Raw genomic sequence first — 72,089 nt, 5'->3', positions numbered from 1 at the left:
ATTGAATCCCGCAGAACCGGTTTTTGTCAAACAACATTTCGCCCCCCTTCCGTGCTCCACTTTTTCCTCCACCTCCCTCCCCTCCCGCTCCCCCCCCCCCTCCCTCCCTTGCGTCACCTCAACTTCTCTCATCCAAAGAAGTATCACCTCCCAACATCACAGTCCCTCCTTCTCCACCTTCTCCCCATCATCCTCCTCCCACTTCTTTTCGACAAACTTCCCCACGACAAAGCTTTTCCGAATCAACTCACCTCCCAACCCAACCGACTCTTCCAACCTCCCCTCCCAAAACGATCACCCTTCCGCCAAAAATGGACCCACCACCCCACCTTACAGCTGCGAAGCAAGCCGCCGATCTAGCTGAAGCCAAAGCACAGCTAGAAGAGTCCAAAATTGTTGGACAAGCCATTCTTTTGGCTACCTTGAAGATTCCGGATGATATCATCCTTGCACCGGATGGATCCAACTTCAAAGTCTGGCACCGTGAACTAGGTGAAAAAGGAGGAATCCACCTCAACAACAAGGAATCCTTCATTCAACGGAACTCGAACTTGGTCCTCAAAAAAATTGGCAGGGCTATCTTCTTGGCGATGATACACAATAGTCTCAAATCCGATGTACACAATGCTGCAAGCAGTTTCAACATGTATGAGCTGATGTTCAAGAAGTTCAAGACCATCAGCAGAGCAGCACAATTAGACGTCTTCTACCAATTTATAGAATTCAAAAACACTGAGAATCCGACATCTGTTGGGGTGGCATCCAAGTTAAACGATCTGGCAACCAAGTGGCGCAACCTCAAAGTCAACCTTACCGCCTATATTTTTATGGGATTTGTACTCCAGACAAGCATCAGCAGGGACACTCCACTCGGACTTGATTTTGATTGCCGTATAGAGCTCAAACTCCAGAAGACGCCGGAAAACACCATTCCTACGTTTGACAAAATGGTTCAGATTTTGTTGGCCTGCAAGCTCCAGGACAATCATACTTGGACACCTGGACGCCAGACCGCCACGGTCTCTCATTCACCCGCCCTTCTTCAGTTGAGCGCTGATCTTCCGCCGTTCGATCAAGAGGCTTTCCTGGCCGACATCCTGTAAATTTGGGACAATGCAAAGCGCAATAACACCTGAAGCAATGACGTTTGAATCTGAGCAAACGGCGACCTGACAAGACTTATGAGAACCCGGCAACACACCTGCGATGACGCAGGGTTTATTTTTGTAATTGATTTTAATGATTTGATTGTAATGATGAGGGACTGGGAGGTGGGTGTTTGCAAAAACGTCAGGAGACAATGGGACGACGAAGCGGTACAAAGCGTGCTATGTTGCTAAGGGATTTAAACAGATAGCCAGAAAAGACTTCAATGAGACTTTTGCTCCCACAGCTACTTTTGTCTCCATGCAACTGCTGCTGAAAATTGCTGCAAGTCTCAACTGGCCGGTGCACAGTTTTGATTTCGTAGCAGCTTATCTCAATTCTCCCATAGATGAGGAGGTGTGGGTGAAGCCACCAGAAGGAGTCAATCTGCCCGCAGGACACGCTTTCTTACTAAAGAAGGCGCTCTATGGGACAAGGCAGGCGGCCAGATGTTGGTGGTTGCATCTGCGCGGAATTCTTGACAAATTGGGATACTCACCGTTGCAGTATGGCAACAGTCTGTATGTCTTGCGCCATGCGACTGAAAAAGGTGTGATATGGCTTCACGTTGATGATGGTATTGTTACGGCTTCCAGTGTTCATCTTCTCAAAAAGTTGGAACTGGATCTTAAAGATGTACTGAAAATTAAGTGGTCGGCTCAATTAGATTCAATCGTAGGTCTCAGCATACAAAGGAAGCCGGAGGGTTTCATTCTCTCCCAACCTAAACTCATCAAAGCGCTGCTCAACGAAGAATGGGATGGAATCCAAGTGGCGAAAACACCATTGCCGCCCAATTTCAATGCTGCGACTGAGGATGGTGATCCCTTGACTTCAACAAAATACCTGCACTTATTGGGGATTATGAGTTATCTGGCAGTAGGTACCAGACTAGACATTGCCTTTTCCGTCAATTATTTAGAACATTTCTCTGCTAAACCAAGCGTACTGCACTGGAAGGGTGTACATCATCTGATCAATTACATTGCAGGTAGCACTGATCAGCGACTCTGTTTATTTCCTAACAAGGAACCAAAGGCTCTTAGGACTTTCTGCGACGCCTCATGGGGCGGTGAATTTGCAAGGTCCTCTTATGGTGTTCTGATTCTATTTTTAGGTTATCCAATCCTGTGGGTTGCTCGGCGACAGACAACGGTCGCTGCGTCAACCTGTCATGCGAAATACATGGCGCTGGGTGCGGCGACGAGGCACACACTGTGGATTCAACAATTACTGAAGGATGTGCTCAGAGAGGATTTCGTAGGTCATTTGCACTGCGACAACCAGTTGGCAGTGCGAGTGGGAACAGACAATGCTTCAAATAAGAGGACTAGGCATACAGGCCGTGATTTTTACATTACTAATGAATCTCTTTATAGGAATCTGACAACACTCTCGTGGGTGCCAATGGCTGAACAGAAAGCTGATGTATTTACGAAGAGTTTGGGGCCTGGTTTGTTCCGACGCATGAGAAGTTACCTTCTCAAAGCTGCCTGATTGATTAGTGGTTCACAGTTTCTTCTTCTTCTCTCTCTCTCAATTATCTTCTTTTCCCTCCTATTTTTTTCTTTTGTTCTTGTTGCTTTCATTTTTTTTTCTCTCTCTCAGATACGTTGTTACTTCTATTTTCTCATTCCAGTTTTAGTTGTAGTTAGGGTCTTGAGTCTAGGCAAGGGGGTGGCTGTTGTGACCTAACCAGTTAGGTTACATGTAGTGACACTTGCCCGCCCTCGAGACCATGTTTGGACTTGGGGAACAAGCTGGAGAGCCTGTTCCTCCTCTCAGAAACTATATTCATTGTTTCAGTCACTTCAGATCCAACGGGTGAAACCAATGTGGAATTCACCGTGCCCCCGGCAATTGTGGGCTCCCCATTGGAAATGGACAGGGGTATTGGATCCTCGTTGCTCCAACAAGAAAACTTCAGTGGACTCCACGCAAGTCAATTTATTTGCGGTGGAGTCCACCAGCTTTTGTGTGCCGTGGAAGCCACACTTCTCAATTTCTGTGATGCTGATTCCACAGTTGTTCTGCTTATGCTTATACACATGCTTGTAGCGCGGTCATGGTGCATTGTGGGTCTCATCACTGTCAAACTGCTCCACCCAGTTAGGTTTACTTTGCTTTACCCCCAAAAAAAAACACAGAAGTCCCCTTGTGGCAAGGTAAGCCCTGATTACCCCCAACTCAACCAGCAGCACCATTGCCTCCAGCACGCCCGGATCACACACCCAGCCAGCAGCAGCAACAGCCCCCAGCAAACCACTGCCCAACGTTACGCACTCCCACAGCCCTTGTCTGGCTTGCCCGGGGAGTCCTGCCAATGACAACCACCCCCAGCCAGCCAATCAACTTCTCCTGGACGTGGGTAAACATTTTATCCATCCCCACCCGCTTCCCGGCCGTACACCTCTTCCGCCAGCGCGAAGAGCTTTGCTTGGCTGACAAAGAATTTTTGTGGGCGTCCAGAGGTTCGAGCTCGGGTCGGGAAGCGAGGAAGGCTTGACCAACTGGGCCATTTCGCGCAACTGAGTTCTGCGGGCCTTATTGGAGCTCAGATGGAGATGGTCAGCAAATTTCTTAGCCTTCCCCTGAGAGAGAGTGCCCGTGATAGACATAATAGGTTTCTGGCCGGCGGGACCGGGACCAAATGCGGGCGCCGAGGCGGTAAAGTTAGCTGTTCCAGTTCCAGCGGGAGGGGGAAGGGCAAAGCTGGAGGCGGAGACGGGCAGGTTGGAAATGCATCAATATTCACCGATGTGGTAGACGGAAAAGTGGAAAAATAAAAAGTTTTTTCTATGCCACATAATTACTCATACTAGGCCTCAAGATACCATCAAATGGACCCCAGAAATGGATTCTACGGCCAATTTCACCCCTAGTCACCACTGGAAGCACCCCTGGACCCCCTCTAGCGTGGAAGTTACATCTCATGGACACCTATCACACGGCCAGCCCCAGTAACCCAGCTGTCACCTGCCTCAACCCAAGTTTCACAGTAGTACACTTATACATATCACAGGATACAAACATACATCTCCCTGTCAGGCTACACTCATTACATATTAACTACATACACTCCTTTATATACATAGTATGACATCATTTACACTGTTTCTGCAGCCTCAGACTTTGTGTATACACTAATTCCCCCTGTATGACAGCTCATGCAGTCTACTGTCACCTCATGCATGCGTTAGAATGTTCTGTTGTATATTCTGACACCATTCATGCGCCCCTGAGGGGCTATGACATCATTTGTATCTACTCCCACCAGCTAAAATCCCTCACCCTGTTGTCTAGATTAGCTGAAACCCTAACCCACAAGCCCCTTTGGGGCTCCCCTTTTGTCTATAAAAGGAGCTCTCTCCACCCCCAGTGGCCTGCTCCCCAGTTCCTCACCCAGAACTCACAACTCACCCAACACTCATCCACACTCAAATCCTAAAACCCTTATAACAATAAATCAACCCTTATAACAACAATTCAACCCTTATAACAAAGTAATTAAAACACTTACACGTTGCCAGTCAAACAGATTTCATCTGGAACAGACCAGACCTATCACTTAATAAAACTTGCCAAGCTGAGCTTGGTAGGTCTTGTTGACTGATAACAGAAGGGCAGAGCTTGCAACTCCATCATACCCTTCACCATTCAGCAAAAGGGTTTCATTACCACTTTTGAGTCTTACAAGGGAGTCCCCAACGTGATCGGATAACCCTGTTTGATCAACCACGTGTAACGAACTTCAATTCAACCCAAAGTAATTGCCAAGGGATCACAATTGTGCTAGTGAAAAAGGATCAAGTCATCAACAACTCTAGTACGGACAGTGGCATATTCATTTATTCCGTTGAACAACTAGTCAACTTTTGAACCATCCCAGGAACCAATTTCAACTCAAACCAGAAGGACTTGTCAAAGGATCTGAACTTCTAGCGGCGAAAAGAATCAAATTTATCAACAAATCTAGAACAATCAACGGCATATTCAGTTATTCTGTTGGACGACTAGTCGACTATTAGGAACCATCTAAGGAACCAACTACGAACCTCTGAAAGGAACACATAACTACCAAACCTGAAAGGAGTGTTTCGAAGGAAGCAGCTAATTATATACTGGAAGACGGTGTGTAGTACCTAAGGATCTGGATAATTAGATACTGTTAGAAGAAAACTCTGGAGCCAACTCGAAGGAAACAGCCAATTATATACTGAAAGACGGTGTGTAGTACCTAAGGATTCAGATAATTAGGATACTGTTTGAAGAACCCTCCCAGCACGGTAAAGTTATTTATATCAATATTAAACCCCCCCCAATTTGCCCTGGTAAAGAGACCAGAGACCAGATATTATTGTTTCTTTTTCAGAGCACAGTAACAGTTACCAAGGATTGAATGTATAATGAAACTACGGAATCAACAAGAATCAACATGAATTTATTGTTTGGCGTACCAGATTTTGAAGATACAATTCTTCCAGAAACCACTTCAAGGAAAAGGCCTTTTACAGGAACTCCAGCTATGATTAGGAATATGGAAAATACAATGTCAACTTGGCCAAGGAAAGACAAAGGGAAAGGACGAGAGAATAAATTCAGAGATCCTGCTGAAGAACACTTACGTGACTCAGATGAAACTCAACAAAACCAGAATATTCCACTCAGAGGCACTGTGTCACATCAACAACCATCTGCTTATGGAATCAACAAGAATGAATCCATTCAAGAACCTACATATCAACACAAATTTCAACAAAGACAACATTCAGAACATCATCAATATCAACAAACAACATATTATCAACATCAACCAATACCTTATCAACAACCAAGTCTATCATACCAAGAATCCGATTATCCACCGGGAATCATTGATGACAATGAATTATTCTACAATGGAAATCGATTCTTTGAATTCCTACGGAGATACGAAAGGGCAGCAGATTGGTTTGGTTCAACAAAATTTCAAAGAGCTCTTCAGATTGGACGATTTATACGAACAGAGGAACTGAAGTGCCAAATTGAGGATATGGACGGTTACAAAGAATGCAACTGGGATACCCTGCGTAAGGAAATGATTGACACCTGGGGAGAATTTGATTCTTCAGTTTTGTACACCAAGAAGGATCTATTCAAGGTAGCAGAACAACAGGCCCAACAAGGAATCTTAAACTACCAGGCTTACAGAAGATATCTTGGAAAATTCAACACAATACTTGATTACATGATGGAATCCTACCAGGTTTGGAAGAAAGAAGAAGCCAGTGTTTTATTCTTAAGTGCCTTTTCAAGAGAAAGTCAGGAAAACATCAATCAAACCTTATTCAACAACGGCCAGCTTCAGAGAAGCAGGAAATATGAAGTTACCGAATGGAATCACCTGGTTGCCGCTGCAGAAATGGAAGTTATACAGATAGAGGAATACTTCTGGAGAAAAATCGAAACTCTGCAGCAAGAACTTGTGGAACTCCAAAAACAAGCAAAGGCACTAGACTTACCTCCGGATTACAACCAGCAACTCAAATTCACAGAAGAACCAAGTGAACATGAACCGGCCATGGAAATCACACAACCTGTTATGGATGTTTTGGAACCAATAACAGATAATTCAGAACCTATTACGGAAACGGAAACTTACTCTCAGGAATTGGTTTTTGAGCAAGTGGCCTCAACAATTCACCTACAGGATATGGTGGTAAACCAGAAAACAGTGTCAAACTTAATGGATACACCAATGGAGCTTAAACACTTTGTTATTGACATACCAGAATTTGTCTCCAATGATGTGGATATGGCAATCAGCATGGATCAGGAAGGAATTTTGGATCAATCTATTCAACAAAACCAAACTTTGGATCATCAGACACCTCAAATCAACAATCATGACTCAAAAATTGAAGATTCTATCCTTACAGAAACAACAGTTCAGGAGTCTCAATTTTCTCACATCCCGGCTATAGTTTTGATTGAAGATATCAACAAACCGGGAAGCAAGATTTTCAACAAGCACCTCTTTAAACCTCACTTGGATCAACAAGAAGAAATTTTCAACAAACTGTCCCTTCAAGCCCCAGGACCCACAGATACAGACCCTGGAGAAAATGAAGGCAAGACTATCAGTATATGCAACCCAAGTATTAGTACTACTACAGATCTCAGCCCAACAGACTCACAAATTCCAATCGGTCCAAATCCAATCTGTACACCCTCTGAAGACATGTTTATCTTGCTGCCTGCACCGGTTCCACCAGATATTAACTCAACAACAACAAATTCAAGTGGCAAACTCAATGAAGGCCATGCAGAACCTAAACAAGAGCTGGAAAGATCATTCAACAATCTATATCAACTTGGACAACAAAAGAATCAAATTATTTACTTATTTTACTCAATTAGAAAGCTCCTTTTTCAAGCATCACTAAAGATTCCGCCCGACCGCTTTGGACAACTTCAGACACACTTCAAACTGCCAAGGCTCCTTGTTGGAATTGGTTAAACATTTACCATTTTTCTATTTTCTGAATCATCAAAACAGATATCAGCTCTAAATTCTGAAACTCTTGGGGCTTAAATCTTTCAAGTTGGGGGAGGAACTCACATTCTTTCAAAAAGTCACTCTTTTATCACCCTCCTCCCACCATCAATCTCACAGTACACAATTCAGAATATCTCAAAATTCTATGGAAACCTCCAACTAAATCTACCTCCTCAGCAAGAGTTTAAACTGCTTATCAACACTTGTTTTTAAAAAACCACACTCTTTTTACTTTTTTTCTTTCTTGCAAATAACTCACTTTCTTTGAGGTTGAGGACAACCTCTATAAGTTGAGGGAGGGGGTCTGGGGGGATTAATTTCACGAAGAAGAAAGAAAACATTTTTTTTTTTTTTTGGTTTTTCTACTATATGTATCAATTTTTTTTTTTTGATTTTATGCTAAGTTTACCCTGGTTCAAACTCGGACGGAGCCAGGGGAGCGTTCCCAGTATCCATTAGCTCTACTGGACCGGATATCCACACAGCCGGGGGCCCGACATAAACGGATAAGAAGAGCGAATGACTTACCGGAAGTCACTCGCTCGACGAGCGGATTGGATCATCCACGAAGGGACGGTCAGTATCCGGGCCCTGGCGTTGGACACAACAAGCAGGGACAGGGAATCCTCCCGGGGCAATAATCTACCGGCCAGAGTCTATTGTTAGTGCTGGATACACAATGTGATATCCGATACCGATAAGCAGTACCGGTACCGTTGAAACATCACGACTTACTGCTGCCACTTCAGCGACTGCGGCTCTGTCAACAGTGAATGGGCGCTCGGTTGGAGCAGCCCCATCTCCAGCAGCTCGATCCTCTCAAGTTTGTTTGGCACAGAACCGAGGGGCGATAGTCCCTCCTTGATATATTGATCCATCCATGATCAGGATGGGATTGTGGATGGAGAATCCTGGCTAGCAAACAGTAAGAACAAACAAACGGGTCAGCGACGCCGTGGCTAAGAAAGATACATGTAGCTACACAGACAACAAAGGCTCACACGAGCCAACGCTTTGGCGGAGGTCCTCGGTTCCTCAGAGGATAAGGTGTAGAAGTCTAAAGGAACTCAGGTATACTTGACAAGTGGATGAGAGTGAGATAGTGGTTGAGGGTAAGATTTCCAGGAGAGATGAGAGGTCTTTTTATACTCGGGCGGGTTCTGCGGGCACCTACCGGTCCATATGTAGGGCACTTGGACCCACTTCCAGACTCGCCAAAAAAAAAAAAAAAAAAGAAACAAACGGTCTGCTCATTTAGAAGGCGATCATGTCGTTCGACCCGGCCCGTAACAATCTGAGATGGAACCAAGCCAAAGGAAATAAAGACGAAGAGACGGTTGTCAGTCTCGCCGCCTCATCACCGGTCTATATGTACAGTCCTCTTAACCCACTCCCAGACTCGCCAAAAAAAAAAAAAAAAGTAAAATGGACGGCCTACCCAGTAGAAGGCAAGTGCGTTGTTCGACTCGGCCGAAACATTTCAGATCGAACCAAGCCAAATGTCGCCTGGGACCACCTTCTGGCTTGAGGAATACATATACATACATATCCAGTTATGGCTGGTCAGTACATAGTCAAAAAGAGAAAGAAAGACGGCCGTCAGTCTTCTCCGTCTTAGCACCGGTAAAAAGAAGGTAAATATGTACTCACTGTTGAGGGTATGGGCTATCGAGTCCGGCGAGCGAAGCTGTCCGCGGTGATGGTACGAGTCGGGCTGTTAAAAACAAGATCTGACTGTCAGCTGTCAGAATTTGGATACACAAATGAAGCTGTCGTTTTCTTTCCTTCTTCTTGACGGAAACCAAGAAGAACGGTCAGAATAAGGAAAGAGAAACCACCCACCCAAAAGGACAAAGACGGTCCGAGGCTCGAACGAGTCGACTTGAGAATCAAAGCCCTCATTGAGCACCGATGACGTAGTCGAAGAGGTCGGAAGATCGGCGAAGTCAAAGGGCTGGGTGCTGGCAGAGGACGAGATGTAAGGATATATCGATACCCCCTATGGGGTAAGGTCAATATACATACACATACCCCCCAGGCGGGGTAGGGAGTAAACACTCGAGACCGAACGGGAGCTTGGACAGGCGGACACAATGAGCACTGTGTACCCGGGCCCCAAGCCCGACCAACCAATCATCAGAGGCGGGGTCGAGTCCCCGATCACTACTCGTACACCGAGGCCCGCGGCTTCAACAGCGCGCACCCTAAGGCGCTAGAGCAACAGCTGCGGCCGCCACCACAGCACAAGCGCCACCACAGCACAAACTGCGCAACTGCGAACTGCGGACTGCGCGCAGCACTTTGACTCCCAGAACTGACAAAAAGTTATTGTCAAGAAAAAACCCCAAAAATGACATAAATCAATTTTTTGGCCAATTTTCACCCTGTGCAGCCTCTCAAGCCACATGGCCCAGAAGACGTCAAAATGGCCAATTCTCCAAGGATTCTGCAAATCACCACGTAAATTCACCATGTCACAGGTTCAAAAGTTGACAAATAGCACTTTTCGCGTCAAAATTGTCTGGGGACAGACAATAAGTTGGGGGAGGATGTGGTAGACGGAAAAGTGGAAAAATAAAAAGTTTTTTCTATGCCACATAATTACTCATACTAGGCCTCAAGATACCATCAAATGGACCCCAGAAATGGATTCTACGGCCAATTTCACCCCTAGTCACCACTGGAAGCACCCCTGGACCCCCTCTAGCGTGGAAGTTACATCTCATGGACACCTATCACACGGCCAGCCCCAGTAACCCAGCTGTCACCTGCCTCAACCCAAGTTTCACAGTAGTACACTTATACATATCACAGGATACAAACATACATCTCCCTGTCAGGCTACACTCATTACATATTAACTACATACACTCCTTTATATACATAGTATGACATCATTTACACTGTTTCTGCAGCCTCAGACTTTGTGTATACACTAATTCCCCCTGTATGACAGCTCATGCAGTCTACTGTCACCTCATGCATGCGTTAGAATGTTCTGTTGTATATTCTGACACCATTCATGCGCCCCTGAGGGGCTATGACATCATTTGTATCTACTCCCACCAGCTAAAATCCCTCACCCTGTTGTCTAGATTAGCTGAAACCCTAACCCACAAGCCCCTTTGGGGCTCCCCTTTTGTCTATAAAAGGAGCTCTCTCCACCCCCAGTGGCCTGCTCCCCAGTTCCTCACCCAGAACTCACAACTCACCCAACACTCATCCACACTCAAATCCTAAAACCCTTATAACAATAAATCAACCCTTATAACAACAATTCAACCCTTATAACAAAGTAATTAAAACACTTACACGTTGCCAGTCAAACAGATTTCATCTGGAACAGACCAGACCTATCACTTAATAAAACTTGCCAAGCTGAGCTTGGTAGGTCTTGTTGACTGATAACAGAAGGGCAGAGCTTGCAACTCCATCATACCCTTCACCATTCAGCAAAAGGGTTTCATTACCACTTTTGAGTCTTACACCGACCGCTTGGCTTCTCTGATCTCCTTTGTTGCCTCAATCCCATCCTTCACTGGTAATTGCAAGTCCATCTACAATCGTCCAGAAAAAAAATCCTTCCGAGGTTAAAATCAAAGCATGTCCAGATTAGGATGGATGGATTACGGACCAGGACAAGATGGAAGCTCCCAGTCTTCCACTCATCCACTGCTTCTTGACTGCTCATAGCAATGTCAAATTTGACGGACTTTTTGCGCATAGAGGTGGTGAGGATAGTCTGACTGATCCTGTTATCTGTAGAAGATATTGACACAAGTCTTAAATATCTGCCCAGATTGTGTGTGCTGCTGTGATGGCGGTGTAAAGCTCAAAAGTGTTCCTGAGAACCTTTTGCTGAGTGCGGAAAGGGATGAATGAGGTTACCTCTGCCTTTCCTGGGTCACTAGACACTAAAACAAGCCCCCCAATCTACAATTGGAAGGTTTATGTAGTGATAGTGGAGGTGTATCAAAAGATAGCCTACGTCGAACAAGTGGCTTAGGGGATATGGGTGATGTAACCGGTGCTGAGCGAGTCGTGAGTTGATATGGTCCGTGTGTTGCCGCAAAGAGGTTGTGGAACACCCTGACAGAGGGGTTGATGATGATTGAGCAATGTAATAGTGATGTTGTATGTATGTAATTGTTATGTAATAAGGGTAAAACCACAATATAGTGGGGGCTAATACTGTAGAGTGAGCAAGTGTTGTACTGTTATGGGGTAAGCTGAGTGCAAGTAGTTTGCTGAGAGAAATTACAACTGGGGGGGAGGAGAGCCTCCTTAAATAGAAAAGAGTGAGGGATTTTAGCTCCAGGGGAGCCAGGGAATGAGGGATTTTAGCTGCCCTGAGCTGTCAAATGAGGGATTTTGGCTGGTGGTACAGCCTAGATGAGGGAATTTAGCCCAATTGACAGGTCACATGATGTAATGATGAGGGAATTTAGCTGGTGAGAAAGTGGAGGTGAGAGGTTTGAGTTTGGCCTATGATGTCATTGACGTATGATGTCATTGGGTCATCTGATCATCTGTACTGCCCCTGTCTGTCAAATTATGTCATACAAGGGAATTTAGCTAGCCTGAGCTGTCAACTGATGACGTGTGTAAGCTGCATGAGGGGTTTTTGCTAGCTTGACACCTGCATGAACTGCAGCCCCTATTACACTAGTCTGCATGCACCTGCATGAGCCTGCATAAGCCTGCATAAGCCTGCATGACACGTGCATAACACAATGTAATGAGTGCAGCTGATGAGGTAAAGCAAATGTAAAGGGTAGACAAGTGTCAGAGCGGACCATGTAACGGATTACATGGTCCTGGGTAAGGGTGGTTCATGTAACGGATTACATGACCTGAGTATGGTGTTTGTGTGCGTGAAACTGGCTGATGGTGTCTCGAAGGGGTTGTATCTTCTGATCCAGAGGGGTGTAAGGTGTGTTGTCCATGGTATCCTGTGTAGTTTTGGCCGTAGAATCCAATGGTTTTGCCGTATTGGTTGACTTGTGAGTGTACATATGAGAAAATGGAAAATTTTGAAATGGGCTAGCTGGGTAACCATAAAGCATACCACAGTGGTTGGGCAGAGCTTGCTGCTGGCTGTGCGTCTTGCTCTTTTCTTTCCTGGGGGGCTAACAGCCTTTTTCCTCTGTGATATCCTTCATTCTTGTTTTTTCACTCCGTTTCTCTCTCTCTCTCTCTCTGCATGCTTCCCTTTTTTGTGATTGTTATTTTTTCTCAAATTGCACGGCCAAGTGATTGCAATGCAGCAGCTTGGGACCCTGGCGGCACAACTTTATGACATGATATCCCACGGATTTAGTATGTATGGTGCCCCTTCCTCCGCAAGTGGATACCACAGTGAAGCTCAGGGTGTTGTTAAACCCACCAAGGATCCACTTGGAGCCGACCATTTGACTCATGGTGGGGCTGCCGTTGTGGGAATAGGAAATACTATTATCCAGAGTATGAACATTGAGTGGGGATGTTGAGGGCCTTGGGCTTTGCTGATAAGGGGGCCAGAGGTATGGGATTCAGTCTTGAGGTGTGACAGCCTTTTGATTGATGGTTGCTGGTTTTCTGGGTAGATCAGGATTGGCTTACCACATCCACCCCCAAATTAGATGATGTCCCCATCATCCAGAAAAAAAGAAAAAAGGACAATCCTGAGGAGAGAAGAAAAGCTAGCATGTGACAGAGGACAAAGGAAGCGATGAACTGAATCAAAAAAGAAACTATGTTGTGTAGATTTTATGATGCCCAAAAAGTGAAATTGAGGATGAGAAAGATTTTATGTGGAGACTGAGGGGGAGATTTTTTATTTTATTTTTATATATCTAACCTTTTTCCTATATATGAACTTGAATCTGAGGGGAGAGGTCATGAGAGGAAAGGGAAGTATATTGGCTTGCCACCCCCAAATTGGGTGAACTTGAGCTGGGGTGTGAAGATCTAATCTAAAAAAACTGAGAGAAGGGACTGATCTCTTGGGGAAATTAGTAAACAACAACAGCCACCCCCAAATTGGGTGAGTGTGACTAGGTAACAAGGCTTATGAGATTCTGGCTAGTAGAGATAGTCCATGTCCCTTGTTTGTTTGTTCTTTTTGTCTAGATATGAAAGTTCCAAGATTTTTACCAAAACCAAGATAAGACATGCCCTTCAACCTATGGAACTTGAAGTTAGCAAGGATCCAAATATTCCATAGATTAATTTTTTTGGATTTTTGGAAGGGGAGTTGGGGAAAACCAAGGTACTGGGAGTTGTAGAGGTAGTATATGTTGGTACACCTCACACCTGTGGATATAGCTCAACGGCAGAGCAACCCAGCATGCATCGGGGAGATGCAGGTTTGATTCCCCCTGTCCGCACTATTCCTTTTACTCGCTCTACAGGTTATGAGCCCAGCGCTATGGGCAGCTGCGTACCTGGGATGAGCCTCTGGGAGGATTAGTGGGCTCTATCACCCGTGTAGGTGTACAGGGGGTGTGTAGAGGTAGTATATGTTGGTTGTAAGAGTCCAACTGGGACTCTTCACTGAAGGGCTTGAATGGGGCGCAGAGAGCTCGTCTTGTGAGGTTTAGGGCCCAAGTTGCATGTATTTCAGGTGGGGAAGAAGAATCTAGCGTGGAGAGAATGATCTCTGCTTAGTATCTACAACCTGTGGATGAAGAGAGAGAGAAGAGAGAGAAGGAGAAAAGGAAAGAGACTTACCTAGCGTGGAGAGAATGATCTCTGCCAGGCTGGGTAGGAGGTGGAGGAGCCAGGACTATATGGGTCCCGCTCTGTACCTTGTGACATTTGTGTGACACCCTAGGAGGGGGGCTCACAGTCTCCCCTCCCATAAAAGAGAGAAGAGAAAAAAAGGAGGAAGAATGCATGAGACACATGTTTTTGGGGTTTAATGTTAAGAAGCGGAATGTGAGAGGAGAAGGAAGTGAGAGATGGATAAGAGATATGTTTTTGAGATTTACTGTTACTATGTGGAATTTGAGAGGAGAAGGAAGCGCAAGATGGATAAGAGGAGAAGGTGGGAGATTGGAAAATAGCCAACAAGGAAGGATAGAAATGATGTTTGGCAGGGCGCTGTTGGTTTCGTCGCGCTGGGACAATGTACGGTGATGATTGAGGAGCCTGGATTGTTGAGGGAGGGGGGTCAGGGAAATAAAAAATGAGGTTGGTTGGTACTGAGGAGTGGAGCGGAGTGATAATTGGTCCGGTCAAGGAAGAGGAAGAACAGGAAGGAGGGGATGTCCGTGAAGGAAAGGGGGGGCTGCCGTTGCAGCTCGACACGCGCCTAGTCGGATTCTGTCTGAAGGCTGCGAGTTGGTTTCCGCGTAAGCGTCTGCCCCTGTGGAATTGGTGGAGTGGGCGGTTGTTGGGGGGAGCATAGGGGACATACCCCTCTCTGTCTTGGATCTCGCGAAGCAGTTGTTCCACTTCATCTTTGTCGTAGGTTGGTTCGGCGAAAGCACTTGAATCAGGGGAGCCTTGCTCGCTCCCTATGTTGCCTTCAATATGTTCCGCCTTGATTACCGCTGAAATGCTCACCGCCGCTGCGTGGGCGGCTTCGACAGAAGGAGGTTGGGATGCTAAGTGCTGGTTGATTTCGTTGTACATCTGAATCGAGGACACTTGTAAGTCGGGGAACTGATTGTCCGTATCCAACAAGGCGACTCCTGCTGGTCGGCCAGTAGGACGGCCTGGTTGAGGGGCTGTAGATTTGTTCAAAGGAGAAGCCCACGCTTTGGGTGGGGTGTAATTCGCAGGTTTAGAAGGGGGGGTAAAGGATGGAGGAATCTCGACGCGCGACTGATTTCGTTGGCCTCGGCAGGATCCGTTATTGCTGCCGCAGTGTTGGTTACAGAAGTGACAGAGACCAACCAAATCCAAGTATTCCTTGAGGCGCCAGAGGCGATCCCCTCTGTAATCAATGGCAGAAGATGCAGATGGTGTAGAGTGTTGTCGGAGCAAAGTGGCTCTGAAAGAATGTTGAGGCTCGGCTTTTGAACTCGGTGTACTTGAATTCTGGGCTTTCCATGAGCTGAAAATTGTTTACCATTCTGAGCAGCTCAGTTGGCATACCGTAAGTCAGGTACCTCGCTAGTTTGCGGTCGGATAGTAGTTCTGAGTTGAAGTTATAAAGTCGTTGAAGCGTTTGGCCTCGAGTGCTGAAAGCGATGAAGTTTTCTGAGGGTCTCATCTTTATGTGGTGGAGTGATTGCAGGAGAGATTCCTTCCACAATCAAGGCAACGCTACCTCAAAGAGCCGGTCTTGAAAGTCTTTCCACGGTTTTCCAATGAAAGAATCGGCTTCGTTTGCATATACCGATAAGAGGTTTGTGTCGTCAATGACACGGCCGATGAGACGAATCTTGTCATCCGCGTGGGTGACCGCCTTGGTGGAAAACCATACCCGCATGCCGTGTATCCACCTGACAAAAGGCTCGATCTCCTGCGGCGGTCCTTGGAACCGCGGAGCGTCTGAAGTGCTTGTCTTCTGTAGATTGATCCGACTGGGTTCTAGAGTTGTTGTTGGGGCCGGAGCTTGCGCCGCATCTTGCTCAGCTTTCACGAGGAACAAGTTTTCCATCCGATCTAACCGTACGGCTGCTGCTTGGTGCTGATCGTTGTACAGCTTTGCGCTGTCTAATTGAAATTGAATCATTCGCTTAAACAGGTCGTCCAATGACGAAGATCGTGACTTAGACGACTCTTCCTTCTTGGACGAACCGGTGCCGGAAGCTGAACCCGTCGGATCAGCCATTGAGTTGATGTTTAAGGGGGGGGAGAGCGTGTTGGAAAGGGTTTTGGTAGGTGTGATGTTTAAGGGGAGACGTAAGTCGGAATGGGTTTTGATTGGTGGGGATGTTTGTTCCTGCTGTGAGATCCTTGACTCGGTCTCAAGTTGTCTGAGCGCTGCGTTTGCGGCTCTGATAATCACCTCCGGATCCCCGAGCGGGATAAGATGATTAGGATCGGTTGTTCGTCTAGTGGACATGCAACCGGCAGCGTTCGATGACAGTCTGATCGCAGGGAGGTGTGATTCGAGTGGTTGGAAGTTGAACAGTAAGTCAAGGTGTTCGAGGTTGTTCGGAAGGTTAAGGGTAAGGATAAGGGTGTTCGAGGTTGTTCGTGGGCCAGAAAAAAAAATTGTAAGAGTCCAACTGGCATTCTTCACTGAAGGGCTTGAATGGGGCGCAGAGAGCTTGTCTCGTGAGGTTCAGGGCCCAAGTCGCATGTATTTCAGGTGGGGAAGAAGAATCTAGCGTGGAGAGAATGATCTCTGCTTAGTATCTAAAACCTGTGGATGAAGAGAGAGAGAAGAGAGAGAAGGAGAAAAGGAAAGAGACTTACCTAGCGTAGAGAGAATGATCTCTGCCAGGCTAGGTAGGAGGTGGAGGAGCCGGGACTATATGGGTCCCGCTCTGTACCTTGTGACATTTGTGTGACACCCTAGCAGGGGGGCTCACATTGGTACACCTCACACCTGTGGATATAGCTCAACGGTAGAGCAACCCAGCATGCATCGGGGAGATACAGGTTCAATTCCCCCTGTCCGCACTATTCCTTTTACTCGCTCTACAGGACTTTATGCTGAATACTGGTTGACTTGGTTATTTGTTTTAGGAATTTCAGAAAAAAATGAGCTCCAGGATCCTTTTGGCTTGTGTCAGGGGGTTCAAAGAGTGGATATTCAAGGTGATTAAGTATAAATTGGTGAGTTGGAAGAGAATGTGATTCCTGTCAAACTTAACGCAGTCCCTCCGAGGAGGTCGCGCGCAGCGCGACCTCCGCAGGAGGGACTTGCCCGCAAGCGGTGAATGTTGGCACAGGAGGAACTTGATTTTTTGCCAAATTCCCAAAATTTTCAGTAATCTGCCAGTCCCTCCCTCAACTTAGCAAATTCATTCCTTTTTTTTTGACCAAATGAAAGATCTCCATGTTGCGGAGAGGACCACATTTTGCAAAATCCAATTTCTTCAACCTGTAATCAGAGCAGTAAATCATCCAACTCCCTTCTTAGGTGGAGGGTTGAGTAAATCTATAAAGCGCCCTCAGATAGGCTTGAATCCTTTTTTTACCTTCAAGGTTAGACAGATTGGTGACACATCATGTTCAGTTTTCTTAGCTAATCTTGCTTTGTAGGTTGACCTCATTCAACTGTCAGTGAGCGTGTGAGTTTATGGTCTCTCAGGTTTCCAGTGCATTCCTCGATAATTTTTGCCTTTGAAGCCCCCGGACAAGTAAGAATGTAGGACTGAAGGAATGGGGAAAGGATAGGAATGAAGCCATGCTTCTTAGGTATCATTTGATCCAACACACCATGCAGGAAACCTTTGAGGTGGGGGTTTAAAACTGATTCAAAAATAAAGACCTAGCATCGAGGCAGATTTTCTGCTCCTGCCACCCCAGCTTTCACCGCTTAGGTGTAAGTCCCTCCTGCGGAGGGCCCTTCGGGCCCCCCTTGGAGGGACTTTGATAAGTTTGGATTCCTGTGGATTGTTTGTTAGAGAGGCTGATTCCAATTTTCTTTCTGTGGGTTTACCAGGGTCTTTGTGGAAAGCATGTCTTCACAAACTACAAATGGAGGCTGAGTGGGGAATGGAGGTTTCATCAACTAGGAATAAATTTAAACCATGATCATTTGAGGAAGGCAAGTTTGGCTGGGAATAATTTTCTTCAAAAAAAGGTGGACCAAATTCCAATATTGTGGGTTTTCCTGCTAAATCCAAGGTTGATCTCTTTGTGATGGAGGCTGATGAAGATATTTGGTCTATAAGTTTACCAGGATCCTTCTGAAAAATGCAGGTCTCCAATTTGGCTGAGGATTGGTTGGAAAGGGGAATGGGCTCAAAATTCTGAGTGGAAAGTAATTGGAATTTTTCCAAGGAAGAGTCTATTTTACTATCTATAAAAGTTGCCGGGGCTCTAAGAATCTCCAAGGGTAGTGGACTTGAATGGCAAGAATTTTCTAGAAATAAGGATTGGCAACTTCCAAGGGTGGGTTCTTTTGAGGTTTTATTTTCTTCAGGTGTAGCTTCAACGGTTGAGTCATGCTTGGGTGAGTGAGTTTCTTCTGGGGGAAAATTTTGGCCAATATTTTCTGTGGCCTCTTCTTCAGTTAATTAAAATTTAGTCTAAATGCCAATAGAGTATCTGGAGGTTCTTTAACTATTAAGTTTGGTGAGAGAATCTCAGGGATAGAATTTTCTTCATTGGTTCCACTGGCTGATCCTAATTTCTCTGCTCTTGTGCTGTCCAATTTTTCTGAGGTTCCAATATTTCCAAAGACCTGGGAAGTGATTTTTGACAAGAAAGTTGTCATAAGTCTAACTGGGGAGCTGGATTCCTGGATTCATCTTCCAGGTCTCCACTATTGGCTTTGATCTTCAGCATTGAGTCCAAGGGTAATCTTCTAGAACTGATCATCAAGGCTTCCACATCTTGGTCCATGTGCTCTATTATTCCAAAGGATACCTGAGGTTCCAGGTTACTTGCTTGTGCATTTGTGTTGGGAGTTCCAGAGAATATGGGTCCAGGGGGTAAGTTAAGTACTCCTGGCTGCTTTCTTTTTTGGTGGTACTGATACACTGCTACTTTGTAAGCCCTATTTCTGTCCCAAGGTACTGAGGATCCATCTGGTAACTTTACCCCATTTCCTTCCTTTTTTGAAAAGTCCATGAAGTTCATCCAAATTGGCCTGGTTACACCTGGAAAAGGAGTGACCCATCTGGTGAAAGTAATTGCATTTTACTGTTGTCCAATCCTTGTCTTGCTGGGCTGGTTTGTAGGGAACGTGACTTTTCATAAAGAAAGGGGAAGGTATTTGGGTATGCCAGGTGGAAAGGGTTTTAGTGAGATCTTCTACTTCTCTTTGCTGAACCTGATTTTTGGAAGAAGGTTTGGTCTTAGCTGGTTCAGCATATTCTAACCCTCTCCAGACTCTACTTCTGGCTATGACTGATCTTTGATGGACTTCCTTGTGGATATACTGTAGCAGGACTTCAGTTGCAGGTAGAACTTCCCCACCATCATTGGTGGCAAGCATCATGTTAGTCCTCCCAAGGTCCTTGGTAACTTCTCTGGCCACATCCTCAGGGAGAACTTCAAGAAGGTGGTCCCTGAATTCTTCTATACTGCCGCTGTATCCCATCCGTACCAGGTAATTAGTAATGGCTACAAACTTATTCCCAAAGATTTTGAGCTGTTCTTCTGTACTGATACCACCTCCTTTAATGACAGAGTATATCAAGTCCCTGAGGTCATGTCTGGTATATTTGACTAGTGGAACAGAGGAGCCAAATCTGCTGAGTAAATCTTTCTTCAGTTGTTCCCAGTCTTGTTCTTCATGGCCAACCATTTCTTCAACTTCATCCTTCAGGTCCATGCCTTTGATAAAAGGAGAAATTTGGGTGACCAGGTCCAAGGGGGTGGCTCCATCTGTCCTTCCAGCTGCTTCATATCTTCTGATGAACTTTTCTATAGGCATGTTGGATCCATCAAAGCATAGGTCCTTGTCCAGAGGTTTGATTTTAACAGCTTGGTGAGGCCCTACAGAGTAAGTTGGCATAACAGGCTCTCTGCAGAAAGTATACGGGAGTTAGTTTGGGAAGCTGATTTGCGGTAGGTTGGCGGTATAAGGGATGTTTCTGGGCCCTGGCTAGTGATTCAGGTTCTTCTTCAATGTGTTGCAGGCCTTCACTTTCAGAGGGAGCTACAACACTTCTAATGGGTCTGGGGCTGACAGGTAAGTTGTTTCTACTGACTGTTGGAGGGTTGGGTTGGTGGTTGGCTGCTCCAGAGTTGGCTTGCAGTGGGTGGGACTGAGTGGGAACTGATCCAGAGTTGACTTCTATAGCAGGTGCAGGGTTTTTCTTGAATGGTGGAATGACCATTTCTTCTAAAGCCTTGAAAAATAACCCAGTATGGGAATTGCTTTGTTTTGGTCTAGGAATATTAGGAGCTGGAGTGGTTTGTTCTGGTAGGGTAATAAGATGTGTAGAAACAGAGGATAAGAGTGATTATATGTCTAAGAGAGGATCTGTTGAAGTAATCTTGAAAGAGTTCTTATGGGGAGTGTTGTTAAGGTATGTAATCTTAATCTAAAGAAATTGGGTTCACTAGCTAATCTCTGTAAATTTATTAGACTAGGAAAATGGGTTTTGGACTGAATCTGGAGATCTTCGGGCCACTGTTGGGACACCACTTGTGGAACTACTCTTGGGATGAATAGAGCTGGAGAGGGAATGGTGCTTTAATGGGCTGCCTCTCTGGGAACAAGAAAAAGATATAAGAGTGTGGACTCTTATGGAAAGGGGTGGCAATGGAGATTTCTTGAGGTATGTCTGGGGGGGGGGGGTATTTTCTCTAATCTAATGACTTTAATTCACAGGTAACAAGTTTGTCCAATCTGATTTATTGGCATAAACTAGGCTAATGAAGGCTGACCAGTAATTTCTGTAATTTCTGATGGGGAACAAATGAAGAGGAAAACAACCCAGTTTATATACACAAGAAAGAGGAGCCATGAGGAAACAAGGATAACCTGGAGGGAATCATAGAACATTCTCCTTCTATAGGATGAAACAGCCATGTGGTCAGAGTAGTGGGCCAAGGAGTCACATGATGGTATAATAGTGTAAGGAGTTAGGGTCTCCTTCACTGTTTAGATGGCTCGAGGAGGGCACAGAGACTCGAGGTCTAGTTCACAGGTCTCTGAAATTGCAGATAGGCGAGGGGCTAGCTGGGAGAGATGGGAAAACATGGATCTCTCTGTGAGTACAACTTTAATGGACTAGGAAGGGGCATGGAGGAGAGAGAGAAGAAGAAGGGAAGAAGGGAAAAGAAAGAGAATGGGTTAACTTACCTAGCCGGGAGAGATGGGAAAACAAGGATCTCTACCGGCTAGGATGTGGAAGCAGGAGCTGAACTAAATAAACCGGGGCCTTTGGGCCTGTGATATATCTTGTGAAACCTTGCTGTGCGCGGGGTCTTCACAGTCTCCCCCCCTATAAAGAAATGAGGGGGAGGCTCGCGCCAGTCAAGTAACAAGGACCAGGGGGGGTGGTGGCCAGTGGATTTTTGTCTAGGGGATGATGATGCGAGGGAAGGTCTGGCAGGAGAGGACAGCTTAGCTGAGTTGGTTGAAGTTGGGTGCGCTGGTTGAGGGAGAAAGATAGAGAAGGAGGAATGTCCAATCAACTTGCGCGAGGGGGAAGAATTGGTTGCGGTTGATGGAGAGGGGGCAAGGAATAACGGGGAAGGAAGGGGAATGGTTGCTGGTACCGTTTGAGGCCTCAGCAGTGGAGTGAGTCGAGTCTGAGGGCTATTCTGCCAAGCTGAAATTGGTTGTCCACGTAAGCATCGGCCCTTGTGGAATCGGTGCACAACGCGTGAGGGGGGAGGTACATACTTGTTGCTCCCCGCATCAACTTTGTCGTCAGATTGGGACAGGATAAAATCCTTGGCGAATTGAGGGTCCTTGGGGATGAATTCATCATCCATAATCGCCGCCAAGCTCAATAGCAACAAGGAATCGCCTGAGCCGATGGCCGGGAACGGCAATCCACAACTTGGGGGTGTAGGAGATCCCAAAGTCTCAATGGCATCTGGATCGCCTGCTAGGGCTGCCGCCTGAAGATCTTCCATGACTTCTTGCGGGACGTCCAAGGAACCAATCCGCAGGGCCTGTACTTGGCCGTCTATATGCGCCACACAAGAGGCCAATAATTCATCCATATCCGGTGCTTCATTGGCTACACCAGCAACTCCAGCTGGACGGCCCACTGGTTGGCCAGCAGCTGGCGGTCCGTTACGTGGGGCAGGTTGCCCTTGAGATGTCCACGCAGTTGGCTCGATGTAAATCAAAGGCTTAGGAGGTGTCACAAACAAGGAGGGAATATTGCAATGAGTCCGTTCTCGTAGGTTTGGGCAATTCCCGGGGGCACTGCCACAGTGTTTCCTACAAAAGTGACAGCGCCCTACACTGTCGAGATAAGATTTTAGGCGCCATAGTCCGTCTCCCGTGAGTGAAGGGGTCGGAGCAGCGGTCCTCCGGAGTCGCAGGACAGACACTACAAACATGGATGAATTTGGGAAGGCATATATTGATCAAATTATATTGATCAATTTTTCCTTTTTTTTTTGAAATTTCTCTTTAATTTTTTTCCTTCCTGCAACATCATAACCCTTCTATCATCTCTCCTTCTCTTGATTTCCCCCTGTCTTAGTTTTTGACCATAGTAAAAGCTTCATTTTGTTGCCAGATCAAATAGGTCATTTTTACATACTCATATGAATTATTCCTGAGAAAAATAGTCTGTTAAGTCAGGCAGGGAGGGGGAGGGGGGAGGGGGAATGGAAAGGCATGAACTATTGTCACTTGAACCTTGCAGAAGTGTTGAAATCTACTTTCCAAAAAAAAGGGAAAAAAAAGAAAAACCAATCAGTCTCAATACATCATGCTACATCAATTTTGTTCAAATTTAATGGCTTGTATATATCACTCATCATATCCAATATCCTAAATTTCTACTAGGCCTGAGATTGATTTAACATTTGTACCAGATTTGAGTAAGGTGTCTTTTGCGTCTTTTGTTCAATCAAAGACAAATGGGAGGTGTTTCCCCAATATATTCAATGGGTCAACTGATGTTATCTCAGAATCTGAGGTTCAACATTTTTTGAATGTAAAGAGATTGATTGAGTCTGGTTGGTTTGAAACTATCCCCTAAAATTATCAGGCAGTGTTTTTTGTGCTTCTGCCACTGTGTCTCAACCAGGGCTATAATTTATTTCATGATATTGATACCATGAGGATCAGCAATATCTGAACAATAATGTGAGAAATTTTTGGTCTATGAAAGTCCCAAAATGTTGCAGTTACAGTCTGATCAGTGTGAAATATTGCCTAATTGGTTGGTTTTGTTGTGTTTCTACAACTATATCTCAACTAGCAATGGGGATGAATTCATGATATTGGTACCATAATGATGGGAAATTTTGAAATATTAATTTAGGAAGGCTTTTTTCCAATGAAAATCTCCCAATGTAGCAGCCCCATTTAATCAGTCAGGAACTATTGCCTCTTTTTTTGTGTTTCTGCCATTATATCTCAACTAGGAATGTTGATTATTCCATGATATTGGTACCAGAATTTTCATACATTTGCAAAGAGTATTTTGGTGTAGCTTTCATGGATTAAAATCCCAAAAACGAGCGGCTAAAGTCTGATTAGTTTTAAAGTATTGCCTAATTGGGTATTTTTTTGGTGTTTCTGCCACTGTATCTGAACCAGGGCTAACATTTATTTCATTATATTGATACTATTATAATAAGAGATGTTGAGAGATTAATTTGGGTCAGCTCTTGACCATGAAAATCCCAAAATGAGGCAGCTACAGTCTCATGAGTCTCAAATTATCACCAAATTGGGCTTTTCTTTCTGTTTCTGCCACTATATCTCAACTGCAAATGGTGATTATTTTATGATATTGGTACCAGAATATTCATCCATTTCCAAAAAATAAATAGGTATAGCTTTCATGTATGGAAATGCCCAAAAGGAGCTGCTATTGTCTGATTAGTCTCAAAATATTGCCCAATTGGGTATTTTTTGGTGTTTCTGCCACTGTATCTCAACCCGCAATGGGAATGATTTCATGATATTGATACCATTATGATAAGACATATTGAGATTTGGGTCAGCTTTTGACCATGAAAATCCCAAAATGAGGCAGCTACAGTCTCATGAGTCTCAAAATATCACCAAATTGGGCTTTGCTTTCTGTTTCCGCCACCATATCTTAACCGGGAATGGTGATTATTTCATGATGTTGATACCAGAATATTCATCCATTTCCAAAGATTATTTTGGGATAGCTTTCATGTATGGAAATGCCCAAAAGGAGCTGCTATAGTCTGATTAGTCTCAAAATATTGCCTAATTGGGTATTTTTGGTGTTTCTGCCACTGTATCTGAACTGGGGCTAACATTCATTTCATGATATTGATACCATTATAATAATAAATTTTGAGGAATTGATATGGGTCAGCTCTTGACCACGAAAAACCCAAAATGTGGCAGCTACAGTCTCATGGGTCTCAAACAATCACCAAATTGCAGGGCTTTTCTTTCTGTAAGTGCCACTATATCTCAACTGGGAATGGTGATCATTTCATGATATTGGAACAAGAATATTCATCTATTTCCAAAGATTATTTTGTTTTAGCTTACATGTATGAAAATGCCCAAAAGGAGCTGTTATAGTCTGATTAGTCTCAAGATATTGCCTAATTGGGTATTTTATGGTGTTTCTGCCACTGTATATCAACCTGCAATGCAAATGATTTCATGATATTGATACCATTATGATAAGGCATGTTGCGGGATTACTTTGGGTCAGCTCTTGACCTTGGAAATCCCAAAATGTGGCAGCTACATTCTCATGAGTCTCAAAATATCACCAAATTGGGGTTTTCTTTGTGTTTCTGCCACTATATCATAACTGGGAATGGTGATTATTTCATGATATTGGGACCACAATATCCATCCATTTCTAAAGATTATTTTGGTATAGCTTTCATGTATGGAAATGCCCAAAAGGAGCTGCTACAGTCCGATTAGTCTCAAAATATCAAATTTTATGGTGTTTCTGCCACTGTATCTCAACCCCGCAATGGGAATGATTTCATGATGTTTATACCTTTATGATAAGACATATTGAGAGATCAATTTGGTTCATATCTTGCCCATGAAAAACCCAAAATGTGGCAGCTACAGTCTCATGGGTCTCAAAATATCACCAAATTGGGGTTTTCTTTGTGTTTCTGCCATTATATCTCAACCTGGAATGGTGATTATTTCATGATATTGGGACCAGAATATTCATCCATTTGCAAAGATTATGTTGGTATAGCTTTCATGGATGGAAATCCCCAAAGCAACTGCTATAGTCTGATTAGTCTCAAAATATTGCTTAATTGGGTATTTTTTGGTGTTTCTGCCACTGTATCTCAACCCACAATGGGAATGATTTCATGATATTGATAACTTTATGATGGGAGCGCTTGAGAGATTAATTTGGGTCAGCTCTTGCCCATCAAAAACCCAAAATGTAGCAGTTACAGTCTCATGAGTCTCAAAATATTACCAAATTGGGCTTTTCTTTCTGTTTCTGCCACCATAACTCAACCGGGAATAGTCATCATTTCATGATATTGGTACCAGAATATTGATAAATTTCCAAAAATTATTTTGGTATAGCTCTCATGTATGGAAATGCCCAAAAGGAGCTGCTATAGTTTGATTAGTCTCAAAATATCACCTAATTGGGCCTTTTTTGGTGTTTCTGCCACTGTATCTCAACCCCGCAATGGGAATGATTTCATGATGTTGATACCAATATGATAAGATATGTTGAAGGATTTCTTTGGGTCAGCTCCTGACCGTGGAAATCCCAAAATGTGGCAGCTACATTCTCAAGAGTCTCAAAATATCACCAAATTGGGGTTTTCTTTGTGTTTCTGCCACTATATCTCAACCGGGAATGGTGATTATTTCATGATATTGGGACCAGATCAATATTCATCCATTTCCAAAGATTATTTTGGTTCTCAAAATATTGCCTAATTGGGCTTTTTGGGTGTTTCTGCCACTGTATCTCAACCCGCAATGGGAGTGATTTCATGATATTGATACCATTATAATAAGAAATGTGGAGAGATTAATTTGGGTCAGCTCTTGACAATGAAAATCCCAAAATGAGGCAGCTACAGTCTCATGAGTCTCAAAATATCCCCAAATTGGTCTTTTCTTTCTGTTTCTGCCACCATATCTCAACCTGGAATGGTGATTATTTCATGATATTGGTACCAGAATATTCATCCATTTATGAAGATTATTTTGGTATAGCTTTCATGTCTGGAAATGCCCAAAAGGAGCTGCTATAGTCTGATTAGTCTCAAGATATCACCTAATTGGGTATTTTTTGGTGTTTCTGACACTGTATCTCAACCCGCAATAGGAATGATTTCATGATATTGATACCATTATGATAAGAGCTTTTGAGAGATTAATTTGGGTCAGCTCTTTCCCATGAAAAACCCAAAATGTGGCAGCTACAGTCTCATGGGTCTCAAACAATCACCAAATTAGGTTTTTCTTTGTGTTTCTGCCACTATATCTCAACCAGGGATTGTGACCATTTAATTCTATTGGTACCAGAATATTGATAAATGTCCAAGGATTCTTTTGGTTTAGAGTTCATGGATTGAAATCCCAAAAAGGAGCTGCTATAGTCTAATTAGTCTCAAAATATTGCCTAATTGGGTATATTGTGGTGTTTCTGCCATGGTATCTGAACCGGGGCTGACATTTATTTCGTGATATTGATACCATTATGATAAGACATGTTGAGAGGTTAATTTGGGTCAGCTCTTGACCATGAAAATCCCAAAATGAGGCAGCTACAGTCTCATAAGTCTCAAAATATCACCAAATGAGACTGTAGCTGCCACATTTTGGGATTTTCATGGTCAAGAACTGACCCAAATTACTCTCTCAACATCCCTCATTATATGTGTATCAATAGCATGAAATCATTCTCATTGCGGGTTGAGATAAAGTGGCAGAAACACCAAAAGATACCCAATTAGGCAATATCTTGAGACTAATCAGACTATAGCAGCTCCTTTGGGGCATTTCCATACATGAAAGCTAGACCAAAATAATCTTTCGAAATGAATGAAAATTCTGGTACCAATATCATGAAATAGTCACCATTCCGGGTTGAGATATAGTGGCAGAAACACAAAGAAAAACCTAATGTGGTGATATTTTGAGACTCATGAGACTGTAGCTGCCTCATTTTGGGATTTTCATGGTCAAAAGCTGACCCAAATCTCAATATGTCTTATCATAATGGTATCAATATCATGAAATCATTCTCATTGCAGGTTGAGATACAGTGGCAGAAACACCAAAAAATACCCAATTAGGCAATATTTTGAGACTAATCAGACTATAGCAGCTCCTTTTGGGCATTTCCCTACATGAAAGCTATACCAAAATAATCTTTGGAAATGAATGAGTATTCTGGTCCCAATATCATGAAATAATCACCATTCCTGGTTGAGATATGGTGGCAGAAACAGAAAGAAAAGCCCAATTTGGTGATATTTTGAGACTCATGAGACTGTAGCTGCCTCATCTTGGGATTTTCATGGTCAAGAGCTGAGCCAAATTAATCTCTCAACATGTCTTATCATCCAAGTTTACTAAAGACAGAGAAACACAGAAACAAAGATCAAGGGTTCCCCCTACAAATTAACTAAATTACAAAAAAAAAAAAAAATGCAAGGGTTCCCCCTTTCCAAAAGACAGATCACAAAAACAAGGATTCTCAACACAAAATCCAAAACACACAAGCTGTACCCACTATCCATCCCTTTCTAGCAGGGTTTAAAATAGTGGGTGGATGGCCCCCAGCCCGCTGCATTGAAGGCATTATGCAAAGGGGGGCCACCAAGTAGAGCCCCTCAAACTGTGCAAGTGCAACAGCGGAGGGGGTTGAGGACGAACCGCATGCTGGAAGTACAGCGGCAGAGGACGCCCTGGGGTTTCATTAAACCTAAAACAGCCGTCTTTTATAGATATGCGGTCTTGGTAAAACACACCTACATTCCACAATAAATTGGGTATGATTCCAGGTAAGATCAGGTTTGAGTGTGACTGGAATAGCAGTTGTATCCTATCCAACATCAACCCAATTTCAACCCAATATCTCACAAGGATCAAACCAAACCTCTGCAGGAGTTTATAACAGATGGCTCTTGTAAACTGGTGCAGAGAAAACTTATGGTGGTGTTACTTCTTTTGTTTTTGTGTACTAGTAAAACAGTATCATGTAAAGCAATGCCTTCTTTTTCATTGTTGGGTAGAGCTTGTCAAAGGCTAATCACAACCACAAAGAGGGTCTTGTGTCTAGTTTTACCCCTCAAATTTGTATTTTGACAAGCAGGGGTACTAAAATTTCATTTCCAGCCAGGCTGACCCTCAAATAGCTAGGGTTAAAACCATGCTAAATGGGGCTCTCTGCTATACCAGCCCATTGGGAAAAGTCCTTTTACTGTAACTGGGAAAGTACCAGATGGCTTTTGAGCTAGGTCAAAGCTAGGTGACAGCTCTGTTTATGAAGCTTAGGGCTGAAAACCCATCAAAATAAGGGTTTTGGGCCCTAGCACTATAACTGTGCTGATGTAAACACTGGTAATGTAAATTACCAAACTTTGTTAGATTACCCGTATGTTGGGTATCATATGCTTATATGTAGTTATGCTTATACTAAGCCTATCATATCCACAACTCTACCGGTTCTCTTCCTTTTCCTTTCCTCACTGAAATACTACCATATTTACTCATCAAGTCAAACCTGTGAGTCTTGACAGCTCAGGTTAGTTCAGCCCCTGATGTCCCTCAACAAACTTATTACATGGCAAAAATGGCCACTACCAGGGTTTAAACACTCTTTAAAAGAGGAAGGATCAATTATGTAATTAATAATATATAATGATTAATTACAGGGAATTAATTTGGCACAAAAAGTAGGTGGTAAGCGCTTAAACTGATTGGCTGCTTGACAGAGGCAGAGGTCTTACAGGGACTACTTATAAGGACAAAGCTTTAAACATGCTAATAAGGGATTTTTGGTGATTTAAAGGGTTTAATCCAGTGGATTTTGCATGCTGAGGGTGGTTTAAAAACGTAAAGGGGCTACAATGGTAGCAGGGAGAATTTTCACAACAAACTTACAGTTTATTGGGCGGTGAAATGTCTGGGGGATCTTTTCCTGAGGGCCAAATAAGTCCATTTGTCCCTATGGGAGTATCCTGAGGTGTAGGCATGAACAAAGCTTGGCTGTGGGCAATTTATTTGTATTACTATAGTCTAATTTCCCTGACTCTGTCACATGACATGTTTATAACCAATTGTCATGTGAAAGAGCTTCAGTAGAAGACTACATAATGTTTTCACAGGGTATTTTTACATGAGTAATATAACTCCTTTATATACTGTAGTTTATCTTTATGTACTTTATACATTTTACTAAATTTTTGTATGTACTCCTTTTTTGGGTGCATTGAGTGGCCAATTCTTAACTATACAATATGTACATGAAGGAATAGGAATAGGGGGTTACTTTGAGTGGGTGACCCCCCTTAAGTTGTGATGAGGAATCTGATTCTGCAATAACAATTCACTAAGTTATTGCAGTCTTTTGGATACTTGATGTACCTCCAAGGCTGACACTAGCTTTGTATTCAATGCAACCAGCAAGCAAGGTGGGGAGGCAAGTGATTACATGAAGAGTGTGAGGGGATGAACCACTGGAGCTATGTATGGCTGGGAACAGATAACATGTGGCTCATGCCCATCATCCAAGCATCCCCTCCACAAAAGGCACATGTGGCCACACATCTTGACAACCAACAGTGCATGAGCTATGCAACTGGAGAGAACCCAAGCAGCAGGGATCAGGCTCAAGAGACGCACACGCTCAACCTAGCCAACAAAGCCAACATAGCTTTGAGTAGGCAACCTAAGTAAATAGTTTGGTTATTGATTTAGATATAAGGCACCAGCATCAAAAAGGAAACAAGCAGCTTGGAGGTCTCTGGTGGCGCAAGATGTGTATGTGAGGTGTAATATAAGTGTCCGAAAAAAAAATCGTGAGAGACCATCAAAGAGAAGAGGAGAGTAGAAAATAAATGGGGTCGAGGACTGTGTGGAATGAGTTATGTAGCTTTTTTTGTGTGGTTGTCAGGAGTACTAGGAGGGCTGGGATGTGAGCAGAAGCGGGCCGGTTTTCGGGATCTTGGAAGGATTGTAACTAGTTAAAAATACCAGAAAAAGGAAGCAATAACAAAACAAAGAAAGATGAGATACCTATTTATAAACAACTGTGGAGCTATTGAGAAGCACGCAGTGGATAGAGAGAGAGAGGAATAGAGGCCGAAGAGGAAGGGAAAGCAAATCAAGATCGGCGGCTGGAGAGCGACCAGTCCTAGTGGATATAGGAGGCAACACGAGGAGGCAGGTAGACAAGAAAGAAAGGTCCAGAAAGAATGGGCAAGTTCTAGCCTGAGAGAATTGGCACCGGCCCGAGTGATAGATGGAGCAAGAGAGGGCGACAGCAGTGAAGGAGGAGAGGATAGGCAAGAGCGGCTGCAAATTATTTCCTATCAATCAGAGAGAAAGAGAGAGGGTCAGCAACGGAAGCGAAGGTGGATAGAGGGCAAGGGAGACGGACTTTACGATGACCTCGAACTTGCCGAAGTCGACGGAGCTCATGGCCCAGATGGCCGAGAGACCTTCAGCGATAGACGCGAAGGGCTGGATGACGACGGCGCAGGGAATGTGGATCATGATGCGCCACCACTTCTGGCCGTAGTCGAGTTCCTGGAAGAGCAGGCCCCAGAGGTAGAGCCAGTAGAAGGTCACGAAGCAGAAGTCTGCACACACGGCGACCCATAGCGGCGTCAACGACTTGTCGACCAGCAGGAACGGGATGTTGATGATCGTCACCGCGAGCGTGAAGACCCCCACTATCCATAGGTTCACGGCGAAATGCGGAAGCCCATACAGCCCATCGATGTCTCGAATTCCCATGAACCATCGACGACGCTGCTTCAAGAAATCCCGGAGCGATGTCGGCGACTGTTCCCGAACGATACCGTGAACGCGGCCACAAGTGAACCCACGACGCCACGCATCCTGAGAGAACTCGAAATCCTCAGCCAATCTGAACATTAAAAACCATCAGTTCAAGTTATTTCTTTATTTAGTTTTGCAAGGGAAAAGACGGCCAAGAAGAGTCAGCCACGCACGATCCGAAATCCCATGTACATTCGTTCTCCATCTCTCCATTGGTCATCAGGAACGACCCATGCACGCCGAACACAGGCCGATGAATGACGGTGTTTTGGAAATGGAAACGGGCGAGATCATCTCCCACACGGATCCCGTCTGCGACAGTGAAGTACCAGTTGTCCCAGTAACCTTCACCGTTGTACAAGATTATTCCTTGTCCGAAGTGGTGGGGTGTCTGTGGTCACCATTATATGTCAGCCGCCCGGCCAATCGAGAAAACGGAGAGCCTGGAGCTTCCCACTTACATATCTGATAAACTCGAGACATCGTCTCAGACTCTCTCCATCTGTCGTAGATTCTTCGTCCATGTGCAAGATCCAATCATAAACACCAAGCGAGACATGGTACCGGAAGTAATCGAGTGCTCTTGCTTTGTACTTGGCCTTGCCGAGCGGTGAGACGTACGACTTGGGACAAACGATGTTTTGCAGGTCGGGGTAGACGTAAGGCTCGTCTGTCAAGACGATGACTTTGACTGGACACATACGAACGGAACAGGCATCAGCACGGATGCCCTTTCTTACAAGGGGTTGGCGGACATACCGGCGGGGTGGTACTTCTCTAGGAGCAACAGCTTGTTGTATCCTCTTCTCACGGCATTTTCGTTGGACCCTTTGGTGACCAAGAGGATGAAGAAGTTGCGGACGTACTCGCGGAAGACGGGCTTCTTGTCCATGGAGGCCCGGCTGGGGGCAAGATCGGGCGTGCAGAAACCGGCAAAGGCGAACAGACAGTTGGGAACCGAGAGCACCCACATGAACCGCCACAAGGTCGAGAACTAAAATGCCAGAGAAAAAAAAAAACATGTGAGATTGACAACTACACCAGAGAGAGAGAGAGAAAAGGAGTGGCGACTGACGGTGAAGGCATCGTACGTCCATGTACCAGTGGGATGGTAGACTACCCAAAGCCCACTGATGAGGGGAACAATGATGATGTGAATGATCCAGGTATACTGTTGAAATCGGAGCAGGCGGGCGGTGCGGACGGCTTCGGCGTCACTGCTCATGTCAGATGTCCATCGGGTCGAGTGGAGCTGACTGATAACCTCGGGGTCGGTAGGGTCAGGGATGGCCGGACGAGTGCAGGGAGTTCTCCAGTTCATGATCGTGTGGAGCGTCTTGCGGGTGCTGGTGTACTTGGTCACCGTCTTGGTGCCGATCGCCTTGACCAAGCCTCCCGGGGCGGAGATGAGCATGTTGCCGAAGGCGCGCATGGACTTCATCGGAAGACTGGCCGCGTTGGTCGGCTTGGTCACAAAGAACCCGTCCCAGATCCATTTGGCCAAGTTCAGACCGACTCGATCTAGCAGATGATAGCCCACCCATGCCAGCAAGATGTTGAAGAGCAAACAGATCAGATACGCTGGCATGACCATATCCCAATAGCTTTTGCCTTGGCCGTTCAAGTAGATGATCACTGGAGGCATGATGCTGTAGAGAGTGATGAACTGCATCAAGTAGAAACCGTACGAGACTTTGCCGAGCCAAGTGAAAATCTGCCAACTGGCGAGCCATTGCATGGCGTGAGAGACCTCAACCCAAACGAGGATGCAGAGCGGAGGGAGCCAGTTGGAGATGAACATGTACTGAGGCCAGGTGACGCTCTGATCCCAACCGAATTTACCGTCGTAAACAGTGATATCACCCATCAGGTTATCGGCCGGAGTGGACACCTTGGTACCGCCTGAGATCATGGCTAGAGCAAGAATCATCACCGAGATCTCGACGAGCATGGTGGGCTTCCAATGGTCCTGAAGTTTCCGGATGAACCCGGCAGCATGGAGATCGGCGAGCCAGAGACCGAGTACGTAGAGCATGTTGGGACTGTTGATGAACCACAGAGAGCTGCAGACGGCCAAGTAGATCAGGTATCGGCCGACCCATCCGACTTGAGCGACCGAGGCGGCGAGGATATAAACGAGCACGGAGCCCCAGAATTGGTCGTACGTTGTCCAGAGGGCCGATCCGACGCTGAGCATGTACTGGTGGCCACGATTGGTGAACAGGTCGAGACAGAACTGGAGCAGGCCGCCGACGTTTCCGATCTGGTTCCACGTTGGCTGCCAGAGGGCGGTTGGGGTGAGGATCTGGGCAGCCCTGATGGGTCGGTCACCGAGCATGCCTGTGGAGGCGATCCTCCATTGGACCAGTGCGACGATGATGGCGGGGAAGGCCAGACGGATGGATCGACGGAACAGGGAGGAGGAGAGGGACAGCCAGCGGGGGCCGGTCCATCTAGCGGCCTTGCCACCAGGGATCGGGACACCGTGAGAGTCCTTGGGGGCCAAGGGTCGGGTGAAGGCGGATCGGAGGAAGGAGTGGGCGAGGACTCGGCCGCCCAGCAAGAAATACATCCCGACTGCCAGCTGTCCGTTCCGAAGCAGCCCGTAGATGCTACCTAGAGGGAGGACCTCGGGATGGGATTGGGCCCAGGTGAGATCGCTAAAATGATGAGTGAAGATGACCAAGGAGGCCAGGCCACGGATCCCATCGATCCATTCCAGCCGATTCTGCCGGCTGACGACGACAGGAGGGGGGGAGATGATCCCTTCGGCGGGGGCCGGAGGTGCGCGCTTCTCCTCGATGGCAGGGCTGGAAGGAGGGATGGGCACATAGGTCGGGCTTCCGCCCTTAAGGTCATCGGAGATGTCTTTGGAAGGGTAGGAGCCCGGGGCGTATTTCTCATCCCCGAAGGTAGTGCCATCCTGGCTGGCAAGATCGCTGTTGCGCCAGTCGTGGTTGAGGGCCGTGCGAGATGAATTGAAGGGCCCGGCGTTGAAGCTGTCTGTGCCGATGGTCGAAGCGCGGCCCGATTCGAGCCCGTCGGTGGCGTACGGGCCCTGTCGATAGCGGCCGTAGGCGGGGGAGGAGGATGGGAAGCTATCCGCGGGGGCATAGGCGGCTTGTTGAGGATTTCGGGCGTTGTAGACATCATAGCTATCCGACTGGATGGGCAAGAATCAAGGTTAGCGTTGAGCGAGATGGAGAGTGTGGGTGGGGGGGGAGACTGACTTGGCGATGGTGGTGGTGGTTGTTGTTGTTGAAGGCACCTTCGGCGCTTGCATGTTTCCCCGCGGTGGGGATGGGCTGATGAGAGCTGGGCGAGCGAGAGTCGATCTTGGTGCGGTCGCCGCTCGAGAGGCTCTCGTTGGAGTGCTGGTCGGTTTCGTCTGCGATCATGATAGGGCTGCCCGGCTCGCTGATTCCCATTGCGCCGCCGTCGGTGAGGTTGTTCCGGGGGGCGTAGGCGCCGAAGCCAGCAAAGGAGGTGAAGTTCTCGGCGGCTGGGACGGTGGGGAGGGAGTGGAGGTTCTGCTGGTGGGCGTCGTCCCGCCTCTGGGTGGTGCGTGGGCTGGGGTCCATGTAGGATTCTCGCTTGGAGTCGTCGGAGTATTCGGAGGTGTAGGTGTGTCGATTGGCAGGTTGGGAGTCGTCAGGAGTGTGCGAGTACATCCTGGGTGGTGTCGGGCGGGGGCCCCTGAGAGTGCTAGCTTATAGCCCGACGGAGGCAAACGAGCGAGAAAATGAGCGGCGAGAGGGGGGGATTCCTGGGTACCTGGAGGGGTGGGTGTGGGATAATCGGGGGGAGGATGAATGAAAAGTAGGTTGGTTTTGTTTTTGTTTGTTTGTTTAGCTTTTGGATGTCAAAGGAGAGGAACAGGAGTTGGACAGAGGGAGCGGGCAAGACAGCTGGTCGAGGGCAGCCAGAGGCAGGGAGAGGGCGGGGAGGGTGGATTGTGGAAATGTGTATTGGGCCGGGGTGGCCAGTCGAAAGGGATCCAGGGAAAAGGTGAAACGTGTGAGCCAGGAGGAGCTGTCGGGTCAATGGACCGGTTCAGGGAGGAGACAAGTTCAGGCGGACTCGATATTCACGAAAAAAGGGTTCTGGCACACCACTGCGATACAGCGAGGACGCAGCAGGCAGAGTGTGAGACAGTATGGAGATGTATTGTACTCTAATATATACCCCTTCGCCAGCCCCGCTCGCAACGAAAAAGCAATTGGGACGAACAGGATAAGCAGCGCTGGTGATCCGCAAACAGCAGCGACGAGTCTCGACGAGCGCGGCTCGGAAGCGGGAGAGATCAGGCCCGGCGACGGGGAAATGAGTGTCGAGTAATGGATCGGAGTGGACAAGTTGGGGAGGAGGCGAGTGTTGCCAAAGGGAGATCGAAGGACTCCAAGGAAGGAGCACGAAGAAGAGCCTTACATAAATTTATGCGCCACAAGCAAGCTGCGGCAGGCTGGCCGGCGTGTGTATGTATTTACAAGCCATCTGGAATGCAGAGTGTGGCTGGAATGATTGGAGATAAGATTAATTACGACATCCGAGTGGGTCAGGGTCAGGCTGGAGTGCTGCTGCTGCTGGTGCAGTCTTATGAGGGTTGGTGGTCGTCGTATGACTATAGCCGATATCGATAGCTTATTGGCTGGAGATTCGAGAAGGCCGAGGAGCGAGTCTGAAGATCGGAAGCCTCCTGTGCAGTCCAGCAAGCTGTCCCTTAATCTCACAGACTTGCAGGGCGGAAACACGCTCGGCAGACCAGAGGCCCGCCTCCCGCCGATCTCTGCCGGGCCTGCGAAAGGGGACGCACGTTCCAATCGGGCCCGGAGCGGGGTGGGGGAGAGCCCTGCAACGAGACTAAAAACGGCGGGCTTGAGTGGGTTGACTGGGGTGGCGACACCGAGCAAGGAGATGGATGATGAGGTTGCGAATCGAGCCGTAGGAGTCCGAGTGGCTGCACCCGGAGAGTTGATCCCAGCCTCAGCTGGAGATAGCACTCCCCTGACTGCCGACACACCCTCGATTTATGATAGACTCCGTCGGGAAATCATGCACAAGATTTCTGGGGTGATGCCCTCCAAGTCTCAAGAAGAGCCCTCAAGAGCATCCTGGCCGGTGGGCTGCTCAGAGGTGGCCCTGGGCAGCAGCTGATTATGCTCTGTCGGCTGCATCGGGCCACCAGGAATTGCACTTTCCAAAAACTAAAATGTCCTCGGAAACCGCACGCCCACAGCCCTGGCACGGAACTCTCTCTCTGACGCAAAAGACACTTTCAGACTGAAGTCGATCGAGCGCTCTCCCTTCGTCTTTCATGGCCAGAGAGCCCGACCTTCCCGATCCATTATCCGAGTCGAAAGCCGTGTATACTATTCCACAATTCTTAGCGAGTAAAAAGAACGACCGAGAAAGCCTTGATGCCCATCCAAAAGAGTCCTCGAGCCCACTGCCCGTCACTTATAAGTCGGGGCCAAGCGCCTTGCCCGAATTAGCAAGGGCACTGCGTTTGGAGGAGGCTGGCTCCGAGTCGGGCCGCCCCGTCCAGGCAATCAGTCGCCATCCGATCAAGCAACCCTGACCTGCCCTCGCAAGAATATTGCTTTACGAACGAGGAAAAAGCTGGGATTCGAAAAACGAATATTGGAATAGACTGCTCGTCAGTTCATGTGGCCCTGAAAGCTTGTTGACCGGGAACGATCCGTCGCGATGCAAGAGCTTGCACGAACGCGGCAGGGATGTCTGCCGGCCAGCAAGCGAGCGGGCAATGTCTCTCCCAAGGAAATCACTCCTCGTCGAGGCTCGACGGCCCGAGGAGAGATCTTCCCTGATCTTCTTCATCCGACCCGGGCGGGTCTTGTTGACCGGCGGCCGGCTGGAAGGAACCCCGAGATCTGTCCTGCGCGTGCAAGGGCCTGCATTTCGGGCTCCTTGAGGGAGCTAGGTAAGGGTTGGATGGCCAAGACAAGGCTCTCTCCATGGCACATCGTTGTGCGCGAGATGCTGCCCCCAGCCCCTTTGTGGGGGGCACTGGGGAGATCTGATACCTGGCACCTCCAAAGCATGGTTTGATCCCACAGGGTGGCACCCCCAGGGGCAAAGCCAGTGTGATGCCATCTACAGCAGCATTGTGTAGTACATTTTGTGTAGTGCTGATCTCCGGCGCATTGAACTGATGAGATGAGGCAACAGGGGCACACCAAGGCCATAGCTACATTCTGCCATTTGTGATGTTTGCTAAATACCACATGAGTTTTGGACAACTGATAATTGTCAAATGGGTAGTTCACAAATAGGTTAAGGATGGGCTAAGGAGGGGTGGTAACTCAGAAGATGTGCAAATAGTCACAGGTTGGCTAGCAGACCTTACCAGAGCTGGGTGTGCACTGTAGAGGTTCCTTGATGAGCAAAGGGCTGTTGGCCCTCCTGCCAACAAGTTTGTGACTGGGTGCATCTCCAATATCTTCAAAGTGGCCAACTGCAGCTTTGTCTCTCTCAGTAACTCAAAGTAAACCATGATCCAAGTGGATTGGGGAAGGTTTGACCTGCTCAAAACACCCTTTGAGGCAGAGATAGAGCTGACAGGAACCAGGAAAGTCATATTGACTCTGTGATTGGGACAAATAGTTAAATACATGCTTTTCAAATTTTGTGATGCAACAGTATCTCTGAGCAATATGTGAAGGTGCTCTTTTTGGTTGGTGTGCACAATGTGCTAGCTGACTGACTTCTTGTGGTGGCTAAGGCCTAGTTGTTGGCCCACTGGACTCAGTGGAACCAGTCCACTTCCAGAAGGTGAGTACCACAGGAAAACCTGGGAGATGGGGCTGGTTGGTGGGCATGGTTGATTGAAATATGGGGTGGGGTACATTGTGTTATAGGAATATGCTCTGTCACACCCCAATAATGGAGTGTGCCAAGTTATAGAAGTGCAAAGCACACTGCTGCAGTTGTTGAGGTGTTGAGTTGAGGTGTGTTGTGTAAGAGATGATGTGGTATGTTGTGTAAAAGTTGGTGGGGTGTGTTGTGTAACAGTTGGTGAGGTTTGTAGTGTAAAAGTTGGTGAGGTGTGTAATGTAAAAGTTGGTGAGGTGTGGAGTGTAGTTGGTGAGGTGTGTTGTGTGTAAAAAACTGGTGTGTATGAGGTGTGTTGTGGGAGGTGAGGTGTGAGGTGTGTTGAGTGGTGAGGTGTGTGGTTTACATATGCAAGTGGAGTTGTGTAACATGAGTTCTAATTGAGCAGGGTGGACCAACTGTGACCTCAGCCAGGGGGATTTTTCACTCCTGCTATACTACATGGGAGTGTGCACATAACACAACTTCAAATGAACTCTATGTAATACTTCCTGAGTATATACAGCAATCACACATACAAGCACATGTAGCACATGTAGTATGCTCATATCTAGCTGGGTTGCAGGCAGCTCTACCAAAAGTGTGATTTAGTAAAGACTGCTGAAAAATTGAATAGTGACTTCTCTCCTATGGCTCATTATGTAGTTTCCAAACTGTAGACATGTACCTTTTTGCAAGGGGACCTAGGCTTGCCCATCCCGTTTAAATCTCATTTCCCAAACTTCCCTGGAGGTTACAGATGGGAAAATGAGGGGAAACGCGGGAGACATTGATTGCTACTGAGGCCTATATGGCTCTTGAGCACTTCTTCTTTTGCTCAATTCTGTCCTTCTCTACCAGTCTTGGCTTCACAGAGAAGTTACATAGCTAATGACCCCTTTCCCTTGGTTCACTTTTTACAAACTCTCAATTGTCTGGGGCTCAATTAAATAAAACAATCTTATGGAAGCTCACAGGGGACAAAAATTGTGCCAGTGCCAAATCCCGCCAACCGTGCCATCACCCCCAAAAAAATCCTCCCGAGTTCACATTGCCTCCCCAACAACCTGACCTCCTCACAACAAACACACCATGCATAGAAGTTCACATCACTTTGAGATTCAAATGACCCCTTCCAAACCATTGAGTTAATTGTACATACATAAAACTTGATTCTTTTTGTTTTTTTTCTATGTCGATGTATCAATGTACCCACATACAACTATGTAGAAGTAGAAAATCAAATTATGCAGTCAACCTTGTCCCCTTGTCCCCTTTTCACATGCAAATATCAAACAATTTCCTCTCCAAAATGCTCCTAAGTGACACGCCTACACATTGATCTCCTTGTGCCAGTTTGCCAAAGACACCCCTGTTTCATTACCTTTTTTAAAGAATTTTTTGATCAAAGACCAACCAACTAAATCCTTACTTTTCTAGCAAGATGAGTGATGACTCAAGCATGTCTGGAACTGAATCCAATCAAAACCCTTACTACACAGAGTCAGAGTTTTGATTCCCATCATGAAACTTCTTCTAATTATGACAGCGGCGATGATGCTTCTTCTAGTATTAGCTCAAGAGCCTCAGACCATCCACACCGGGCGCTAAGTTAGCCCTGATTAGGGCACTTAGTTCAACCCCGCACCCGCATCGGGTTGGATCAACCGGGGATCAACTTAGCCCGGAGCTCTGTTTGGAGCTAGTGGGGTCTAAATTTAGACCCCACTAATCCTGGGACTAATCCCAAAGTGAATATGCATCATGCTTGTTAGCATGAGCTTTATGTGTTTAGGTGCCAAACACATAACATATAGGCACCTAAACACATAACCTCCGAAGGCCTCGGACTCGCTAATCCCCACCCATGCGGATGGCCGATCGGATTATCCTATTCCAATCGTAATCCGAGCTAGTTAGCCCAGGCTAATCTAGCCACGGATGTGGATGCTCTCACAAATGAATCCTAATGATCCTGATGACCAAACTCAAAATAGCTCTGAATCGGAACCAGAAACTCAGGATGAAATTTCTTCTAATGATTCTGATGATGATGAAAGGTCTGCTTCTGATAGTAAAGAGATCTTGACCTCCAATTATTCAGAAACATCCGGTTCCAATGACCCATCTTACTCAACTGCTTCCAATACTGATTCCGAATTATCCAAGATAGATTCTTCTTTTGCACATGAAAAGTATCAAAGAAACCTTGTCAAAAATCTCTTGTTAGCTGGCCACCGAGGTCCCCAGATTTTGAAGATTCTTAAGGAAGAACATGGAATAAAAATTTCTCCTTGCAATCTAAGTCAAAAGCAAAAACAATGGGGACTACGAGTGTGTGATCTTCAACAACGACAACCTCCAGCCCTACTAACCCCAAAAGTCCAAGCAATCATTTCTTCACACTCCAAAGGAATGAATCTGGAAGAGATTCGAGCTCGACTGGCTAACGAAACAGGCGTTGATGTAGTTCTTTGTACAATCAAGCGCTACCTAAGCCAGCTCAACTTGAAAATACTTCGAAACGATGTTGCAGATGGTACAGTAGCCATGGAACAAGTATTTGCAGCTGTACATGATGCTTGAACTACGAAGCTGCAACATAATGCTGGTTATTGGAGAATGAGAGTGATCCTTATGCAGCAGTACAACATACAAATCCCACAGTAAGTGAGCTTTACTAAAGCTTTTGTTTAGATCTAAATACTAACACAGAGTTTTATCTTTCCAGAAGACTAGCTTATGAAGTTCTCAGAGAGGTTGATCCAGAAGGCATGGCAGCACGTCTCCGTGGTATATGCAAACTGTTGAGGCTACACTTGAGGACTGAGGGATTGAGAGGCGAGGAGGAGGGGTTGAAAGAGGAGCTTTGCTGAATGTTGTTGGCTCAGGTGGGGCTAGAGTGGTTTTGGCTCAGACTCGATGCTTTTATTTCATACTCGAGGAGCGGACACGTATACACAACTAGAGAGCCCCCTGCACAAGATCCAGAGGGGGCCTAACTGCATGTAACATACAAGACAAACTAAACTAACATCTGTAACAAGTCAGTGACAGGGACAGAACAGGAACTGGGACAGGGGACAGGCACAGGAACAGGGAACAGGTACTGGGACTGGGACAGGAACAGGGAACTGGAACAGGAACAGGAACAGGAACAGGAACTGGAACAGGAACAGGAACAGGAACAGGAACAGGAACTGGAACTGGAACTGGAACTGGAACTGGAACTGGAACTGGAACTGGAACTGGGAAGATAGAAAGTGAGCAGACTGAAAAGCTCAGATTCTGACACAAACGTCGGATATATCGGACATACGGCCCTAATCACATCTGGTCTAGTGATGGACACGACAAGCTGAAGCCGTTTGGAATTATGATCTATGGATTTGTTGACGCCTGGTCCCAAAAAATTTTGGGAATGTTTGTTCATGTCACCAATAATGATCCTCGACACGTTGCCGTTTACTTCCTTCAACTTGCGTCAAGAGCTGGCGGAATCCCCCCCAAGCTAACAACCGACTACAGTACTGAAACTGTTCAGATGGCAGCCTACCAGATGCAACTATCCTACACATATGATCAAATATCCAAAGAAGAAGCAACAAAGCGGATGCATTTTACAAAGTCAACACATAACCAAAAGATTGAATTGCTCTGGTCTCAGATGATGAAACAGCATAACCAATCCATCAAAGACAACATTCTACAGATGATTGAATATGGTGCTTATGATCCAGACAATTATGTTCAAAAGTAAGCATTACAGCATTTCAATTTGGGTTTATTGCCACTAACGTCTCTGCTCTAGACTTTTGTTTCTATTCCTCCACCAGGAAAAAAAAATAGTCACTTGATGGCAAGTGACATGATGCAGCTTTGGTTTCTGCTCCAGAGCTACTCCAGCGCTGCTCCAAGTCTGCTCCACCAGCACGTGTAGAGTTTGCAGGACTGCACCAGAGCACTCAATGTGGCACAGTCAGCTGATCCTAATTTTTTACCAGGACCAGCTGATGCTCATCATAAGCTGAGCAGTAGGCATTGACTGAGCCTGGGCCAAAGCTGAGCATTGGCTGAGCCTGGGCCACAGCTGAGCATTGGATATTCCAAGCCTGAAACAAATCCAAGTGTCAGCTGGACCAAGAATATTCCAAATCTGAGCATCAGCTTAGCCAACAATGGTCCAAAGCTGAGCATACAAAGCTGAGCATTGGCTGAGCCAAGGCTGTTCCAAAGCTGAGTATCAGATTTTTTGAGACTATTCAAAAGATTAATATCTCCTGAGCCAAGGCTGTTCCACAGCTGAGCATCAGCTGAGCCAAGGCTGTTCCACAGCTGAGCATCAGCTGAGCCCAGGCTGGTCCACAGCTGAGCATCAGCTGAGCCAAGGCTGGTCCACAGCTGAGCATTGTCTTAGCCAAGGTTGGTCCACAGCTGAGCATCAGCTGAGCCAAGGCTGGTCCACAGATGAGCATAAGCTGTTACAGGAGTGGTCAGACTCAGAATCTGAGCATTGGCTGGGCCGAGATTTATCCAAAGCTGAAAATCAGCTGAGCCAATACTGGTCCAAAGCTGAGCATTGGCTGGGCCGATGATAGTCCTAATCTGAGTCTAAGCTGAGCCATGACTGGAATAAAGCTGAAAATAAGCTGGGCCAGGACTGGTTCTGATCTGGGCAACAAAGCTGAGCATGAGCTGGGCACCAAAGCTGAGCATAAGCTGGGAGCTAAAGCTGAGTATCAGCTGACCAGAAATGGGGATCAGTGGTGCCCAGCAAAAACTGAGGATCTCCTGTGGAAATTCTTAAACTGGTTAGATGGTGGGTAGATGGTGGGTAGATGATGGGTAGATGGTGGGTAGATGTTGGGTAGCCCGCTGGAGCTGGCATGATGTCACTTGTCATCAAGTGACTATTTTTTTTTCCTGGTGCTCTGGGTTCCAGTACTCCAGACAAGTGTTGATAACTGGGTCGATACATATAACAATTACCAAAAGCGGCGTGATCTACGAACTACACTTCCCACTGGCGTCAGCTCTGATTTTTTGTATAGCACCCCTGGATTCTTTCAGGCCACCAATCAACTTGTCAAGATACCCTCCATTGCGATTGACTTGATTTTACAAAAGGATTACCCAGACGTGGAATCAATGTTCACTCCAACACCTCAAGACTTCGATTGAGTGGCATCTGCTATTATGAAGGATCTGGGCTTTAATTTTCTGTACATAGATACCGGAAATGTGTGGGAAGTTTTCCATGAAATGCTCCCTCATGTTCAGGCCCAATATTTTCCACCCACTTGACTGACTCATCAGAGGAATCTAAATATGATAATAGATACAATAGATACTCTTCATCAGAAAATGATACTACTTGAGAGTTTATATCATCCTGTGTATATAAATTTATTCTTTATTATTACTCTCTTACTTATTATTCAAATCAACTATTATGAAGACATTTTCTTCTTGACCAATTGGTGGAGAGTACTGAAAGAGCCATTTGAACACAAGAAGATCATGAGCTGATGCCTAGACCACTGAGAATAGTATGAAAAGATCAAGGTAAACATGTCATGTATTCTTTCCTGCTCAATGTGCTTTGTTCGCTTCATGAGTACTCACTTCTGTACAAATTCAAACAGAAGCTGCAAGGGCTCGGGGGTTTTTTTGTGAACCACAAGCTGCAGGGACACAGTTTTTTTTTTCAAGATGAAACAGGGGGAAAGCTCAAAACCCAAACAAGCTTCTTCTTGAACCCAAGCTGCATACATAACACTCAACTCGTCAGTGTGAGTTCCCTTTTGATTTATCTAGCTAATGAATCCACTGATCAATCTGCCACTTGATTACAGTATCACCCACTGCTTTTCCCTCCCACTTGTTGTCAGTTCCATTTTCAATCATCTATTCAGCGAATGGATCCACTTATTGATTGGCGGCTTGATTACAGAATTGCCATTGGCTTGCCCCTCCATCCGAGCCAAGCCCGAGCAGCTTAACACCCACCTGATCAGTGTGAGGTGTCTTTTCTTTTTTCTACTCAGCTAATGAATCCACTGATCAATCGGCCGCTTGATGACAGTCTCCCCAGCTGTTTTTCCATCCAATTGAGCCAAGCCCAAGCAACTTAACACCCACCCAATCAGCGTGAGGTGTCTTTTCTTTTATCTACTCAGCCAATTGATCCACTGATCAATCGGCTGCTTGATTACAGAATTGCCAGCGGCCTCGCCCCTCCATCCGAGCCAAGCCCAAGCAGCTCAACGCCCACCCGATCAGCGTGAGGTGTCTTTTCTTTTATATACTCAGCCAATCGATCCACTGATCGATTGGCCTTTTGATGACAGTCTCCAGCTGTTTTTCCATCCAACCAAGCCAAACCCAAGCAGCTTAACGCCCAGCCGATCAGCGTGAGGTGTCTTTTCTTTTATCTACTCAGCCAATCAATCCACTGATTGATTGGCCGCTTGATGACAGTCTCCCCAGCAGGTTTTCCCTCCAACTGAGCCGAGCCCAAGCAACTTAAAACCCACCCAATCAGCGTGAGGTGTTCTTAACTTTATCTAATAAGGCCAATCAATCCACTGATTGATTAGCCACTTGATGACAGTCTCCCCAGCTGCTTTTTCATCCTAGCCGAGCCTCAGTGTAAGGGTCTGTCGTCGGGGGGAAGAAGGCGCTGGTCCGGTGAGTCTAGCTAGAATGTAAATTGCTAGATGGGGGAATAGGATGGATCTTCCCCCGGCTCCTCTTTATGGTGAGGAGCGTGACATGTATGTGTAACTACAATACATGTCTAGGGATGAGCCTGGCGCGCGGGCACAGCTCATAACATCATCCCGCCTCTAACGCCCAAGCCCCCGGCTCTGCGTCCTTGTCCCCGGGCAGCAATAAAAAACCCCGTAGGGAAAAAGCTTCACCCTCATTTCAATCTCCTCTCCGCGTCGGGAAATTTGGAGTCGAATGCGTGTACCATTTCTTGACAGTTGGCCAAATTCTCGGCCGGTTCCCACGAATCCTCTTCTGGCCCAAATCCTTTCCACAAAACCAGATATTCCTTCTTTTTTCTCCTCCTCCTCTTGTCCAAGATTTCCGCCACCTCCCATTCCTCTTCCTCGCTGATTGTTGTCGGAGCCGGCCTTTCCGCCTTCCGTCCGTCTATCGTATCTGTGACATGTTTTCTCAGAATTGACACGTGAAATACAGGATGCACCCCTCTCATTGAGAGGGGAAGTGTCAGTTTATACGCTGATTGAGATATTTTATCACAGATTGGGAAAGGCCCCAGCCATTTGTGACCTAGCTTGGGGCTTGGCCTGGTTGTTGAGATTTTCTTGCTGTTGAGCCACACTTCGTCGCCAATTTCCCACACCGGCGTCGGTCTTACGCGCCTGTCGAATTGTGTCTTCATTTGGTCTTGCGCCTCCTCTAGCGCTGACTTCAACTCCTCTTGTACGGATGTCAGTGTTTTGATCCTGTCCTCCACCGTAGGCAGGCATTGCGAAGGCAACGGTATTCCCCCTAGCGTCAAGTCGAATCCGTAGGTTGCTTTAAACGGCGACATTCCAGTCAACGCGTGAGTGCTATTGTTGTGGGAAAATTCCACCATGGCTAGCAGGGGCTCCCAGTCATCTTGCCAATAGTTGGTGAAATGTCGAAGGTACTGTTTGATGGCTTTGTTTGTGATTTCTGATTGGCCGTCCGTTCGAGGATGGTACACCGTTGACGGGCACAGCCTAATACCTAACCGGCTGCTTAACTCTTTTGTGATTTGTGATATAAAGATGCTCCGGCAATCCGACACAATCGTCTTGGGCGTCCCATGTAGTCTCCACACGTGCCTGAGCATCAGGTTGGCCAGCTCTTCGGAAGACGATTCCTTTTTACACGCGATGAAATGCGCCATCTTTGAGAAGCGGTCTACCACCGTGAGGATGCTGTCCTTCCCGTGCGACTCCGGCAGGTCCGTGATCAGGTCATAAGAAATATCCGTCCACGGACCTGCAGGCACCGGCAGGGGCTCTAGTGCGCCAAATGGCTTCTGAGTCGACGCCTTGACTCGCTGACAGGAGTTGCACCCGTCGACGTATCTGTTGACGAACTTTTTTAGTGATGGCCAGTTGAAGCAACACCGGACCAGTGCTAGGGTCTTGGCTCTGCCTGGGTGTCCCGCCATGCGGCAGTCGTGGTGGCTCCTCAGGATGGCCGTCTTGATCTCTTTGTCAGCTGGTACTTCCACTTGTCCGTCGCGGTACAGTACTCCATCTGTCAGGCTCCACGCCTTCTTTGTTGCGTCCCCCTTTTCGCAATCAATCATCAGATTGGTCAGTCGCTTGTCATGACAAGAAGCTTTTCTGATTAAACTCATTAACTCAGCGTCTGAGGGGATCAATTCCTCCTCCCTCCCTAGCGGCTGCCCACTTTCCTCTGCCCCCATGACGTCCACTTTGAACCAATAGTCCGCGTCAAGTAGGTCGACTGATTCGTCAACGAAGAACTCGTCGATTTCCGCAATTGCTGCAAAAGTTTTGGAAGTGATTTTTTCTGGCCGGAGGATTTGTCGGAACGTCAGCTTTTCTTCACCCTTTGGGGCCAGGTCCAGGCGTCTGGAGAGGGCGTCCGGCTTGGTAGACTGTCGGCCCGGGCGGAACACAATTTCGAAGTCGAAATCGCCCAGGGTCTTGGCCCACCTCACCTGGCGACGCGTGAGGCTCTTTGTTGTCATGAAGGTCTCGAGGTTCCTGTGGTCCGTATACACTATTGCCTTCAATCGGTTTGGGTTTCCCTCTAGGTAATGGCACCACTCCTTAAACGCCGCTAAAATCGCCAACAACTCCTTATCGAATATCTCATAATTCCTCTCAGCTTGGATGAGGGATCTCGAGAGGAACACCACCGGATGTAGTCAAGGCTGGGCAGTTATGTTATCAAGTTATCCATTAATTTTGTCTGTAAGTTAGATTTTGGTGGCCTATATCTTTGTTTATTGGAAATTCAAATAAAAAAAAGCTTTATGTGTTTATAATGAATCAATTTTTCAACTTTGGAGACATAGGCTTTACCTAGGTAAAAAATTATCCCTGAAAAGAAACCTAAAATTAGTTATCCAAGCAAATAGTTACAGATAACTGAATTTTTGACCTAGATTTAATGATTAAAAAGCAGCCAGTGAGCCAATATGTAAATACAATGAATGTATGTTAGGAGGACTATCAAGCAACACAAAGATACAATAACAATTCTATTGCACATCTCTACAGCTTTTTACAGTCAGTTGCAGACAGATTTCCATGTGGATAACTGCCCACCCTTGATGTAGTTCCCCGTCCTTGTTACATATCTGCGACAGCACTGCACCTAGCGCGAAATCAGAGCAATCGCACTCCAACAAGAACGGCTTGTAGGGGTCGGTGATCTTTAGGATAGGAGCCGTGGTGAAGGCCGTCTTCAGTTTGTCAAAAGCCGCCTGGCAGCGCTCGTCCCATTTGAACTGGGTGTTCGCGCAAGTAAGGTCGTGTAATGGTCGGGTGGTCTTGGAGAAATTCCCTATGAAAATTCGGTAGAAGTTAGCGAATCCGACGAACCGTTGCAGTTCCGTGACTGAATTCGGCGCTGGCCAGTCCGTCACGGCTTTGACCTTTGCCGGGTCCATCCGCACCCTGTTGCAGGAGATTAGGAGTCCCAAGTATTTGACCTCTTTCCTGGAGGATTCACATTTTTCAGATTTTAACCACAGCTGCTGTCTGCTCAGTATTTCCAGTACGCTCAGCACGGCTTCTTCGTGGTTGGATCCCCTCTGAGTGTATATCATAATGTCGTCTAGGTACACCGCAACGTCCTTCCCGATCCGCCCCAATAGGATGTCTTGTATGAAAAATTGGAAGAATCCTGGGGCCCCCGTGGGCCTGAAAGGCATTGTCAACGGTGCGAACTGTCCCGCCCGGCAGACAAACGCCAGTTTTTCTTCGTCTCCCTCAGCTACTCGTAGGTTACCGTACGCGTTCCGCAGGTCCAGCTTGGTGAACTGGTCGGCGTCCAGTAAGCTATCCACCAAATCCATTGTCAGCAGGAGGGGATACATGTTTTTGACCGTGACCGCGTTCAGCTTGCAATAGTCGAAGCACGGCCGTAAGTTACCGTCTTTCTTTCCTGTGAACAGTACCGGCGCCGCCCAGGGTGACGTTGTTCTCCTTATGGTGCCGTGGTCTAGGCCTTCCCGGATCAGCTTGTCCAGGGCGTCGTTTTCCGTCGTCGACAACGGGATAATACGGCTGGCTTGCGGGAGGGTTCCGGGTAGTAGGTCGACTCGAAAATCATATTTTATTCTAGGGGGTAGCTTCTGGGCCTCTGATTTATGCAACATTCGTAGGTACTGGTGGTACTCCCTTGGGACCAGTTCCTCTGGCGACCTTTGCGGCTCCGTTGATTTAGCATCGGCCGCTAGCTTTGCCAATGTGGACCAGACTGTTTTTGCAGCACATAATTGACCTGTATGCGTCTCGGGTTCCTGCGGTATGCTTTCTAAAGAGTGTACCTGCTTGCCAGTTGTCCCTACACTCTCTGAGGATACGGGCAATGGGGAGGCGGAATTGTACTCACATCGCGGGGGTGTTAGTCGGCACAAAGCACGCACCCCCTCTTCAATTGTCCTTGCTTGCCTCAACCCGGGCTCCTCCCCGTCCGTTGAGGTTTTTTTCGGACTTGACGACACCGCCAACGCGGTGGCGGTTCCCGTACGATCGGGCTCCTTGATTTCAGTAGTCGTCCGCGGAGTCTGTGGTGTGAATCTTAAAAAGGGTATCCGCTTGCCAGATATTCGTTTGATAAGGAATATAAGAGGTAGAACTAGACTCACATCGCGGGGGTGTTGATTGGCATAAAGCGCGCACCCCCTCGTCAGTTTTCCTTGCTTGCCTCAACCCGGGCTCCTCCCCGTCCGCTGTGGTAGACGGAAAGGTTCCACTCCATCAAAAATAAAAAAATTCTTTGTTTCCTTTTCTTTACATAACATTCATCAGAAATCACGGAGTATGGCACAAGGACGGGACTCTACAGGACTATAAGTTACATTCCAAGCTACATATACACCTCACCTCCTATTATAACCTCACATCTACATACACAACCCAGCTGCAGGACAGCTACACATACTCATTTACACTGCATAGTATATACATACATTCTAAACTAGTGGATTTTCACAGCTGACAGCTGCAGGCGACATCATAGAAGTACCACATTAAATCCCTCATGTTCTGACCAATCATAGTCACTCATTCAGTTTCCCTGCAGCTAAAATCCCTCATACAGGGCCTCCTTGTAGCTAAATTCCCTCACATTTGTCTATATAAGGAGCTCTCTCCCCCCCCTCAGTGGTCTTTTCCTCAGTTCATTACTCACCAATTACAGTCAACCCAACATTTACATAAACAAACTTACATACATTTAACAACCTACATACATAACAACCCTTACAATAACAATATCAACAAATTATTCAGTGTCATCAACAAGCTCATCTTGAACCAACCAACCCTATCACTTCATTAAAACTTGCCAAGCTTACCTTGGTGGGTCTTGTTATCTGATAGTATAGAAGGGCAGAGTTTGCACCTCCATCATCCCCTTCTCCATTCAGCAAAAGGTTCTCAGGAACACTTTTGAGTCTTACAAGGGAGTCCCCAACGTGATAGGATAACTTTGTTTGATCGACAACGGATAATTGATTTCGACCATATAACCAGAAATACCATTGTCTACAAATCTCAACTTCGAGCGGCGAAAGGAATCAAATTCATCAACAAAACCATATACTTAACAGCATATTCAGTTATTCTGTTGAACAACTAGTCAAGTTTTAAACCCATCCAACAAAACGATTACGAACCTCTGAAAAAGGAACAAACTTACTACCATTCTGAGCCGAGACTCTTGAAGAAGCAGGCCAACTTATTTTCGAGAAGACGGGACGAGACCCTAAGTAGCTGGATAAGTTAGGACACTGTTAAAAAGAACTTTGGAACTACTCGAGGTGCAGACAGATTTATTTTTGAGAAGACGGGAAAGAGACCCTAAGTAGCTGGATAAATCAGTGGACTGTTCTACAGTACTTCCCAGATTGATAAGTAATTTTTTTTTTAAAAAAAAGAACACCCCCAAATTGCCCTGGTAAAGAAACCAGAGACCAGAGATTATTGTTTCTTTTTCAGAGCACAGTAACAGTTAGCAGAGGATCGTCACATCACAAAACTAGGAATCAAGAAGAATCAACATGAGTTTACCATTTAGTACATTGGAATTGGACGGCGGATTTGCTCCCTCCACCCCTTTTAGAAACAGACCTGCAGACGGTACTACGGGTTTACTGTGGACAAACGATACACCACACAATCCTCCTCCACCGCCTAGGAAAGATAAAGGAAAAGGACCAGAAAAGCAGTTCAGAGAACATATGGACGAAGAATTATCAGACTCCGAAGAAACTCCACAACACCAACATATCCCACCTCGTCATAACACCCCACGTCAACAGCAGCCATCGGGGTACGGGATCCACAACACAGAAAATGTTCAAGAGAACATGTACCAGCCTCAAAGACAACAACAAACACAAGCCGGAATACCAGTCCAACAGCCTTACCCGGTTTACCCACAGCAGATGTATCGCCAACCTCAGCCATTGATTCCAGCTAGACCAGTTATCATCAAGGACCCAGGACTTTTCTACGATGGGAAACAATTTATGAAGTTTTTATTACGATTTGAGAGGATTGCAAATGCCTTTGGAGCCACGGATCACGATAAAGCTGCCCAGATTTTACGATTTATTCGGACAGAAGAATTGAAGTGCGAACTCGAGGAAATGGACGGATACGATGATTACGATTGGAAGAAACTACAAGCCGATATGGTCAAAACCTGGGGCGAGTTAGACAATACCATCATTTATACCACCGATGACCTCATAAAACTAGCCAAACAACAATCCAAGTCTGGAATTGCAACCCATCGAGAGTACAAGGAATACCTTGGCAAATTCACCACAATCCTCAAGTACCTAGTCAAAAACGAACACGTCAGTAAGAAAGACGAAGCTGGCGGACTGTTCTTAAGCGCCTTCCCGATAGAAAGCCAAAGGAATGTCAAGCGAATTCTAGTCAGTAAGGATCAACTTCCAAAAGCTAAGGATGGCAGTAATAAGGCACCGAAATGGGAAGACTTGATAGCGGCAGCGGAAACCGAAGTTCGTGTGGACGATAGCGTATATACCAATTTCTCAAGCTTTTCTGAGTCAAACCGCACGATGCAGAAGGAATTGGATCAGAAGAAAGGTGACGGCAAACGACGTGAGCAGATGCTAAAAGAAACTCCGAATGAGAAAACGGTGGACCAAAAGTTCCAGGACATGCAACAAGAATTAGCCGCGCTCAAGAACCAGCTTCGGGGCAATCAACCCACAAACTATAATAGACAAGGTCCCTCAGACAAACAGGAATTTTTGCAAGGTACACCTCGGCCAACCACTCCTCAATACGAGAATCCATCTTGTTTCTATTGTTCCCGAGATGGTCACTTAACATATCGATGCCCGGAATTGGCAAAGGATGAAGATCAGGGATTAGTAAGCCGTCGCGGTAGAGACTACTTCCTGCCAGATGGACAACAAATACCATTTGTACCTTCAAGACCAATACGAACGGTGGTCGCAGGGGCATCAGCGGACCCACAAATGCAAGAAGCAATCAAAAATCTGGCGGAATCACGACAACGAGGAAATGGTAACACCCCGGTTATGAAGACTTCAGTACAGACCATTCATTGGAGCCCTCCTACCTTAGGCGCGGAAAATTTCATGAGATCCCATCCTGTCACTAGGTCAGAAGCTCAAAAAGGCCGGCGCGAAGTTAGGATCCAGGAACCAGAACAAGACACCATGGATATCGATTGAGAAGAAGAAGTGGATAGATTGCCGAGAGAAACTACGAAGAAGGCGCCTGAGAAAGTCTGGAGTCGAGAACGAGTACCAACAATCCTGAAAAGAGATTCACCAGAGGAAGCTCTAATACATGACTTGGACAATGTTAAGATTCCTACAACTTTTGCGCAACTCACTGCAATATCACCTTCTTACACAGAACAGATCATAGCAAAGTTGCAGGGACGCCTTTCGGGGAAGAATACCTCAACCACCTACATTGCAACTGAAGAAGCTAAAGTGGCGGCACCAATGACCACCCTACCAGAGGAAGAAGGTCCGTTGGATCCATGCTACTACAGTTGCGCCCTAGGATACATAACAGCGCAAGTTGGTGGGGAAAAAGTCGACTTTATGGTGGATTCCGGTTCTATGGTCAATGTCATACCCCGATCAGTAGCCAAAGATATGGAGCTAGAATCTGTGATAGTGAACACACCCATGCAAGGTGTTGGTGGGGCCAGATGCGACATAACCGGCGTAGTAGAAAATTGCCCAATACAGATTGGCCGATTTTCTGGGCCCGCTCACCTCTTTATATCACCAAAAGCTCAAGATTGCATTTTAGGACGGCCTTTTCTTTTCGACTACGACTGCACCTTGGAATACCACAAAACGGGGGAGACTCTCACGTTTGCAGGAACCAAGGGCCGGCGAATTTCAGTACCATTGGCTCGAACCGGGCAAGGACGAGGATGGGATAATCGGAAGGACCTCAGTACCAATAGCGTGAAATCGGTTCCTGCATCAGAACATGTAGAGAGCAAAGAATATCGAATGTTCAAAAAGGCACCTAGTCAGCATTTTTTATAACTACCGGCATCCAGCTAGGGAGTAACTCGCTTCGGCTAGTCAAGCGGGTTATATCTCGGACGCCGGATTTCATCGACTGGCTCAAATCATTCCTCTTAAAACACTTTGGGAAAACATCAAAACAAATAAAAATATACCTCTTTAAAATTTTTTCACTTAAAAAGAACATTCTTATCATTTTCCTTAAGCTATTAAAAATCTGTAACATAAAGAAGGACTCACCTACAAAACCAGATTTGGGCCCTTTCAATAAACCTGGGGTTCTTGGATTATCTCCTTCCGTCAACACCACGAGATTATTGCAAACAGACAACGACTTGCAACGGCCTATCGAATCTTTACTCTCTAATGGATTAGGGTCAACATTTCAAGACAGACTGTGCCAAAGCTGGAAAGACGGAAACCTATAATGTATGACAAAATATAAACCAGTTACCAAGAAGGTTTGACCAATCAACCAACCAATTCCGCAAACATTAAATCCTCCACTTCAGCGGCCTCCACTTTCACGGGACCCATATAAAACACCACTCACGCCAAACCCTCCAGACTTCACCCCTACCTCCAGGATCACTGAAGAACAATTAAAGGTAGTTAACTTTGGACCGGAAGGGTGGCTTTGGGAAGAAGAGTTGAAACTTTTTAAACATCTGATTGTGATCCGGGAGAAAGCGGTCGCCTTTGCGCCAGAAGAAAGAGGACTCTTGAAGCACTCGTATGGTTTACCTTATGTCATACCAGTAATCGACCACGTGCCATGGCAGAAGAAACCCATTCCGATCCCAGCCACCATTAAAGACGAATATGTGGAGCAAGTACGCGAACGGGTACGGAATAAACTCTATGAACAATCGACATCAAGTTATTCCAGTCCGGTGTTTTGCGTACTCAAACATGACGGAAAGTTAAGGATAGTTCACGACCTGCAAGAAATGAATAAGGTTACCATTAAAGATGCAGGGCTACCACCCGCAACCGAAGAATTTGTCGAATCGTTCGCTGGTTGTGCCTGTTATGGATTGGGGGATATTATGGGCGGTTACGACGAAAGAGAATTAGCTCCAGAATCCAGACCCCTTACCACCTTTGATACTCCTTTGGGCAGATTTCAACTCACGAGACTTCCACAAGGCGCCACTAACTTGGTAGCAGTATATCAAGCACAGATGATGTGGATCCTTCAGGACGAAATACCAAAACACGCAGGAGTGTTTATCGACAATGGAGGTATTAAAGGACCAGGCACCACATACAATGACAAAGTTCTGGAGGAAAATTCAGGAATACACCGTTTTATCTGGGAATACGCTCAAACACTGGAGCGAATATTATTTCAAATAGAAGAAGCAGGACTCACTATTTCAGGAAAGAAGTTTGCATGCTGTGTACCTGCTTTGGATATTGTGGGTCACGTGGTCTGTAAAGAAGGTCGGAGGGTATCGGATCAGAAAAAGAACAAAATAGCAACATGGCCAACTCCCAACAACATTACGGAACTCCGAGGCTTCATGGGAATAGTAACTTACGTCAGGATTTTTGTAAAAAATTTGTCTGAAATTGCGGCTCCCCTTCGGAAGTTAACTCGGAAAGACATAGAATGGCTCTGGGACGAAAGCTGTGACAATTCCTTCAAACAGTTGAAAAAGATAATTGGAGAAGACATCACCCTCAAGAATCTCGACTACTCTCCGGGCGCAGGACTGATCGTACTGGCTGTAGACTCCAGTTTCATTGCGGCTGGAGCAGTACTTTCACAACAGGAGCTTGAAACAGGACTAAACCGACCAGTATTATACAAATCAATAGTGTTTTTGCCGGTTGAGTCGAGATATTCACAAGCGAAATTGGAACTCTGTGGTGTGGCACAAATTTTGAAGAAATTGCAGACACTTCTATGGGGCCAACACTTTGAACTCCAGGTAGACGCACAGTCCCTAATTCAGATGATCAACTCACCTTTGCTCCCAAATGCACCCATGACGCGATGGGTAGCATTCATCCAACTCTTTTCGTTTGAGATGGTCCACAAGCCAGGAAAAACTTTCACAATGCCGGATGCACTTTCTAGACGACCGATAAGTGACGGAGAAGAAGAATTCTATAACGACACAGAGGATTTTGATGAAGATGAACCTGTAATCAAAGTCTGCTCACAAGTTAATGAGACATCCACCACCACAGAGGTCTTTGAATGGGAAGCCCCAGGGTTCTGGACAGACTTGAAGGAATATCTCAGGACGCTTCGTAAACCTCACTCTATGAACTCGGACGAATTTAGGAAACTCAAGCGAAAATCAGCAAACTATTTTATCCAAGAAGGACGACTCATGCGCAGGCACTCACCAATGTCACAACTAGTCATCTCTAAGACATCCTACCAATGCAAAATTTTACGAATGGTACATGAAGACCTTGGGCATCGTGGTCTTGAAGAGACATATCAGCGATTAGTGTGTAGATTCTGGTGGCCTAGTTTGAAGAAAAAAGTCAAGTTATGGGTACAGAGCTGCAAACCTTGTCAAAAGAGGGACCCACTAGTCCCACGAGAAATACGGCACCCGACAGGAGAGAGTAGCTTATTTGGGCGCGTAGCTTTGGATGTCTGTCATATCAAGGCTGGACGGTATAAGTACTTACTAGTGGCGCGGGATGATTTATCCGGGTGGGTCGAAGCGGCTCCTCTGGTGAAACTAACAGCCGCAACCATTGAAAAATTTCTCCTTGAAGAATGGGTCTATCGGTACGGCGTAATCAAGACGGTCACGGCAGACAATGGACCAGAATTCAAGAACGAATTTATAAAGGCAGTAGAAAAGATTTGAGCTACTTTCAAACCACCTACACCCTACTACCCTGAGGCTAACGGCATGATTGAAAGAGGCCACCAACCCATTAAGGACACCTTGATCAAGATGTGCGGAGAATTGGGTGGTAAATGGCGAGAATATCTACCATTAGTTCTTTTTGCAGACAGAATCTCCACCAAGCAAACAACTGGATACTCACCATATGAGCTAGTATTTGGCCAAAAAGCAGTGCTACCCGTGGATATTGAGATGGACACTTTTCTTGGGATTGATTGGACCAAAATCCATACAACGGAGGAACTCCTGGAAGCCCGGACCAAGCAACTGGAGCGACGGGAAGAGATTCTGGGGATAGCTTATGAAAAATTGCTAAGAGCCAGGGAATCATCAGTCAGATATTGGGATCGGCGGATGGCGGCTAGGCTTAGAAGATCCTTGGATCCTGGTGAAATGGTTTTGGTTTACAACAAAAGCCTGGAGGACCAGTGGGGGAAACTTTTTGCGCACCGCTGGAATGGACCTTTTAGGATCAAGAAACAACTACCAAAGGGAGCTTACATATTGTAAGAACTAGACGGGACGGAACTCAAGAGGGCCTATGCAGCTTCCCATATCAAACGGTTTTATCCTAGGGGAAGGGAGCTTTCTGAAATCAAAATCGACGAGGATCCCAATCAATCAGGTTCATCAGAAGAACAGGAGTCAGAGGATGAGGAAGGAGAAGAGTTCTCCAGTGGTCACTCTTCTGATTCAGATTAACCAGCAAGATTTTTAAGTTGGGGGAGGAAGACTTGCATTCATTTTTTATTAGTCACTTCTTTTCCTCTACTACTTACCTTTCCCATTCTTAAATTTGGGATATGCATATTTTTAGAAACCCCAGGGGGGTACACTCACTTAAAACATTCAGTCTGGGAACGCCTCATTTTTCTTCAAGACCGCTCATCACGATGGACGGGTTTTTTCTCACAAGTTCGCGACGGCTGAGGACAACCGGATAAGTTGGGGGAGGGGAGGAGGATAGATTGGCATCAAGACTAGAAAGATAAAATAAATAAAACAAACTAAAACATAAGTATAACAAGATAAAAGAAAAAAAAGAAGAAAGAAAGAAATCAGTTTTTTTTTAGATTTAGGCGATTTTTTTCGATTTTTTTCGGATTTAGAAGTTATCTAGCGATTTTTTGTGGTTTTGTGATTTCAAACCCCCGAATAGGCGTCGCTCAAGGACAGCCAAGTCCATCACACCATCAGCACAGCCAAGGGAACGAACAAGAAAGCAAAACTAAGGAAAAGATATCAGCAAACAGTAAAAGAGGAAAGAAGATGAAGAAGAAAAATTGAGCTCACAGAAGCAAAGAAGGACCTGGTCGGATTCTGAGACAACAACAAAGAACAGGAAAGAAAGTCAATCAGTAATAATAGAAAAGGGGGAAGTAGGAACGAAACACTTACCAGGAGGAGCGATCGGTAGGATGAGTTCGGACTCGAAGGCGGTGGTCGAGTTGCAGGTATCGACGGGTGACAAACTTGAAGAGGCGTACGCGTTCCATGTGTTGGAATGGATTGGGAGCCGGGCAAAGGTTGCAGTAATGAACGAAGGCGTTCATAAAGCACTGGTACATCTGGTTGAGTTCAGCAGGACCGGTGGCGTAGACGTCAAATCGGCAAGGATCGATATTGGCAGAGAGAAGATTTCCAATCTGACGGTCGTCAAGGCGGTGGTACTCATCTGGGTCATAAAGGCCGGGCGGATTGGGTGAAGCAACACGCTCAAGATTGGCGTTCGGGTAAATATGAGCTCGGCCGCTAGCCGAGAAAGGAACACTGATAGAAGAACGACGAGAACTGAACCCGTCAACACTGGTGGCGTTGGAAACCAAAGACTTGGTAACAGGCGAGGAAGCGGGAGCGGCTGGGCTGGATATTGAAAGAAGACTAGCTGCGGTGCTTGGAGTGTCTAAGTCACGAGGCCGAGGAGCAGCCGGAGGCGACCAGAATCCTGGGATGATGGCTCGGTTGGACTGGAGCATCTGTGGAATAAGCAACATCGAAGGTTTCGTCAGTGGCAGCATACAAGAAAACGATCAACAAGGAAAGAAGATATGACCTACCTCATTCAAACGGTTCAGCTCAGGACTACTGACCACGAAGGGCCTAGACCCAGGCAATAACTGAGGGCAGACAGGAGAGGAATGCTGAGTTCGATAAGCTGGAGATCGATCGAGTTCAGACTCAGGATAAGCCTGATACGCTGGGGACTGAAGATGCGAGCCTCCCAAACCGGGGGGAGTACGGGGTCGAAGCGGGGTCGAAGCAGGGCTAAACCCGGAAACCTCAGATGGGGCGGCTGGCGAAGCATTCAGGATCGGGTTAAAGGAGCTCTCTCAAGAGGCTCCTCCATTCGGGCTGGTCGTCTAGGGAAGGAAAGAGAATAAGTAAAGAATCTATATATATATATGGATATCATAATAGGAGGACGTACTAAAAACGGGGAGGCAACGTTAGAAGGGCGCGGACGCAAAGCGTAGTGAACTGAAGGACGATTGCTGGAGCAATTACGATGAGTACGACGGGTCATGATGAAGCTATGAGGAGGATAAAACTTGGTACTACGATGGATGGAGAGGAAACAGGCGGCGATTGGTCCACCTTTTAAAGGAAAGGAAGCAGCTACACGGGAATAACAAGGGCACGTAACTTCGGCACGAGAGTCAGGATGTGAATTCTCGAGGGAAAGAGGTTGCGTCCGGTTCTGACCAACCAGACGACTTGACTCACCGACCTCCGGAACACCAAACAAGGCTAACTCATCAGCTCCTGGATCCTGACCAATGCGGTGGCAGGATCCAGGTTTACATGCAAGTGGTGGACCACGGTGGCTCAAGAATTGTATGAGGAATGATTGTTGGCCCCCCATTTCGTCATCACACTAGAAAGAAAAGAGAAATGGAGAGTCAGCTGTCAAATATAGAAAAGAAAAAGAAGAAAGAAGGAACTTACGTGCGATGGCGACCAATCTGCAAATCCGATAGAAGAACTCGGAAGACTGAGACCTAGCCGGTGAGAGAGATGTAGCGTTGCCGGGATATGTATATTGTAGGAGTGGGGCCGGTCGGGGAAGTAATTGAGTTGAGTCCGGTTCGGATCAGCGCGCGCAAATCAGAGCGCAGGATCCGCGGCACTCACAGTTTTGGACCTCGCACGGCTTTTCAGACACGATCGGGCCCCCGATCTCTACTCGACAATCGGAGCTCGCGGCACACTGCGCGCAATACTGGCACAACCACTGCGGACGCCATGGACACACGACGTCGACTGCTGCGCAACTGCGGACTGCGCGCAGCACTTCGACTCCCAGACATCAAAACAATTTAACCCCTCCAATAAAACCAAAAATAACAAAACCCACTGGTTTGAGCTCAATTTACCCCTCACTCAGCCTCTCAGGACACGCGCCCCAGAGACTCATGGACAACTCTTCAAGTTTCAAACCTCTCAATCTGCAAGTTACCACACTTTTCACAGCAAAATTGTCTGGGGACAGACAATAAGTTGGGGGAGGATGTGGTAGACGGAAAGGTTCCACTACATCAAAAATAAAAAAAATTCTTTGTTTCCTTTTCTTTACATAACATTCATCAGAAATCACGGAGTATGGCACAAGGACGGGACTCTACAGGACTATAAGTTACATTCCAAGCTACATATACACCTCACCTCCTATTACAACCTCACGTCTACATACACAACCCAGCTGCAGGACAGCTACACATACTCATTTACACTGCATAGTATATACATACATTCTAAACTAGTGGATTTTCACAGCTGACAGCTGCAGGCGACATCATAGAAGTACCACATTAAATCCCTCATGTTCTGACCAATCATAGTCACTCATTCAGTTTCCCTGCAGCTAAAATCCCTCATACAGGGCCTCCTTGTAGCTAAATTCCCTCACATTTGTCTATATAAGGAGCTCTCTCCCCCCCCCTCAGTGGTCTTTTCCTCAGTTCATTACTCACCAATTACAGTCAACCCAACATTTACATAAACAACCTTACATACATTTAACAACCTACATACATAACAACCCTTACAATAACAATATCAACAAATTATTCAGTGTCATCAACAAGCTCATCTTGAACCAACCAACCCTATCACTTCATTAAAACTTGCCAAGCTTACCTTGGTGGGTCTTGTTATCTGATAGTATAGAAGGGCAGAGTTTGCACCTCCATCATCCCCTTCTCCATTCAGCAAAAGGTTCTCAGGAACACTTTTGAGTCTTACACCGCTGAGGTGTTTTTCGGAACTGACGACACTGATTCGGCAGTGGCAATTTCCTGGGTGATGGGCTTGAATCGCCGCTCTTTCCAGTCGATGAGGTGCCCGTGGACTCTGACCCACAGCATCCCCAAAATCCCGTCATAGGTGTCTTTGAGGCGTGTGACAATGAATGTTGTCGGTTTTGTGTTGGTGTCAAGGAAAAGCTTTGTTTCGGCTGATGATGTGTTCTTTGAACCGTCGAAGCCTGAGATTGTCCTCTTGGCTGGCGACGGTATGAGTTTCAGTCTCTCTCTGTTCGCGTACGTCTCACTGATGACATCGTGGGTCGCCCCCAAGTCTATGAGGAAGGTGGAAATTGGGGCAGTGGTTGTGGCTCTGGGATAGTAGGAAGAAGAAATGGGGATGCTGACGAACAGCCTATTATCGATTTCATTGAGTTGTACAATAATACAAGCCCCTATCTTTGCTACTACAATCCCTCCGCTCGGGTGAGGCACAACCCTGACACCCGAGCTTCGCCATTTTTTGACTCGTCTGCCCTGCTCGCCCCGCCGCTTGTACCCTCCCCAGTGGTGAGTCGTCGTACTTGGTCCTCCAGTTCGGCGATCCTTGCGTCCACGTTGTTCTTGCCCTTCCCTTTCTTCGGGCAGCCCCTCGCGATGTGGCCCTTTTCGCCGCAGAAAAAGCACAGCCTGGCGCGCATCATGCTGGCCTTGTCCAAACTTGAGAGCGGTCCGCGCATCGCCGATATGTCCATGGCGTTAGGGTCGGCTGTAGAAGGGGTGGGGTCCACCGCGCATGGGTCTGCGCCATTGATTTCGTTATCGATCTTCAGGGCAAGGTTGCTCAGGTCGGTCAGTGCAGTGAATTGAGTCCTCGCTAGAACCAGGGCCAATCGGATGTCCTTCTTGAGTCCTTGTTGGTATTGACTCATCAGCGTTGCCATTTCCCAGCCCGTATTTGACGGGTGTTCATTAAACTAGAAGGTATAGTGCGCCACCGACTTGGTCTGCTTCAGCTGCCGGAGCGCCTTCTCAGCTCGGTATTTCCGTTTGGTGTCATAGTACATCATCTGGAAGGCCGTGGCGAAGTCGAGGTACAAGACCGGTTGTCCAGCAAACAGCTTCGTCGTGAATGGTTGGGCCCATTCGCTGGCTTGGCCGGTCAGGTACGAGATCAAGAATATGACCTTGCTACAGTCGTCGGGGAACATCCTGGGGTTGGAGAGGACGTATAGGCCGATTTGCGTGACGTACACCTCAGCCTTTGGCCCCTTCGTGCCATCATACTTGTCCGGGAGGCCTATCTTGGGTCCTTTGGCCGGGGTATCGTCTAGGATCTGAGGGGCGTTCGGAATCTGTCCCGGGACGATGGGGACCACAGCCGGTGCGACCATGCCTGCTCGAGCTGCCGCTAGTTCGGCCTCGGCCCGCTGACGAAGTCCACGTTCCTCTTGTATGGATGCCGCCAGCTCGTCCACTCGGGCTCGAAGTGCTGCTGCTTCGTCGGCCATTTGATGGTTTGCTGACTGATGGGCGTGAGTATTTGGTTTTGGTTCTTCTTGTTCGATTTCGGTTCTTTTCTGATTCTTTCTGTTCGGTTTTGGTTCTTTCTGATTTCGGCCTTGTCCCCTGGATTGAGATCTAGCAATATGTAAGGGTCTGTCGTCGGGGGGAAGAAGGCGCTGGTCCGGTGAGTCTAGCTAGAATGTAAATTGCTAGATGGGGGAATAGGATGGATCTTCCCCCGGCTCCTCTTTATGGTGAGGAGCGTGACATGTATGTGTAACTACAATACATGTCTAGGGATGAGCCTGGCGCGCGGGCGCAGCTCATAACACTCAGCTGCCTAAACGCCCACCCGATCAGTGTGATTTCACCTGTTATTTATCCACTCAGGTGGATTATTTGTCTAGTTGATTGCTACACAACCCTTGTAAGTTTATCTTATCCCCTCAACCAAACTGTTACTGAAAATAACAGTTTTGTTATCTAGTCTAGCTTTTGAATATGAATTCTCCAAAGGATGAAAAGGTTCCCCTAACGTAAGATTGGTAGAAATATGTATTTTTCAAAAAATCTTACTAAAACTCTGCTCTATTTTCCCTTTTCATTTCTCCTACTCTCTAATGCCACATATTGGATGCACGATTACGTTTCATGCCCCTCCACTTACCATATATGGTATTATTATTTAATTGCTGCTTGTGATCCAGGTGATCACTACTTCAATTAAATGATAATAAAGTGTGAGGGAGTTATAAATAAAAATCAAAAAGATAATTTTTCTCATCAAAAGCGTCGTGATGCCAAAAGAGCCCTCTCTTTTACTTCCTCTCTCCATCCCAATACAAATATCATGAAAAGGCCTTTCATACCTTATGATTTGTATCCTATACAAACAGCTACTGATAAGAGTACAAAAGTGATCCAAGCCACCCATCCAACTGCAGCCAAGTTCCAAGCTGCAGAGAATGTCCTTCTAGATCGAGAGAAATTCACTCTCATTAATCATGGCTGCCTAGCTCTATGATCCATCTGACGAGAAGAATCACAAGTTTGTTGCGTACATTGAAGTTACCCCACCTGAAGACTTCTCTGAGGAGCAAAAAAAACAACCTCGGATTCTTAACTCAGTTCTTGATCAAGTCAAGGTCCTTCATCTCTGCAGTTAATAGTCTTCCAAAAATCTTTTCCGGTCGCATGTGGGCCATTGGATGGCGTAAAAGCCAAACGGAGGGTGAAATGGCTGGACGTTACCTTGATTCTCTCAAGATTTTCAAGAATGCTACCGGCTATTTTGAACATATAACTGATGGTTTTCTTGCTAGCGACATCATCTTTGACTTGTTTCATTTGATTGCGGTGTGAGACTCCAAAAGTGGGTTGCACCCCTTTTGGCTGAATTTAGAGAAGTATGTGTGGGGAAACCCCTGCCTCTCTGAAAATCAGACTGACAACACCCCCAAGCTAAGCTTGGAAGAAGAAGATGTGGACAGTGTAGTTGTTAATAGTCTTGCAAGGGATTATTTGGGACTCTTCTGGCGAAGTATTGGTTATTTGTAAGGTGTAACTGGTATACATATTGCGTAGTGAATATGTGCTGTCGTGTTTACAATTATTTGTTGGCTAGGTACTCTGTGTACTTTTGCATGAGGAACCAGAAAAACAGTGGAGGAGAGCCTCCTTTTATAGACAAGAGTGAGGGATTTTTGCCCCCTGGAGGATTACAATTTCCCTGCAAAAAGTGCAGGTAGCACAGCAATACAAGTATGGAATATTCTAGTAACTGTGGATACAGCAGAGGCTGTGCAACAATACAGCAGAGGCTGTGCAACAATACAGCAAAGGCTGTGCAACAATACAGCAGAGGCTGTGCAACAATACAGCAGAGGCTGTGCAACAATACAGCAGAGGCTGTGCAACAATACAGCAGAGGCTGTGCAACAATACAGCAGAGGCTGTGCAACAATACATGAAACCAAGAAGAAATAGAATGTTCCAAAATGGTCTATCAACTGTATTAATGGAAGTTTTGCCTTAGCAACAAGAAGGATTGGAATATTCTAGAGAAAAATAGTTGTCATGTTCAAAGAAGTGCCCCAATAGCAACAAGATAAGGACCTGTACATACTTCTTATCAGGTTTTGAGGGTCAAAGCCTCTACGTGGACTTGGACTTTCAATCCCTCCAATAATTAACTCCGGATCTCTGGTTATTCAAATATAGTGTAAAAGATGGTTTGTAACACTGCATACATTAGGAGTATGCAACAAGAAATGACTGTAAATATGCATGTATATGTAAAAATTACTATGTAGACTTGCTATGTATATGTAACAGAACTATGTAACTGTGAAACTTGTGTGTAAGCTAAAATTTTTGAATTTTTCCTTCCTATACAAGAGCGTCGACCACAGCGGATACTGCGGTTCAAGGTGTGAGAACCATTTTATCAAAAATAAAACTCCCAGCATTCTGCCACCGTTGATTGGAAGAGGAGCAAAGAGATACCAATATCACTTCTAATCTGGCCTTCACACTGAATGAATTCTCACATTACCCACCCAAGGACAAGGATGTTTCGAAGATGGCTTTTCTATTCCTAGCTAATATTCACAAGAAAACTGGTAAGATAGTTTTGCTTTTCAAGAACACTTCACTGTTTGTAACTAATGCATATCCCAAATTAGGTGAAATAGAACTTGACTTTGATCCAACTTTCTGCGGGCCCTTTTTTGTTTTCCCTGATCACCAAGTGGCTGTCAACCTGAGGAAGCTCAAGGGTATTTGCAGAATTGTCTTTGCTGCAGGTGAATTCAAACACTGCACACATAACATTCAGCCACCTCACAAGACCTTAACATCCCTTGGATTCTCCCTGCAAATTACAAAATCCTGTGTGGATGCATTTAATGGCATTTGTACTGGTTTTTATATTAATCGCCTCACTAAACCCGGCCAAAAGTTTGTTATTGGTGATCATGATCACACATCTAAAGACCTCCCAAAAATTGAATAGAGTTGTTCTAAATGTTTTTTGTACTTCCTCTATCATTTCGATTCAAAACTTGAATATACTACTAGAGTCCAAGGCGGCTACGCCGCTGCACTTTCAGGGTATCTGTCCAACCACATGAGCCAGTATGCCCCCCTGTTGCTGCTCCCAATTGGGCTCAATCAAGTATGGTCCTACGTCCTAGTGCTCATTTAAATAAAAAAAAAATCATAAAGTAAACCTTGTTTAAACAAAACTAGAGGCCAAGGCGGCTTCGCCGCTGCAAGCTGAAGGGGTTTGGTCTAGCAGCACATTGCAGATTATGTTTCCACAAATAGATTTGAGACTTGAGTTCTTCAAACTTAAGAAACTAACTCTGGCTTCAGATTGTAAGAGATCCTTATAAAGAAGGCCTGGATCAGGAGGGAGAATTGAAGGATTACATAACAACCAGAGACAGGAGAGTCTGGAGACTCAGAATTTCAAGATTAAACAGATTCTGATAAATCTTAAACATTATTATTTATTAGCAAGTTTTGGCAGAAAGAATACTTGAGATAAAGACTAATGTGTCACACCCAAGGACCATTTTAGTTGATAACTGATCATGTATTGCTTGTAAGTACAAAAAAAGTTGATATATATAGTAAATAAATAAATTTTGAGCTGCGTTTGTACATAAATCATGCATTAGGGTGGAGAAGTGACAGGCCCACTGTCACCCTGGTGGGGTATTTGACAAATTTTTAAATGACCAATAATATGGACACCCAAAGCATGTCTTCAAACTTCCCTGTTATTAATAATCAAAACTTAACTGGTGGAAAAAGGGCCCATAGTTGGTTTTTAAATTTCCATGGACAAACTCAGCTCATTCTCCACCCCATTATCCATATATATGTTCATTGCAGAAGAAGTAATAAATAAACCCAGATTTAAAAATGTATGGCTGTCAAAGGATGAGCAACTCAACAATGCACAGTGATGGATTAGAAGAGGACATGAAATGAAATAGTGTATTTCAACAATATTTCATATGGGGCAAAACATATGCCTATCAAAATCAATCAGCATTGAATTTTCTCCCTTGGTTTAGACTGCATTATTCAAACCAGGTTGGATTTTTATTTTCAAAAAGAAAGTTTTCAGTAAAGCAGGACCCTGTTCTCTCTGGGCTCAATTTTTTTGAAACATTTATCCAAATTTGCACAAAAACTGCAGATTTGGTTTGTTGAATCAGTCATGCCAAACTGGGAGATTTCCATTACAACTGAGCAGGAATATACATGAGAGGAAGAAAAATATGAAAAAGAGTCTTCCTGTTGAACATGAAACATCTCCACACATTGATACAATGGAAGTTTAATACTACAGCTCAAGTACAGATGTTCATTGCAATAATTAGAGAGAAGAAAGGAAAATTAAAGAAAGCTGTGTGTGTGGCCTGGGCCTCCAGAATCTGCTCTTCAAGGGCCATGCCACTGGCGCTGAGGATGGAGGTGTGTCTCTGGGGGGCAATGTGGGTTATGGTGAGGGACAAAGCAACCAACCCGCATGATGGCCCCCCAGCCTCCAAACACACTCAGGATGTTCCCCACAGATGCAAAGCCGCGCGCTCATGTCAAGGCAAAAACCAGCCAGTACATATTGGTCTTAGGGACCTTGATGAGCTTACGCACAAAAAAATGTGTGGGGGGTGTTCCAGTAGACGGCCCAAGGCACTGATGCCTAGCTCCCGGGCCTCCTTGAGCTCTTTGGGTAAGTGGCCCAGGATTTCCCAAGAGCTATAGCAATGGTGACTGCTAGCGAACCGCCCTTTGGCAAGCAGGCCGGGCCTGGGAGTTTGAAGTCGAGGAAGTGGCGAAAAGCAATCTATGAAGACCGGCCGGAGGGAGACAATTCAGTGGAGGTTTAGAGACCATACGCGTTGGTGACTAAATGACTTGTTTGGGTTGCGGGGCCCCTGTGGCGGGCAACGTGGCCGGACCAACACTGAGGTCGGCTGGAACTCTAAAGCCCACTCCATCTACCTTAGCTGGTGGTTTTTGGGAAGCCTTGAACGCTTTGGCCACCGTTTTGAAGGCTGATTTCAATAGTCTTGTGCCAAACGAATGAATCCACTCGGTACGGGTTTATAACTGCCAGCTATGATCGATCTTTTCAGATAATTCCTCCCCATTTACTTTTTTTTCTCTCTTTGCGGGCGACTTGCCTGCGCTCTTGGGCCCGGTGGCAAACAGTCTGTTTCTCAAGAACAACCACAAGTCTCCGCCACCCTGTCTGAGGGAATGGTCAGGTATGTTGGGTTCACATTGATAGGGAGTGTTGAGTTTCACTCAGGTTTCGTGTTTTCTTTTTATGCTTTACACATGTATTTCTCATTTCATCGACATGTCACAGCCTGTATGTAGTGTACCTGAGGCAGCGGACGTGGAAGGAAACTCTCTTCATCCTTCCACGAACCTCGTCCGCTCACCACCTCGTGTCCGCTGTCCTCAGGTGGGTTTTCTCTTTCCTTTTCTTCTTCCTCTTTTCTCTTTCCTTTTTCCCTTGTGTCTCTGCTTTCCTGTTGTGCAATGAATTTATCCTTCCACGAACCTCGTCCGCTCACCACCTCGTGTCCGCTGTCCTCAGCCCAGTCAAGCTCAACAGGTTATGAGCGCCAGTTAGCTTCCAGCTAAACACAGCACCGCTAAGCACGTCAAATACCGGCATTTTGAGCGGTACAACTCCGTGGACCCCAAAAAGGATCACTTGGTCTTCCCCATCCAACACTGATGTCCGTCAACACCAAAGAAGACCCACCCACTCACACCAACATCGATTTCAAACCTACAATGTCGGTCCCTACCCCGAAGATATCAACCGCAAGACTTCCCATACTCAAGGCCCCGGGTCCTGATTCCAACTATCTCAACTGGAAGAAAGTCGTTCTCAGGGTATTTAAATCTGCCAAGGTCAATCATGTACTGACTTCCGTGGCCGCTGATCGTCGACCTGCCAACTGGGACGAGGACAATGACCTCGTCTGCGCTGTCCTTGTACAAATTGTGGATGAAGCTAATCTTCGACATCTAGCCGACGAAGACAATGCTGCCAAGATCTGGGATGATCTGTCGCGAGCCCACCAGGACTCTTCAGCTGGCGGGCGAATGTACTGGATCTGAAAGCTAGTGAATGCTCGGATGGAGGGAAACAATATTAACCAGCACATCGATTCTCTGGCGAAATCCTATGAACGCCTCAACTCCCTTGTCACACCCGAAAAGCCTCTTACCCCAGAGGACGTCCACAACGCCGCACTTCTAGGTTCGATCCCCTCAGACTGGCTCCACTGTGTCTCAGCTCTGATGAACCAAGAGGGAGTCAAGACATAAACGATCGTCTCCGCGTTGTGGTGAGATCAATCAACCAGCAAGAAAATACAAAAGACGTAGATTTTAATATTAAAGTATAGTATAAACTACATACAAAACATATACAGTACAAATAACCTCCATATTAAATTTCACATGTCTTTCACAATTATTTTCTCACCCAGAAAACTGGTAACATTTCTTTACATAAGTACCAGGCATGTAACACATCTCATAGTAGCATCCAAGAAACACTTCTAAGAAACAGCTCATAGATGTATTTTCCATATAAGAGTAGATATACAGTAGATACACAGTAGATCTCAGAATATTTTCCACTCTCAGAGTACAATCACTTCTGATACACTCTTCTGTGAAAAGAAATTCCTACTTAGATAGTAAAATACCAAGCCCTTTTGTATTTCACACAGCTGTACACATCACATAGTAGAAGAATCTTTCAGCTACATATTTCTAGTCTCAGATAAGTTTATTTACTATAAAAGGAGGTCTCTTCTGCCCCTTCTTGTTTTCTTTTTTTCCTCATGTTTGCACTTGATAGTAATATTGTAGATTACTAGCACTCATCACTTGATATAAATAGTTGAATTATAATATTTTGAAATATTAATTGATATATATAACTTGCCCCCTTGACATAGATAAATTTCATACATATAACAATTCTCTTTACATCACTTACATATAACATTCCTCTTTACATCACCTACATATAACATTCCTCTTCTTCATCCCTTACACATAACATTACTCTTTACATCACATACATATAACAATTCTCTTTACATCACTTACATATAACAATCCTCTTTACATCACCTACATATGACATTCCTCTTTACATCCCTTACATATAACATTCCTCATCTCTTGCACACTGAACACAGGTAACTAGGGTTCAGAGTCAGATAGAATTAAGAATAGTTCTAAATATTGCGCCACACTATAAATTCTTAGTGTACATTCTCCCAGAAGCTTATTCAAGGAAGGCAGCCCTTCAAGCACCCGTGTAGTCTGTCATTATTCGTGACTCCTACATCTCCCTTCCAAGCTCAGATCACGCCTAGCGTAGAAGTTCCACAAGTGGTGTCCCAACAGTGGCAAAATCTTCCTCCAGAATTTATTCTTATAAAAATCTGCTCTTCTAAACCTTAAAAAAAACCCATACTTTACGCTCTTTTCCCTTATTTGCGCTCTCCTATTCTCATTTTGATTTTGGACGGGTTCCGACGATTGGACCAATGAGACGATGTCCTTAAAAGCACTCCATTACACTCTTTTCCTTTCCTCTTTGGTTTCCGGGTGAATTCCGATGGAACGACCAACTAGACAAAGTCGCTAAAAGCATTCAACCACACTCTTTTTTTGTATTCTGTTTCCAGCCAGGGTCCGATCTATTGACCGACGCGACGAAGTCATTAAACACATTTGATAACACTCCTGCAAGAATCATTTTGACCCTAGATGGGTTTGTTCGTTGTTGTTTCATTTCGTCATATCATCTAGCACGTGGACGTGTTCTACAATCAGAACGTCGGCTTGCTCTTGTTCAAATTTACAATCCCTACGAGTTGGACTAAAGCGTTGATGTCCTTAAAAGACAGCAAATATGTTCCTCTCACAACCTTCTGCGCACAAATTATGCCATTCACCACTTTACAATTTTTTACTTTTTAATATGAGATCGCGGCGCGATGACAAAATGCTGTAAACAATTCCTTTTCACTTGAATTGCCTTGGCGACTGGATCAATAGAAGAGGAATACAAGAAATCAGCAGGTCATGGTTCTTAGTTGCAGACACAATGGAAACGCTCGTGCATACGCTTTTGAATCTAGTCGGCAATGCTGCATGTATTATTTCGGGCGGGTTGTCTTCGTCCCAGACGCGAAAGATTTGTTGAACGTTATGGACTAATCAGGCAAAGAAGCGGGGAAACTCTTGGCGATGATCCACTGGCCGATGAGGATTTGATGTATCATTTTGAAATACCTCAGTGATTGATTCTGAACGTGGAGGTTGAACTAGACGAGACGAACGGACAAATCGAAAAGAGGATTGTGTGAAGGGTGAAGATGAATAAAATTAGATTTGAAGATGAGAAACGTGCTTGGATAGAATCAAAGAAGATGAAAATTGTTTGAAAATCCAGATAATCCTCATAGTTAACATGATCTATGTAGGAGGATTTAATGAATATTTTATATAAGCTTGATTAATAGTTTAACATAAGATTCTGCCCAAGTTCAATAACTCAAAACAAAACTAATGAAATTTCTTGACACCTCAAGTGCAAAACCTCTGAACGAAATGTCTATTTGGGTGCTCTGGATTAACTACGTTGCAGGACGAGTCAAATTTCTAGTGCAATTTCATCAAAGATAAGCATTAGATTAGCTATGCCGCAGGACAGCGCGCATCAAACATCACTCTTTATCTTAAAAACTGTCATTCACAAGTCACAATTTCTGAGCTGAGGGCCTGAAATAATAACAAACCGTTTCCGTGAAATACGTTCCGCAAAACTCGACAAGCCGATCTAGTTTAAAGAAGGAAGTCAAATGGATCAGTGTGGAGACGAACTGTAAAAGTACTCTAGAAAATACATGTGATTGGATCAAAATCCGGGGAAACTCTTGACTGGATCAAACTCAAATATATTGTGGAATGCAATCAACAAAAAGCTTACCTTATAGACGATCTGTGATCAAAAATCATATAAAATGTGATTGATCATGGTCAACCAACGTTCACACGAGTGTCACTCATCAAAATACTCAATACAACTTGGTTAAGCAGTCAAAGATGTGAAATCTGAAAGTCGGATGTCACATTTCTATCACTCATTTTTGACAAAAGGAGCCGCGCTGCGAAAAGTCGACGCACTTCTATCACCCAATTCTGACGAATGGAGCTGCGTTGCGCAAAAGTCGAATGAAATACAACTTAATCCCGCATACCTCAGCCATTTTCACCGTTGATCCAGAACAACTTATATATAAATTTAAAAGTTCTTTTCTTTTTTCTTTTCCTTTTCCTCATTTTATTATTATTTTCTCTTCCATTTCTATTGTCTGAGGGCAGACAAATAAGTTGGGGGAGGATGTGGTGAGATCAATCAACCAGCAAGAAAATACAAAAGACATAGATTTTAATATTAAAGTATAGTATAAACTACATACAAAACATATACAGTACAAATAACCTCCATATTAAATTTCACATGTCTTTCACAATTATTTTCTCACCCAGAAAACTGGTAACATTTCTTTACATAAGTACCAGGCATGTAACACATCTCATAGTAGCATCCAAGAAACACTTCTAAGAAACAGCTCATAGATGTATTTTCCATATAAGAGTAGATATACAGTAGATACACAGTAGATCTCAGAATATTTTCCACTCTCAGAGTACAATCACTTCTGATACACTCTTCTGTGAAAAGAAATTCCTACTTAGATAGTAAAATACCAAGCCCTTTTGTATTTCACACAGCTGTACACATCACATAGTAGAAGAATCTTTCAGCTACATATTTCTAGTCTCAGATAAGTTTATTTACTATAAAAGGAGGTCTCTTCTGCCCCTTCTTGTTTTCTTTTTTTCCTCATGTTTGCACTTGATAGTAATATTGTAGATTACTAGCACTCATCACTTGATATAAATAGTTGAATTATAATATTTTGAAATATTAATTGATATATATAACTTGCCCCCTTGACATAGATAAATTTCATACATATAACAATTCTCTTTACATCACTTACATATAACATTCCTCTTTACATCACCTACATATAACATTCCTCTTCTTCATCCCTTACACATAACATTACTCTTTACATCACATACATATAACAATTCTCTTTACATCACTTACATATAACAATCCTTTACATCACCTACATATGACATTCCTCTTTACATCCCTTACATATAACATTCCTCATCTCTTGCACACTGAACACAGGTAACTAGGGTTCAGAGTCAGATAGAATTAAGAATAGTTCTAAATATTGCGCCACACTATAAATTCTTAGTGTACATTCTCCCAGAAGCTTATTCAAGGAAGGCAGCCCTTCAAGCACCC

At 45.6% G+C, this 72,089-nt stretch overlaps 7 protein-coding genes across 7 annotated transcripts; 3 read left to right on the top strand and 4 right to left on the bottom strand.

Moving 5' to 3' along the window:
* Positions 1-3,523: 3,523 nt before the first annotated feature.
* On the bottom strand, positions 3,524-3,764 carry PtA15_9A192 (uncharacterized protein; the record flags this gene model as incomplete). The annotated part of the gene is made up of 2 exons (XM_053172375.1): positions 3,524-3,587; positions 3,658-3,764. The coding sequence occupies 2 exons, from the start codon at positions 3,762-3,764 to the stop codon at positions 3,524-3,526; spliced, it is 171 nt and encodes a 56-aa protein (XP_053023622.1).
* A 27,151-nt stretch (positions 3,765-30,915) lies between these two features.
* On the bottom strand, positions 30,916-35,068 carry PtA15_9A191 (uncharacterized protein; the record flags this gene model as incomplete). Its single annotated transcript, XM_053172374.1, has 7 exons — positions 30,916-30,922; positions 30,994-31,485; positions 31,571-31,788; positions 31,859-32,088; positions 32,157-32,391; positions 32,473-34,560; positions 34,628-35,068. 7 exons carry the CDS (start codon positions 35,066-35,068, stop codon positions 30,916-30,918), a joined length of 3,711 nt encoding a protein of 1,236 aa, XP_053023621.1.
* A 946-nt stretch (positions 35,069-36,014) lies between these two features.
* On the top strand, positions 36,015-36,975 carry PtA15_9A190 (uncharacterized protein; the record flags this gene model as incomplete). The annotated part of the gene is made up of 3 exons (XM_053172373.1): positions 36,015-36,515; positions 36,583-36,608; positions 36,684-36,975. 3 exons carry the CDS (start codon positions 36,015-36,017, stop codon positions 36,973-36,975), a joined length of 819 nt encoding a protein of 272 aa, XP_053023620.1.
* A 128-nt stretch (positions 36,976-37,103) lies between these two features.
* PtA15_9A189 (uncharacterized protein) lies at positions 37,104-37,530 on the top strand (the record flags this gene model as incomplete). Its single annotated transcript, XM_053172371.1, has 2 exons — positions 37,104-37,338; positions 37,475-37,530. 2 exons carry the CDS (start codon positions 37,104-37,106, stop codon positions 37,528-37,530), a joined length of 291 nt encoding a protein of 96 aa, XP_053023619.1.
* A 2,657-nt stretch (positions 37,531-40,187) lies between these two features.
* On the top strand, positions 40,188-40,814 carry PtA15_9A188 (uncharacterized protein; the record flags this gene model as incomplete). The annotated part of the gene is made up of 1 exon (XM_053172370.1): positions 40,188-40,814. The coding sequence occupies one exon, from the start codon at positions 40,188-40,190 to the stop codon at positions 40,812-40,814; it is 627 nt and encodes a 208-aa protein (XP_053023618.1).
* A 19,777-nt stretch (positions 40,815-60,591) lies between these two features.
* On the bottom strand, positions 60,592-61,068 carry PtA15_9A187 (uncharacterized protein; the record flags this gene model as incomplete). Its single annotated transcript, XM_053172369.1, has 1 exon — positions 60,592-61,068. The coding sequence occupies one exon, from the start codon at positions 61,066-61,068 to the stop codon at positions 60,592-60,594; it is 477 nt and encodes a 158-aa protein (XP_053023617.1).
* Positions 61,069-61,101: 33 nt separating this feature from the next.
* PtA15_9A186 (uncharacterized protein) lies at positions 61,102-61,518 on the bottom strand (the record flags this gene model as incomplete). The annotated part of the gene is made up of 1 exon (XM_053172368.1): positions 61,102-61,518. The coding sequence occupies one exon, from the start codon at positions 61,516-61,518 to the stop codon at positions 61,102-61,104; it is 417 nt and encodes a 138-aa protein (XP_053023616.1).
* Between the last annotated feature and the right edge of the window lie 10,571 nt (positions 61,519-72,089).

Source organism: Puccinia triticina, chromosome 9A (genome assembly GCF_026914185.1).
Source record: "Puccinia triticina chromosome 9A, complete sequence".
NCBI lineage: Eukaryota > Fungi > Basidiomycota > Pucciniomycetes > Pucciniales > Pucciniaceae > Puccinia > Puccinia triticina.
Note: the sequence above shows the minus strand (reverse complement) of the source record. Positions and strands in the feature narration are given on the sequence as shown.